The sequence below is a fragment of the Opisthocomus hoazin genome, chromosome 31, assembly GCF_030867145.1.
Source record: "Opisthocomus hoazin isolate bOpiHoa1 chromosome 31, bOpiHoa1.hap1, whole genome shotgun sequence".
NCBI lineage: Eukaryota > Metazoa > Chordata > Aves > Opisthocomiformes > Opisthocomidae > Opisthocomus > Opisthocomus hoazin.
The window spans coordinates 3,400,347-3,471,513 of record NC_134444.1 but is presented as its reverse complement, the minus strand read 5'-3'; the positions used below and the strand labels follow the sequence as shown (position 1 = coordinate 3,471,513).

At 50.9% G+C, this 71,167-nt stretch overlaps 2 protein-coding genes and 1 pseudogene across 2 annotated transcripts in view; 1 reads left to right on the top strand and 2 right to left on the bottom strand.

The window, feature by feature from the left end:
- Positions 1-2,877, bottom strand: part of LOC142365059 (olfactory receptor 14A16-like) — a 3,855-nt gene extending 978 nt beyond the window's left edge. The window contains exon 1 of the mRNA XM_075445504.1: positions 2,152-2,877. Within this exon, the coding sequence (XP_075301619.1) occupies positions 2,152-2,877 (726 nt within the window). The remainder of the gene's footprint in view (positions 1-2,151) is intronic.
- Positions 2,878-21,850: 18,973 nt separating this feature from the next.
- On the top strand, positions 21,851-24,169 carry LOC104328391 (olfactory receptor 14J1-like; annotated as a pseudogene).
- Positions 24,170-31,466: 7,297 nt separating this feature from the next.
- LOC142365058 (olfactory receptor 14J1-like) lies at positions 31,467-32,234 on the bottom strand. The gene has a single exon (XM_075445503.1). It carries the CDS (start codon positions 32,232-32,234, stop codon positions 31,467-31,469), a length of 768 nt encoding a protein of 255 aa, XP_075301618.1.
- Between the last annotated feature and the right edge of the window lie 38,933 nt (positions 32,235-71,167).

The following is a 71,167-nucleotide window of genomic DNA, read 5'->3' as shown; positions in this document are numbered from 1 at the left end:
CCTTGTCCTGTCACTGGGCACCACTGAAAAGAGTCTGGCCTCATCCTCCTGACACCCACCCTTCAGATATTTATAAGCATTTATGAGGTGCCCTCGCAGCCTTCTCTTCTTCAGGCTGAACAAGCCCAGCTCCCTCAGACTTTCCTCACAGGACAGATGCTCCAGTCCCCTCATCATCCTCGTAGCCCTCCGCTGGACTCTCTCCAGTAACTCCTCATCTTTCTTGAACTGGGGAGCCCAGAACTGGACACAGTACTCCAGATGAGGCCTCACTAGGGCAGTGTAGAGGGGAAGGAGAACCTCCCTCGACCTGCTGGTCACACTCCTCTTAATGCACCTCCTAATCCCATTGGCCTGCTTGGCAATCAGGGCACACTGCTGGCTCATGGTTAACCTGTCGTCCATCAGCACACCCAGGTCCCTCTCCACAGCGTTGAACGCCAGCAGGTCAGCCCCGGCCTGTACTGATGCATGGGATTGTTCCTCTCCAGGTGCAGGACCCTGCACTTACCCTTGTTGAACCTCATCAGGTTCCTCTCTGCCGAGCTCTCCAGCCTGTCCAGGTCTCACTGGATGGCAGCACAGCCTGCCGGTGTATCCACCACTCCTCCCAGTTTTGTGTCATCAGCAAACTTGCTGAGGGTACACTCTAACTCTTCATCCAGGTCATTGATGAAGAAGTAGAACTAGACTGGGCCCAGTACTGACCCCTGGGGAACACCACTAGTTACAGGCCTCCAACTAGACTTTGCACGAGATATGACAACCCTCTGAGTTCTGCCATTCAGTCAGTTCTCTATCCACTTCACCGACCACTCATTCAGCCTACACTTCCTGAGCTTCCCTAGGAGGATTTTATGGGAGACAGTGTCAAAAGCCTTTGCTGAAGTTGAGGTAGACAACATCCACTGCTCTCCCCTCATCTCCCTGATGCCGTGAAAAGCTGGAATTGAAGACTCAATAGTCCGAGGGCTATTAAGCAGGTATTCTTTATTATGGCGCCGGGCACACGGGGGATCTCTCCTCCAAACGTGCGCGCCAAACACCCTGTCATTTCAGGTTAAATACAATCACAATATACATATTCATTATATTTCCAAGAAATGTTTAGCATATTCATGACTTTCCCAAGAATTAATTAGCACATGTTAATGTTGTTCACACATGTCTGTTAGCATCCTCGGGTGGTCTTTGGGGGTCTTAAGATGAAGGCTTGTACTCCTCATCATGGTGTTCACTGGTTGACCTTTGTTTCTGTGTGAACTCAGTTCTAAGATCATGTATACCGTGTCCTTCCAGGTGGTTTTGCTCTGGTCTTGTTGCCCTCTTGGTGCCTCTATCTCTGTAGCTTGGTGCATCGGCCCTCCCAAGGCTGAGCTGTCTGGGGTAGAATTATAGAGGAGCTTCTCTATCTTAGAGCTTTCCTGTCTTCTCAAAACAGCAAGGATCTACTTTAGATCAATTAGAATCACTCTAGCATGTGGAAGTGTTACACTTACAGATATCATCTCCATCCAGTCATGCCATCACAGAAAGCTATCTGGTTTGTAAAGCATGGTTTCCCCTTGGTGAATCCATGTTGACTGCTCCTGATAAACTTCTTCCATGTCAAAACACTTGCTAACATCCAGGTAAAAGACATCGCCTTATTTCCCCGACCTGTATGGGTTTAGCAATCTCTTCCTTCTCCTTCAAGTGCCTGGAAATGACAGCAGCAGGACTCACTCCATCACCTTCCCAGGGAGAGAGGTGGGGTTGACAAGCCTGTAATTCTCCCAATCATTCTTCTTGCTCTATATTGACATTTTTGATGTCTGCCTATTCTGAGGACCCTAGAGCCTCTCTGGACTTAGGAAAACAAGTCACTGCAAAAAACGTCACTTTTTTAAAACACATCGAGATCTTTATTTACACATGCTCTGGATGAAACAGGAAAGCAAGTTCTTCATGTAGAAGCAGAATGACAAATGATGTTTATTGCTGGAAAGAATATCTCCAGTGAAAGATAAGCAAAAGAAGCTCCCCAAAACAACAGTCACAAAAACTTCAGAAGAAAGGCTAGGGGTGTAACAACTTCTATTATGAGTGATATTAAGCAGATGATGACCAGCTCATTGGCTCTAAAAAGCATCCAGTCATCCGTCTCCACACTGCATTCTTGAGCTCCTGGTTCTTCATGCTGTAGATGAGGGGGTTCACTGCTGGAGGCAGCACCGAGTACAGGATTGCCACCACCAGATTCATGGATGGAGAGGAAGTGGAGGGGGGCTTGAGGTGGGCAGACATGCCAGTGCTGATAAACAGAGAGACGATGGCCAGGTGAGGGAGGTACATGGAAAAGGCTTTGTGCTGTCCCTGCTCAGAGGGGATCCTCAGCATGGCCTTGAATATCTCTACATAGGATATCACAATGAATACAAAAAACCCCAAAGCAGGACAGGAACCAATGGCAAGCAGCCCAATGACCCTGAGGTAGGAGTCTGAGCAGGAGAGCTTGAGGATCTGGGGGATTTCACAGAAGAACTGGTAAAGGGCATTGCCATGGCAGAGTCGAAGTGAAAATGTATTGGCAGTGTGCAGCAGAGCACAGAGGAACCCACTGATCCAGGCAGCTGCTGCCATGTGGACACAAGCTCTGCTGCCCAGGAGGATCCCGTAGTGCAGGGGTTTGCAGATGGCAACATAGCGGTCATAGGCCATGACAGCGAGGAGACAATACTCTGCTGTGAACAAGAAGAGGAAAAAAAAGAGCTGGACAGCACATCCTGAGTAGGAGATAGCCCTGAAGTCCCAAAGAGAATTGGCCATGGATTTGGGGACAGTGGTGGAGATGGAGGCCATGTCGAGGAGGGCGAGGTTGAGGAGGAAGAAGTACATGGGTGTGTGTGGAGGCGGTGGTCGCAGGCTACGGCAGTGATGACGAGGCCATTGCCCAGGAGGGCAGCCAGGTAAATGGCCAGGAAGAGCCAGAAGGTCAAGAGCTGCAGCTTCCACGTGTCTGTGAATGCCAGGAGGAGGAACTGTGTGATGGAGCTGCTGTTGGACATTTACTTCCTGTGGGCATTGGGATCTGTCCAAGGAGAAAGAGGCAGTGACAAGTTAGGATAGATGTCTCAGAGCAAAACCTATTCCATTTCTCATGGATTCCTCCCACATCCGCTCTAACCTTTCAGAAAGAACTTTGTCTCTGAGATCCGGTGGGTGCTGGCTTAGGATGCCGCAGAGAGCAGGGGACTGTGCTGTGGATTCTGGGGGTATCAGATCGACCCTAACTCAATAGATTCATAGGAACTGCAAGTGATGTTAAATAAAATTGACTCATGGTATTAAAGAGATTTTCAGCACTGTCACTACCACTTCACTAAACTGCAGAGCAGAGCTCTAAGGATTTTGGTTTAGTTGTTTTGTTCTAGTTGGCCCACCACAGTGTGTGGTATATAAAAGACAGAAATCCTTGACATTTGTCATTGTGTCCAAGAGAAACCTCTTGGTTCTTGTAAGGCACAGGGACTATCTCTTCATGCAGAGTGAGGACAGTTGGTCTGTCCATCAGCCCTGGTCTCAGCTGCCCTAGGCTGTCACCTCTTTGAGCTGGAGGGCGATTGCACCCAGAGGTTCCCCTCAGAAGAAGATGAACAATGCTGAGAGCAGATGAATCCATTCGCCCAGGGCAGATCTCCAAATTCCTCATAGGGTCTCATCCTACCCGAGGAGGAGCTCAGCTCTCCCCTCCCAGCCAGGGACACAGAGGTCCCATTACAGCTGCTTGCACACAGCCTTCCAGCAGCATTTCCATGGCCTCAGTACTGAGGGGCTGCGAGGTAACACAGAGACGGAAGGGAGAGCTGCACCCTTCTGGAAGACAGCCTGCAGCCCAACAGGACCTCCCAGGGCAGTAAGGGAAAGTCCAGAAGATTCCATGTCCTGAATGGGGAGTTGCCTCCTGAGCCCTGCAAACACCATTGCCTGGAGCTCCCACCTTAGCTGGGAACAAAGGCAGTATGCAGAGGAGGGGAAAAATGGAGAAATTGCCCAATTCTCCTGTTAGTGGAGGCAGCACAGGCACAAACAGCTGAGTGGTCAGGAGTTTTCCCTAATCTGGGGTCCCTCTGCCAAGCAGAGATGAAGAAGAGAAAGAAATAACTTGTGCAGCGCATTCCATATAGGAGTTGCCTCTGGTGTCCCAGAGTGAGTTGGCCATGGACTGGGGGACAATGATGGAGATGGAGGCCAGGTCGAAAAGGGAAACGTTAAGAGGAAGAAGTACATGAGGTTGTGGAGGTGGTGCTCCCAGTCTACGGCAGTGATGATGAGGCTGATTCCCAGCAAGGCAGCTAGATAGATGTTCTGGAACAGTCAGAAGCGCAAGAGCTGCTACTGTTGTGTTTCTGTGAATGCCAGGATGAACTGGGTGATGGAACTGCTGTTTATAAAATGTCTGTGGGCATGGGGCACTGTCCAAGAAGGAAAAGATGGTGACAGATTAGGGGAGATTTCTCTCTAAAAAATCAAAGCCATTTCTCATACACCCTCTTCCTGCTTCACACATCTCCTTTTCCTTTTGTAGACCTTCCTCAGATCAATGACTGCAGCCCCGGTCAGTGGCAGCTGAATGTGCCTTGAAGATCAGGGCCTCTGCCTTCTGCCTGCCAAGGATTCAGCCCAGCCCTGCAGCACTGTGTTCATGGACGCTGTGTTCGACTTTTGCAGATTAAACTGCACCTAACACGAAGGGCTTCTTGGCATCTGCAATCCCAATGATAAAGAACCAAAATGGCAGAAAGCAGTCATGAGGCTTGACGCTTTTTACAGGTCCCCAGCTCACAAAGGAGCGTTCCTGGATGTCAGAACCCCTGACACTTCTACTGCACATGGGGAGAACAGAGTGAGTCCTGCAAGACAGGAGTATTACCTGTGTCTGAGTGCAGAGTGAGGGGAGGTGGTCTATCCCTCTCTCCTGCTCCCAGTTTCCCTGGGCTGTCATCTTTCTCAGGTGGAGAGTGATCATGCTCCCATGTTGCCCTGATAAACTACCTGACATTGCTGAGAGAAGAGGGATCCACTGCAGACCCCTAAAGGTTTCTCTCTTTCTCTAGGTCTCAGCACCCCACTGGTAGCCGATGAAACACACGTGGCTCCTTTCATCAACCAAATAACACTTCCCTCACATGTAGAGGCTTTATATTCTCCATGGGACTTTAAGATAATCAAGAGGTGTTATGGGACAGGTTTTCATCCTGCAGGGCAGCTCACAGCTCTAGGGGATAAGCAAGTGTCCTAGTGATGGCATCTCAGTAATGGTCAGCTCATATCCCAGCCCCACAGACTGTATTGACAAGATCTCCACAAGTGCAAGGAAAACTGGGACACTTGTTCCCATGGACACAGCTCCATGAAAGGACCCACAAGATCAGTGTGTGACTCTGCAGCTGAAACTCATCCCCCAGAGAGCCTGACAGCAGGAACAGCAAAATCACAACAATAACACAGACAAGGGGAGAAGAAAGGAAAATTACAGCGAGGGTCTGGCTCAGAGAGGCAAGGGCAGAGGCAGGCGGGCTATGAGGACAGCATTCCCCTGACCCAGCTCTGCACGCCACCTCCCAGACCCCAACATTGCCGGGCAGCTCCTCTCAGCCCCTGTGCTCTGCAGAGGGCACTGGGCCCGTGGCTGGAGAGCTGCAGCACGGCTCTGCTAGAGCTCTGGCTGCAGAGGAGGGGGGTCATGCCTGGGACCCCATCGCCCTGAGGGCAGAGGCTTTGCTGGATGGGAGAGGAGGGGAGGGTGTTTGCTCAGAGAATAGGCTCTGCATTGGAGGAGATGATAGAGAGTTCTCTGAATTCTCCCACAACATTTAAAATCTTCATTTCCTCTCATTCGCTGATAATTCCCCTACTGCCTGAATATTTTACTCCTGGTAGGGGTTTGCCCTATCCAGGTCTTGCACCGTGAATGCTCACAGAACTACATCCAAACATCTGTGCACACACCTTGGCCCTACAGAAACCTGCCTGTCTGCAGGGCACTGGCTGGGCTCATGTTCCTGATTGCAGGTGGAAAAGGGCAGGTCAGACCAACCCTGATGGGTCCAGCAAAGGTGATGCTGGTGCTCTCCATAGGCAGAGGGTTGACTGAAAGCACTTTCACAGGCTTCTGTCACACCTACAGATATCTCAGGGTTACAGCTCGAGAGTCTCAATGGCTTGTTCAAGCACTGAATCTGCTTTTCCATTTCTCCCCCCAAATCTCCCAGGAGCAGGAAACTGACAACACAGACTTAGGAAAGCTGTTTACCTTTATAGTAATCCCTGCCTTGACCTTCGGATTGAAAAGGAAAAGTCCTGGGATGATCCTTAGCTGTGAGCAGTCCTGACTCACGCAGCACCCTCTTGACAGAAGGACAGTCTCTAATGCCAGGAGTTGATTCTACCACCCACTGCTTCTGCCTGCACTGCTGTGGGCAGCTCCCTGGGCAGGCAGAGTGCTGACCCTGGCAGGAGACAAAGCCTCTGCCCCCCTTTGTTGCAGGTTCCTTGCTTGGAAGGATGGATCTGGGCACCCCTTGTTGCTCACTTACCTTCATACACAGCGATCATCCCCTCCTGAAGACAGCTGACATGCCCTGTCCCTCTGATGGTGCAGGAGGAAGGTGTGCTCCAAAGCACGTCTTTTTTCTCTATGCTCAAGCTCTGTCCCCTGTGTGAAGGAGCAGCTCATATATATGGAGCTGCTCTGCAAGATGGACAACAGGCTGAGCAGACTTGTGTGACTAAGGATGAGAGGAGAAGTCAGTAAGGGTTACAGTGTGTTGGCAGTTCTGAAGTACTTTAACAGGGAGAGTAGGCAGAAAAAGGCTTCTGACAGGAACCCAGAGAAATCTCCAGGTCAATGATCATGTTCCTATGGGGGACTATAATTCCCCTGGCACTCACTGGCCAGGCAAAGCAACACTGTGCCAACAGCCTGGAGCCCTGGGAGAGCTTCTTAGCAGAGCTGCTAGGTGGGCCAACAAGAGTGATGATCATGCGGACCTGATCCTGATCAACAAGGGAAAGCTGCTCGGGGTGTGATCATCAGTGTAATCCCTGGATGTCATGGCCATGAAATTGTGGGGTCTGTTGCATTTTTTTGGCAGAAAAGAAACCTTCTTGCATTCTAACTCTCCTCACCGGAGTGAGAGGCTAGGTGCAGCTAGGTTTAAATTCTGAGTGATATCCAGTTTACTACTACCAGTCCAGTCGCATTTAATACGTACATTAAAATACCACGGCTCTGGATACACTAATAGCAGTCTGCACCTTCAGTCCAGCCATGCTCATGAACTGGCATGGCCGCGTTTGATCACGTTCAGTAAGAAACTGTGACAACTGGCGACTGAAACAGTGCAGTTTTATTTGTGCAACAGGTATAGAGGTTTTTTGAATTTCCGGTGATAGTGACTGTCTGCAAGGAAGCACGTGCAAATATGACGTTTTTCAGCATAAAACGTGTGAAGAGGTTATAAATAATACAGCCTGGCTACAAATATTAGGGAATAACTCTCTAGAGAGATTTCTAAGATTCCTGAGAAAAGCGCTTAGTTGAAGTCTCACCCAAGGCGTCCCAAGGGGGGGAGAAGCAAGGCTCAGCCCGTCGGTCAATCCCGGTTGTCGGAGTCAGTCTGAGGTGGAGTTTTTCTTGATTTGCTCACACTGTGTTGTGGTGGTATCTAGGACTCGACCAATATGATCCATAACAGTCAACTTTAGTAGTAAAGAATCTAGATTATATAGACAGCACTCAGTTACGATTAGTCACTATACATAAACACTCGGTGCAACACTCAGCTATGATTGGTTACTATACATAAAAACATCTATCAATAAAACACCCTGGTTGCATAATCAATACTCAGACTATGATTGGTCAGTATTCACAGAACGACTATTTACCTGCAGCTGGCCTGAGAACGATTGTCTTTCCCACAGCCAGCCTGGGCAAGGTTTGTTCTCCCGCAGCTGGCCTGAGAAAGGCCTGTTTTCCTGCAGTCAGCCTGGGAAAGGTTTCTTTTCCCACAGCCGGCCTGAGAAAAGCTTTGAGGCCTGTGCTGCTTGAAACCTGTGCTACTACAAATCGATCGAGTCCATATTCAAAGTGTCTGGGTTGCTCACAATATGTCCCTGTTTCTCCAGAAAACCTACAAATCCCCCTTTTGTTTTTGAGCAACCCAGGTACCGTTAACCATCTTCTTAATCACCTTTATGGCACAACTTATCAAACATCCAAAAATGCATAGCATGATCAGAATCGTAACCAGCATCGCTATTCCCTGTTTGACCAGATCCGACAACCACCCATGGATGCTCAGGTGACTAAGCCAGTCTGTAAACCCCGACTCTATCTTAATAGCATTCAAATTTTTGCGTAGTTCACTCAATTGTTGATGTATCAATTTTGAGTGGTCACACAAACTCATACAACACATTCTTTCAATATCTTCACACTCATGACCTTGTGCTAAAAGCAAAAATCAATTGCCACACGCTTTTGTAAAGTTGCATGTCTAATCAAATCAACATCTAAAAACAAACTACTTAAGGCCTAAATAGCATTAGTCTTCTTGGTTAACCCATATCCCAGTTTCATCAGGGCAACTAGAGCCTGAAAGGCTGCAATCCTGGAGGCTAAAAATGATGCAGTGATTATTTCACCCGTATTCCAAAATTTGATATTGTGTTTGCAATCTGAAGTAAAAGCATGAATTGATCTCTTTTCCCTCGGTATTTTGTATTTCGGTGGCCAATTATCATGATCTGATTTGGTGTTAAAAGCAATAATCTCCCTAGACTACAGGGACATTCCTTTATATGGGATGGGATGGACGGCTAAGCATGGTCCCTACAAATGATAAATACTCTGTGAGGTAAAGCAAGTGGTTGATTAATCGATTTCGATATGCTCAATGTCTTAACGCTCCATACATGTGTTTGATTTCTCCCTGTATAGCTAAAAAATAAAACAAAAATCCTTTGGTATGGAGTCAAGTAACTCTGTCTCTTGAGGTTCTAACTGGGCCAACGGCGGTTGAACAGTCCATAGGTCCCACATATCAGTGACTGTGCCGTTGTTCGGGGGGGACCACACTGGTCAGTGCCGGTGGTATGGGCCATGCATCCAAAGGGACACCGACAAGGCGTGTGGAAAAGGGGGTTACCTGGAGATGCTATGGACAGGCAAATCGAATCTGGTCTTGTCAGGTCAGCTAGCGTGACCCACACACTCATTTTGGTTGCGGTGGCACCCATACTGCTTGCATACACCCAGTCAAGCTTAAGAGGATCGTTATCATTTCCATCTTATATACCAGTCTGTGTTACAGCAAAAACAGTGGATTGAATAGATCTTACTTACGATATCAATTCTTTTACAGCGAATGCACAAGGGTGTTAAGGTACGATAAATGTGTTAATTACCATTAACATAAATCAAATGCCTTCTGCGAAATATACAATGTGCGATAATATATCTATAACAATGCTTACAGACTAAACATATAGACACCTGCGGCCTAGTGAGGCCTGATACACCACTCTGTACAGTCTCAAATGAATCACTTCCCATCAAACAGTGTGTTATCACTCAAAATGTCTTCTGACGGTTCAGCAGGCGCTTTAGAGTCTTTTGTGGTTGCCTGTTGCTTGTCTAGCGCTGGCTCAAAGCACTTTGTTGGGAACCATTTAGGTCCTACATCTGTGGAAACACAAGCATACCCGTGCCCCCACATTAATAGTTCCCATGGCACTGTCCAAGCTCCTGATTGCAGATTCCGTGCCAGCACCTTTGCCTTAGGTCGTATATCAGCATACTGTAATGACAGAAAATGAGTTAGGATAGGAGGCGATTCTTGAGACGCCGGAAGCGTTAGGTGGTTCCAGCTGAACACGGTTTTGTGCAGACAATCATGTACCCGGACATCAGTCCCTGGGAACTTTCTATCCCGATCAAGCAGCTATTTGCACAAGGGTCTCTGTTTTACTTTTGTCCAATCAGTAGCCAACTTACACGCCAGGTCAGCTGATGCTGATGATGATGAGAGTTGACATAATTTTGGTCTTCAGCTTGCTACCACTTTCTCAGAGGCCCACACAAACTACAATGGTAAAAACAGACATAAGAACACAAATGCCAATTGAAGACATAGAGATGTGAAGTGCATGCCATAACCTGCTGGGTATAAAGAGAATCAAATTAACCTGAGAATGATACCTACTGATGGTAAATCTGTTACCTGGCATATGGGTGTAGATTGATTTACTTGCATTCAATATTCTTTCTGGATTTACTTGCATCCAATTTTTTCCTGTGTAGATGGTGGGACCAAAGCACCACCTGACCATAACATATCATTATTGTCAATTGGAGGGGATGCATCTCAACGCGTCAGGCGTCGAAATAACAGTGTATCAATAATATGAGCTCAGTAAATTTGCACTTGGGTTACAGGTATACTTATCACATATACAAACATCCCTAACATTTAGTATTGGCTAACCATATTAGTCACATAGCTACTCATTAACTATATAGGCTAAAATTACTGTACATAAAAGCACAAAGCTGCAGACATCAGCACATCTAACCTTTGTTGCATCAAATGCTTGCAGTCCTGCTAAATCAGAGTCCAAACACAAGAGTCTAAAGCCAAAAAAATAAACCAAAACCAGAAAATAACCAATACCTGCAGAACTTATTCCAAACCGAAAGACACAAAACCAGTTACTTCGTCCAGACAAATCCATCAGATCACAGAAACCAAATAAATCCATCAGATCACAGAAATACAAACATTGTAACATAAAATCACACGTTCTTGGTCGTGACCACACACACACAGAGGCACACCAAGTTTTCAGCATAAATCCAAAATATTACAAAGACAGGACTTACAATAATATTCAACATTTAACAGACAAATTCCCAAGCTTCAGTTTCAGGAAAAGTGCTTTCTTTTTAATTCTGTTTTAGGAAGGGCATTTTCCCTTCTACTCAGGCATATAACCTAATGTTGAAGCTTTCACTACGACTAACAAGCAGGCAACAAGAAACAACAGTGGAAGAATGCCTTTGCCTTATTAATGGTCTCTGCTCAGAACTTTTTGGTCCAGGGATCAGAGGTTCTCCCCGAGAATCCCTTGGTGCCGGCTGGAGGTCCTGCGATCCCTAGGATCATTGATGTGCAAGAGCAGGGTCCTACCTACCTGGGTACCCAAAATCTATTACTAGAAAGCAGCAAAATAATTAACTTTCTAAAAATTTTGGAGTTCTAGAAAGCAGGCATTCTTCACTGTAGTACTGAACGCAAAGGGAATATTTCTACCCAAATGTGTATACCGAAAAGACACTCCTACTAGATATTTATGCCATATTAACATACATAATCATTACATTTCTGAGAAGTGCTTTATGTTTTCATGGCCATATGATACCAAAAGACCCATTCCAGAGTCTTCAACTCCTGCTCATCAGCACATCACCGACCTAAAAGAAGATAAGACTGGAAAACAAAAAACCTCATAAATTATATACAAATTTGTTGGTAAATTGACATTAATTCTGGAGGTAAAGGCAATTGCAATTCTATCTGAAACCTTTTGTAAAACGTTTTTTTTGCTTTTGGCATTGATCTTCAGGAAAATAATAAATCTGAGTCCCTTTTAAGAAGGTAAATAGAAGGGACAGTTCTTCAGTCGTATGTCAATATTTTCACCTTTCAACAGAGTGGATAACATCATCTAGATAGAGCATCTGCAGTAATTGAATTATGCACACTTTTTCCCAACCAAGGCGTTGAATGCCAGAAAGATGGTTCTCGCCGCGCCGCTTGTGGGTTAGGCCGGGCCAGGCTGGCGCGCTGGGCTCGGCAAGGGGGGCCGGGCTGCGCCGCCGGTTGCCCGGGGGAGGCCGTGTGCCCCACCAGGTGTAAGGTTTGCTGCCCCGTCCGATGCGGTGGCTGCTGGCATGGCGGCTGTTCTGCGTCTGACGGACTGTGCAGTTTTATGTTGGAATTCACCCTGCTTTGATCTCAGGTCGGGTACGCCAACTGATGCAGAGAGACCCCGCTGCACACCCCCAGGATGCTGGATCCCGCACCCCACTTCCCATTTCTCCGGATCCAAAGGATCGTCAGATTTTGGCGGATTTACCTCCCACATTTCTCGTGTTGGGCTAGGAACTTCGTCGTATGTAGGCTTAAATTTCAAAAGACTGCGGCTCTGTCCTTGCTTTGGAGATAACAGCGGAGGAGTAGCAGCCGCTTCTAAGATAGTTTCTGCGGGCTTAAAAGCATTTAAAGCTGTATGCACTAATTTCAAAGTAACAATTTCCTCAGGGATTTTAAGTTGCAAGACTTTGTTCTTTTAAAATGCACTGTAATTTTTTTTTTTTTTTGATGGAGCTTTCGCTCCTTTCTAGGTGACCGTCCCATCCTCCAGCGAGCTGGAGGGAGGAAAAACAGACCTGATTCCTGTTCAGGGCCTGTTGGACCCAGCCCCTGCTCACAGCTTTCTTCAGGTGGTACATTTGCAACAAAAGGACTTTTCTGAATGGCGCTGGCCACTTATTTTCTCTGCTCACACATCTTTTAACCCTTCATAAACCAAACGCCAAGTTGTTAATACTCGACTCGCATTCACCTCACCCCTTGAAGTCTGTTTAAGAGGTAACTCTCCTGACACCTTCCAAGTTAAAACACCAAAAACACACTGTGATTCCACGGGCACTCCATTACTTCTGAGTCAGGCTAACAACAGCTCGAAAAACAGGAGCTGATAATCGCTCCTCTTTGTTGCCAACCTGCATGCACAGAGTCTATGATTCTCTGACACACATCTAAGTCGAACAACTGATCTGTTTCCTGATTTTCTGCATTCACTGGTATTGTGGTTATCCTGCTTAGAGTTCACACACCACTTTCTTCCCCCTGGCTAACCGGTCCTTTGACTCCACATTCCTTCCAAAAGTGACCCGTTTTTTCCACAATTAAAACAACTCCTGGCCTGAATTTCCCTTTTCTGTTTTGCGACCAACGGTCACACCGCCACCCCAGCTGTAACTGCCATCACAGTAACTACTCCTCTCCACCATACCTACAACCCTCCCCCGGTTCCCAACCCCCCATCCTACGGCACAGCGCAAGGTGGGGCTGGAAGAGAAAATGGGTTATATGGGTTAGGGACTGGTGGCTCTGGCAAGGAAAGGTCCGTAGCCTGCCTGGGAAACTGGTCCAGGTGCATTTGCAGTTTTTCTAGCTTAGATATTAGTTCGCTGAGTTGGTCCTCTCAGACCTCCCGGGCAGCCGCTTTCTCGCCTACGCAACGAGTCACTGGATATCCGGAAAATGGCGGCGTAGGAGGAAATGGAGGATACCGTGGTACAGGATTCGGGGACGTGGAACAATCAAAAGTGGCAGCGGCAGCGCGCGGCCGGTTTGTGGGCGGCGGCACCTCAGCGCACCCCTCTTTGCGGTGCGGTGGCAGTGGTGGTGACTCTGGCAGCAGTGGTGGAAATTCCTGCACCAGCGGGTCGCCCCGCACGTGCTCCTGCTCCTGGACCACACGTTCCCCTGCCTCCACGGGCTGCCGACTCGGACCCCCTCCTGCTTTCACAGACGGCAGAGGGATACAAGGACCCTGAAACAGCAGGTTGGTAGCCGAGTAGATCCCTCCCTCGGGTACTAATGCAGTGAAAGCAGAAGCAACTGCTTCTCTCTCAGCTATCATAGCTTTCAAAGTATCATGTATTAGCCTCCACAACGTGGAGAATTTGCTCGCTTCCTTGGATCCCGTACTAATTTCTTCCCACAGTTTCGTTCCTATATCCGCCCATGACTGAACTTCAAAGGCAGCGTGAACTGAGGGGATGAAGTCCTTTCTCTGTGCCCACAGCAACAGAGACTTCAAGGTAGCCGAGTCAAATTGTAACCCTCTCGCGGAGAGGATGTGTTGGAGGAGCTTAACCACTGCTCACTCTTCCTTTGTCAGTGTGGACCCCATCTCCTCCCCGGCTGCCTGCTTGATCAGGGCAGGATTTCTGGGATTTCTTTTCCCGACTTTGCGCTAGCGACTCCCAGGTGCCGGGGCAGCACTCACCTTCGGCCGGCGTCCGCTCCCTCAGGGTTCGGTCATCTTGGAAAGATCACACGTGGATGCTAGTGCCGATCTGAGGGTCCCTGTTCAGGCGCCATTTGTTGCGGCGGTATCTAGGACTCGACCAATATGATCCATAACAGTCAACTTTAGTAGTAAAGAATCTAGATTATATAGACAGCACTCAGTTATGATTAGTCACTATACATAAACACTCGGTGCAACACTCAGCTATGATTGGTTACTATACATAAAAACATCTATCAATTAAACACCCCGGTTACATAATCAATACTCAAACTATGATTGGTCAGTATTCATAGAATGACTGCTTACCTGCAGCTGGCCTGAGAACGATTGTCTTTCCCACAGCCAGCCTGGGCAAGGTTTGTTCTCCCGCAGCTGGCCTGAGAAAGGCCTGTTTTCCTGCAGCCAGCCTGAGAAAGGTTTGTTTTCCCACAGCCAGCCTGAGAAAAGCTTTGAGGCCTGTGCTGCTTGAAGCCTGTGCTACTACAAACCGATCGAGTCCATAGTCAGAGTGTCTGGGTTGCTCACAATATGTCCCTGTTTCTCCAGAAACCCCACACATATCCATATATTCACTAACGTCTGTACACCATCACCCTCTGTTCCTTGAAACACAAAGAGATGGACTGATCTCATACTCCTTCTGGGTGGTTTCTCGTTCCACAGAACTACCCTTTGAGTGACCTTTCTTCTTCCTTGTGTCCAGTCTCCTTGTGTCCAAACTGCTGTGTGTGGCAGTGTTTCTCTCTCCTGCTTTTTGCTACAACCACATCGGAAACAACCCATCAAGCAGGCATCCCAACTCATCAGCCTTCTCGTGGCCTTTCACCTGATGAGATAGAAGTAACCTCAAAATGATCTCCCAAGGCTGCTAGCCATTCAGCTGCTTGGGTAGACTTGTCCAAGCCTTGTGCTTGCTGCTGTATCGTCATGCACTGAGGCAGGAGAGACATGCCAACCAAAATCTAAGCCCCCTTCCTGGAGTAAGCCTAGGTCTTTCGGCAGAGGGGATCTCCTGGTCAATGTGCCAGCCAGATGTCTTCTGCTACCCTGTCAGAGGTGCTGGCAGATGGCAGCTTAAAAGCCATGAGTCAAGGGATGACCTATCAGCTGTTTCAGAACCAAGTGACCTCACAGTCCCTTTCTCAGCCATGTTCCTACTGCTGGCCTATCATTCCGGAGGCACAAATGACATCACAGCCCCCTTCACAGCCATTGGCTTTTCACTGAATTATGAGCTCCTGAGACACAAATGACCACATGATACCATACCCAACCATCACAATCCTTGTTGCACAGTATCTGACAAGAAAAAAGGGAGCTTGTTTCAATAAGTTCATCTAATAGATTTCCTACCACGATTTTGAGTGGAGACACGTTCTTCAGAGGAACTGCTGCAATGCTGTTGGTGTATTTTCTATCTCTACTTCTGTCTCTGCATGATATGCTTCTCACAGAATCACAGAATCACAGAATATTCGGGGTTGGAAGGGATCTCTGGGTGTCATCTAGTCCAACCCCCCTTGCTGAAGCAGGGTTGGCTACAGCAGGCTGCACAGGACCTTGTCCAGGTGGGTCTTGAATATCTCCAGAGATGGCTGAATCCACAACCTCCCTAAGCAACCTGTGACAGGGCTTCGTCACCCTCAGAGCGAAGAAGTTCTTCCTCATGTTCAGATGGAATTTCCTATACTTCAGTTTGTGCCCGTTGCCCCTTGTCCTGTCGCTGGGCACCACTGGAAAGAGTCTGGCCCCATCCTCCTGACACCCACCCTTCAGATATTTATAACCTTTTATAAGGTCCCCTCTCAACCTTCTCTTCTCCAGGCTGAACAAGCCCAGCTCCCTCAGCCTCTCCTCGTAGGAGAGATGCTGCAGTCCCCTCATCATCCTCGTAGCCCTCTGCTGGACTCTCTCCAGTATCTCCTCATCTTTCTTCAAGTAGGGAGCCCAGAACTGGACACAGTACTCCTGATGACCTTGACTGACCAAAGGCCTATCCCATACCATACAATGTTGTACTCAACAATAAAAGCTGGGGAAGAAGGAAGCGGGACATTTGGACTTATGGCTTTTGCCATCCAGAGTAACCAGTACATGTGATAAAGCCCTGCTTTCCTAGAGATGGCTGAAAACCTGCCTGCCGAAGGGAAGGAGTGAATAAACTCTTTATTCTGATTTGCTTGTGTGCTGCTGTTGCTTTCCCTTTAAAACTCTCTGTATTTCAGCCCAACAATTTTCTCTTTTCCCATCTCATTCTCTGTCCCATCCCACTGTGGGGGAAGTGAGTGAGCAGCTGTGTGGTGCTGAGCTGCTGGCTGAGGTTCATTTGCGACAATCTACAGAGTCCATGGCCAGGAACAGTTTTCCCTGGCAGCAAGGAAGGCGACCAGCATCCTGGGCTGTGCAGACAGAAGCATGCCCAGCAGATTGAACACAGTAGTCATTCCCCATCACTCGGGGCTTCTTAGAGCACATGGAAAGTATGGTGTCCAGTGTAGGGTTCCAAATACAAAAAAAGTATTTGCTAAACTGCAGCGAGTTCAATGCGGGGCCATGAGGTTGCATCCCTTGCCCTGTAAAGACAGGTGAACAAATGGGGCTTGTTTGGCTGGGAGAAGAGATGGCTTTGGGGACGGGAGAAATACTTGCCGTTTTCCAGGGCCTGCAAGGAAGTGGTCAAGTGGAAAAGAGTCAGTGATTCACACTGTTACAAAGTGAGAGGATGAGACACCACCTTAAGGTGATACTACGAAGGTTCAGACTGCATGACAGGAGAACCTTCTTCCTCATGAGATCAATCAAGCATTGGAAGAATTTCCCAGAGTGGCAGTCTACAGTCTCCGTCCTTGGAGGTTGACAGGACCCTATCCATAACGCTCTGAGAACCTGTTTTGAGCAGCAGGTTGCACTGGACAACCTCCAGGCATGCCTTTCAACCTGAGTTATCATTTAATCCTGTGCCACATACCTCTGGGTATTTGAGATGTCTGAGAGAGCGGGGAGATGTGACACAAAACTTCAAGGTCATTCTCAGATTTCCCACAAGGCCCTGTCCTGCCTTTCCAGGCAGAGAAGAGACTGCTTGTCATGGCCTGAAAGTCAAACAAGGCCCAGAGGAATCGGCCCATGGTCATCATTTGTGCTTCCACAGGAGCAGGAGAGGGCCCAGGGCACCTCCCAGGGAGGAGCGATGGACCCTAACCAGGAGGATGTCTCAGCACCTCAGCTCCTTTCAGCTCCTGACATGCCAGGGCCCTGTGCCTCAGGAAGAGGTTTGGGGGTCCTCTCCCTGCAGGGGACAGAGCCTGGCACCTGAGGGGGTCTCGCCCCACCCCACAGGACAAGTCTCTGTGGCTGCAGGAAATGCTGCTGCCTCTGCCTCTTCCTCACCACTGAGTATCAAGAAAGGCCGGCAGGATCAGCTCAGGTAGTCAGGGTCTCTGCACCAAAGAGACCTAGTGAACTTACACTCTGCATGGAAGTGATGCGAATCCTGTGTGTGGGATGACTTCAGGTGTTCTGTCATGAGTTGGATGCATCCTGATGATTGTCCTGCCTCAGTTCCCTTTTAAAGTGGCCTGTCCCTCTTTCCACATGCCATGGACCTTTCTCTTCTACCTGAGCTCTGCTAGAAGCTCCTTGTTCAACGATGCGGGTCTCCTGCCTTCTTTTCTAGATTTCTTTCTCAGAGGGAAGCACCGCTCTTGAGCGTGGAGGAAGTGATGTTTAAACAGCGACCAGCACTCTCGGACCCCCCTGCCTTCGAGAGCCCTGGCCCACAGGATTCCTCCAGGTAGCTCCTTGAAAAGGCCAAAGTTAGCCCTCCTGAGGTCAAAGGTTTTGATCCTAGTATCGCCCTGCTTCCTCCACGACGGATCCTGAACTCCACCATTTCATGGTCACTGCAGCCGAGTCTACCTCCAACCTTCATATCCTTCACCAGTCCCTACTTGTTTGTTAGTACAAGGTCCGGCAGAGCGCCTTTCCTTGTTGCTTCCTCCACCACTTGCATCAGAAAGTTATCATCGATGCTCTGTAGGAACCTCCTGGATTGCTCCTGCCTAGCTGTGTGGTCCTCCCAGCTGATGTCAGGGTGGTTGAAGTCCCCCATGAGAACCAGGGCCTGTGACTGTGAGGCTGCTTGCAGCTGCCTGTAGAAGGCCTCATAAACTTCCTCCTCCTGGTCAGGTGGCCTGTAGTACACACCCACCATAATGTCACCCTTATGAGCCTGTCCCTTAATTCTAACCCATAAGCTCTCAGCTCCTTCTTCATCTGCCCCCAGGCAAAGCTCAATGCATTCCAGTTGTTTGCTCACATATAGAGCAACTCCACCACCTCTAAGAAGAGATGATGCTGAAAATGTCACTGGCTGTGGACATGCTTTGATACAGGATCACTGTGAAAACCATAGGCCTGATCCGTGACTGTATCACCAAGGGGAATGTTAAATGTTGGGGGAGAGAAGAACCAGCAGAGTTTGAGTGAGGGAACAAGTGCAGAGACCCTGGTGTGAGGTGCTTTGTATTCATGCATTGCTCAGCACCTGCTGTGTAGAGAAGGGACAGATTTACGCTACTGCAGTGATAGGATTCCGTCACTGGCCCAAAGACACCAAATCTGTCTGAGATGCCCTGGGTGGTGCCTGTCACACAACCAGTCTGAACAGGGATGGGGTTCCTGTAAAGGACCTGTGCTGTCCTTGTCACGTACATGCAGGTGTGCTGGAGTGCCCTGGCTTCTCACACAGCACTGCAGGCCTCCATTTAGACATTAAATTAAGATTCAGCTGCCCTGAATTAGGTCAGGCAATGCAGGGATGCACAGGAGACAGCTGCCATCACACTTTCAGGGCATACAGAAACACAACTGATGGTGAAGGGAGGGAGGCTCGCCGCTTCCTATGGCATATGAGTCCATTTGGTCAGTTGAAGACTTACCTAGGATGCCCTGGACATGAGGAACAGTTTCTCCCAGCACTGCTCCATTAGAGCTTGCAATTACCAGCATGCATCCTGGTCAGGTCTGGCACCTCAAATGTCCCCAGAAGTTTGTGTCTGAGCAGCTCACTCATGGCCTTCATCATCATTAATCACGCTGGGAGCTGAGACAAGCAGCTCACCTGCAGGTGCCTGCTGTGTACACACCGTAAGTGAGGGAAGAGGAATCCCACCTCCTGGGGGGTTGTGGCAGGGAGCTGAGTCCCCTTCTAGACCCAGGTCTACAGACCCATGATGACATGCCTCTAATGAGTCAGCTGCATCCCTTCCCTCAGAGCAGAAGGAAGAAGGTGAAAGAGATCCCTCCTGGTCACTGTCCTGGTTTCCTGTCTAATGATGGGACATGAAAAGGTGAATCTTGGACTTCTCTGCGTTTGGAGAGAGGACATTACTAAAAAGCAGTGTCTCTCCCCAGATGAGGGAGGGAACACCAATGATTCCTTCAGCCTATATCACAGCAGGTTCTCCTGGAGACCAAAAGACACCTGGAGGGAGCCCAGGGGGGCAGAGAAAGAGATGCCTTGGGCTGGTCCTCTGCTGCTGAGCTGGGCTGTGCTCCTGGGGTGGAGGGAGATCATGGCATTCAAGCAGTGCTGCAGAGAGACATCTCTAGCCAGGAGCAGCTCATCTGACAAGCACAATAGGGCTGAGGGCACTGCCTGCAGGCACTGAGGAGAGAGGCGAGATGTGAGAGAAATATTACAGGCACTGTGGAGTGGGAGAGTGCTGAGAGCTCACTGGTGGAGAAATCTACAGAGTCCTTAACACAGTAAGTCTCTGGCTTCAGGGCCATACACGAGTGTCCTGGAGGGGTCTCCCATATCTCACACATCTTGCTACAGCTGGGATCCGTCAGGATGGATCTCAGATTTTCTGTATTGTGGAGAAGGACATGCTCCGGAGCAGGGCTTCCCCACACCATCAGAGGGACATGGGATGAAATCTCCCTTCTCCCGGGGATGGCTGCAAGGTTGGGAAACCACGTGTTCAGGTAGGGGTGCCCAGGGCTGTCCTTCAGAGAGGGTCCCTGCACCCCAGGGGCTGTGTGCTGGGGAAGTGACTCTACCTCTTGCCAGGGTCAGCTCTCAGCCTGTCCTGGGAGCTCCCCACAGCACTGTGGGGATAAGCTCTGGGTGGAAGTGGTGATGCCTGCCAGGGCAGGGTCCTTCTGCTGTTGAGCAGGTGCTGCACGGGTCAGAGCTTCTCTCCAGATCCACTTCAGGGCATTTGCAGAGGGTCCTTTAGAATAAAGACATCAAGGCAGCATTTTCCTGAAGTACATGGAATCTGTGCTTTGAGTTTTAAACTCTTCATTGGCTGCTGGGCAGTGGGATATGGAAATTTATTTCTTCAATCTGGTGAGGTCAGAGACCCTACGTCAACATTAATATTATCTGAACTGCTCCTGAGAACCTGCCCACATAGAGATGCCCCTGGGCAGTGTCCTGCTGCCGGGAGGGGTCTGCAGGGCAGAGCTGAGCATGCAGTGTGTGGTGATAGAGGGGATTGTAAGAAATGTGAAACTATAACAAAAAGCCTTAATATTTTCTAGTTTTTAGTAGTCTTTAGTACAGTAACTTGCATTTCTGCATGCATAGTGATCTAGCGATGTAACTGTTACACTAAACCCTGTTTTCTCATTAAGGAATGTCGTGGAAGGTCATGGGCACAAGCTATCACTTAGTCGTTAGACAAAATAATTAAGTGAAACAAAAGTGGTCTTGGTTCTCAGCAAATAACTGGGATAACTGTGGGACAAAAGAGACTCCTAAATAATTCTACTCCAGACAGCTCGGCCTTGGGAGGGCAAATGCGTTAAGCTACAGAGATAAGGAGGCACCAAGAGAGCAATGAGACCAGAGCAAAACACCCTGAAGGACAAGATATACGTGATCTTGGAACTGAGTTGCGCAGAAACAAATGTCAATCAGTGAACAGCATGATGAAGAGGATGGGCCTTCATCTTCTGACCCCCAAAGACCACACAAAGATGCTAATAGACATGCGTGAAAGATATTTACATATGTTACTTAGTTCCTAGAAATATAATGAATATTTACATGTGTGATTGTATTTAACCTGAAGCAACAGGGTGTCTGGTGTGCACATTTGGAGAAGAAATCCCCTGTGTGCCCGGCGCCATAATAAAGAATCCCTGCTGAGCAGTATACATTGTGCTGTTAGTTATTTCCTACTGAATCTTCGAATCACAGTCAAAGTTCTTTCTGCAAGGAGAGAGCTGATCTGGGGGAGTTACATGAGAACTGAAATAGGTTTTGCTCTGAGATGTCTACCCTAACTTGTCACTGCCTCTTCCCCCTTGGACAAGTCCCTGTTCTCAGAGGAACCAAATGTCCAACAGCAGCTCCATCACCCACTTCCTCCTCCTGGCATTCGCAGACACATGGGAGCTGCAGCTCTTGCACTTCCAGCTCTTCCCGGGCATCTACCTGGCTGCCCTCCTGGGCAACGGCCTCATCATCACTGCCATAGCCTGCGACCACCGCCTCCACACCCCCATGTACTTCTTCCTCCTCAACCTCTCCCTCCTCGACCTGGCCTCCATCTCCACCACTGTCCCTAAAGGCATGGACAGCTCCCTCTGGAATAGCAGGGCCATTTCCTACTTGGGATGTGCTATACAGGCCTTTTTCTTTCCCTTTTTCACCTCTGCTGAGTATTTTCTCCTCACCATCATGGCCTATGACCGCTATGTTGCCACCTGCAAACCCCTGCACTACGGGACCCTCCTGGGCAGCAGAGCTTGTGTCCACATGGCAGCAGCTGCCTGGGGCACTGGGTTTCTCACTGCTCTGCTGCACACTGCCAACACATTTTCAGTCCCACTCTGCCACGGCAATGCTTGGACCAGTTCTTCTGTGAAATCCCCTCGATCCTCAAGCTCTCCTGCTCAGTCCTCTCAGACTACCTTAGGGTAGTTTGGCTTCTTGACATCAGTGCATTTGTTTCTTTTGGCAGTTTTGTTTTCATTGTGCTGTCCTATGTGCAGATCTTCAGGGCTGTGCTGAGGATCATCTCTGAGCAGGGACGGCATAAAGCATTTTCCACGTCCCTCCCTCACCTGATCTTGGTCACCCTGTTTATCAGCACTGGATTTTTTGCCTATCTGAAGTCCCCCTCCACTTCCTCCTCATCTCTGGATCTGGTGGTTGCATTTCTGTATTCGGCGTTGCCTCCAGCAGCGCACCCTCTCATCTACAGCATGAGGAACCAGGACCTCAAGGGTGCAGTGTGGAAATTGTTAACTGGATTGTTTTCAAAAGCATTAAACTGTTTTTTGTGTTTGCCAATTACTCATTACAGGCCCAGCCCATCTCCTTTAGTTTTAGTTGGTTCTTGATTTTGTCTGGCTTTTTTTTTTTTATGTTTGACTTCTTAGAATATTGTTGAAAAAGAAATTTAATTATTTGTGCAATTTCTAATTATTTATCTATCCAGCTTCTTTGTGACCCACCATCTTACAAAATGAGAAGCTGTGCTCTCTTTGTGTTTAAACAATATAAATGGCCTTCCAGTGACCTGTTTGTCTGAGATCCTGCCTTTGAGACCTTCCCTGGAGCTGCAGGGGCAGTTCCTGTGTGCAGAGGTGAGACTGAAAAGAGTCCCGGCACAGCGGGGGAACACCAGTGCTTGGTCTTCCCAAAGCTGCTCTCTTCCCACTTCAGCGCTCTCCTTCTTAGCTCTTGTGTAGGTGTAAGGCCTGAGTGCTCTTGCACTTGGTTACTGTCCTGCAGTGTGGCAGCCCTGTGACCACAGGCAGGGACAGGTAGTGGATAATTCTGTGACAAATCTGGCTGCCACAGCGGCATTTCCATCATACACGGGAATCTCCTCAGGCAGTGCCTGAAGCCTTAGGTCTCCTTCCAAAGTATTCGCTCAAGAACACACTCAATAAAATGGTTGGGAAAGAAACAACCAGTGAACAGCCAAAGTGTGTGAGTGTGCAGGGTGGAGTGAAACAGCATTGTTCTCGCACTGCCAGGCTCCTGGGAGAGACATGAAAGTCCAGGAGAGCAGGGTCTCCTCTGTGCCCATGTACCCTGGACAGCCCGGGGAAGTTCCCCAGGGCAATCATCACAGCCCAGCCAATAACAACCACCATTTCCAGCACTGACCTCTTACTCCAGCTCAGAGAGGTGCTTTATGTTTCCATTGAGGGACACCGAATGACTAGCTCAGAAGTCCTTCTTTGCATTGTACATATGACACCCAAGCACGCTCATGGTGTGCGGGTGGTGGGATGAACCCAGGCGAGCACAAATTCCATCAGCTATTCCTGCGAGTGAGGGAATATTTTCCTGAAGGAATAATTCCATGAAGGCTTGTGGAACAGTGTCACGAATTAGTGGTTATGTCACTTAAATGATCCCTCAAAGGTTTTACAAGAAAAGTTTTTAAGGAATATTTAGAAAATGTGATATTAAAAAGTTCATTGGCAAAGTTAACTGTATTACTTATTAAATAAAGGGAATACAAAATCACACTGGGTTTTGAGTAGAAAATTATTTATACAGAGTGGAACAAGCTCTAAGAGATAGGGAGACCCTCCCGTTGAGTCACCAAGTTTGAACCAGACCCCCTTGCTTTCTAAACCCTTTCTCAGAGAGGAGCCTGGGTGCAGCTGGATCTGGAACCGGCCTTACACCACAACGGTTTATGTCTAAGATACATGTTTGTGTGTTCACAGTTTAAAGAGAAAGAGAGAGAGTCACAGGAAGTTAGCAGTTATTAATCACTAGTTGACTTTTCATTTGCTAGTTGATGAAGGAGAATTTGCTACAAATCATGGGAATAGAATATTACGTTGAATTGATTCAGGGCACTCACCCCACAGTCACAGCCCCTCTGAAGGGCACAGCAGGTCCTGAGGGACAGAGAGGAGTCTCAGGTTCCCCATCAGCCCCAGGGCTCGGGCCAGCCATGGCATGAGGACATGGAGGCCAGCATCTTCCTGTGTCTGCTGGCCTTGTCTTAAAGAGAATCTTATTGCCTAATGCTGGCAGTCCCTCTGTACCAGTCCCTCTCCCAAGCACAAGACTCCTGCCCTGGGGGTTTCCCAGGCAGCTCCTGCTACACCAGTAAGAGAAAAGCCTGCCCAAACTGGTTCATGCAGAAATAGCTCTGCTCTTGTCCAGGGATGTCATCTTGAGCATTGCCCTGAGTTGGCAGTGCTGCCTGCAGGACAGTGGCTCCTGAAAGGCACAGGGACATGGTCCCGGGCAGATCCCTGTGGATCACCCATCATTTCCATCGACACTGGGCACCCACACATGAAGGATCCACACAGGCTCGTTCTCTTACACATCGCCACATGCCCTTCAGTGCTGAACCCGTGGAGAAGCAAAGCGCAGCAATGAACTCGTAGGGGCAATTACTTCAGCCTGTTCCTGACCTCAGCTTTGGAAGAAGAGCCCAACAACCAGAGACTGGTACTGAGAAAACCCTCTTTTATTACAGAGATGTAACACGGGAAGCCAGCTGTACCATTGTTTCAGTTTCGGCTGCCGCCGGCAACAAAAGCACCACGCGGCCGCCCCTCCCCCTGCCTGCGTGCGGAGGAGAATGAAAAGAAAGAGGCAGAAACTGGTGGGTCGGGATAAGGGCAGTTTAACAGAACAGCAAACAGAGGGAAAACAGGAACAACAACGATACAGATAAGGAGAAAACACAACGAACCGTACAGATAGCCGCTCTCCCGAAACAGGACCGGCGCTGCGTTTCCCCAAGCCGCGAGTGCCGTCCCGCCACGCCACCCCCCCCCCACCGGAACCCAGCGTGACGTCACGTGGTATGGAATACCGGGCTCTGTTTGGCCAGGTGGGGTCAGCCCCCACCCCTCGGCTGTGCCCCTTCCTGGATTCCAGTGAAAATTAACCCTGTTCTGGCCAAACCCAGGACATTATCCACCCCTTATTCCATACAATCTACGTCACGCCCAGGTCCCCCATTGTCCAGTTGATCACCACCACTTCTCCTGTCTCCAGATATCATTCCCTTAGTCTATGGATCATCACTCTAAAGTGTCCGTTGAGTTCATTTAATCCATGACTTCAGGCTCCATCTGTCGTAATGGTCTTCCGTGGCAGGAGAGGTGATGTGTGGTGATGGGCGGTCACTTGCTGCATCCGGAGCTCACGGCTGATGCATCTGGTGCGGCCCGTGCCCACAGTCTGCAGGAGATGTTGATCTTGATGAAGTTGCTGGATGCCAGTTGTTGAAAAACCAGGTCCAGTTCCATCATCGCTGTGCTCTGCTAGGTTTTCATCGGAAAAGTCCATCCTTCTTCAATCTGGACGATTCTTACTATGCTACTACTGGTACAAAATATAACAATTATAACAGTAATAACAGACAGTGGCAAGGTTATTTAACCACTAACTTTATACAATTTATTTATGGACTATTCTCGCCCAAAATTAAATCCCCATGAGGTACACATCGGACTTCCCCATCCTTCCGCATTACCCACCAGGTACACCCAGGTCCTTGAGCAAAAGAAATCCCGCGGACGGGCTTGCCTTTGCCCGAGGCAGGACTAACCCAAACCGTCTTCCCTAACATGTTCCGCATGTGCACTACAGGGACTTTATCCCCTTCTACTGGGCGCTGAGGTTTTGACTGGGCAGGACCAGCCCTGTTGGTGGACCCTCTGGTGTTGACCAACCAGGTGGCCTTTGCTAAATGGGTATCCCAATTTTTGAAAGTCCCACCCCCCATTGCCCTCAGAGTGGTTTTTAGCAGCCCATTGTAACCTTAATCTTTCCAGAGGCTGGTGCATGGTAGGGGATGTGATACACCCACTCAATACCGTTCTTTGGCCCAGGTGTCTATGAGGCTGTTGCGAAAGTGAGCCCCGTTGTCCGACTCGATTCTTTCGGGAGTGCCATGTCGCCACAGGACTTGTTTTTCCAGGCCCAGGATGGTATTCCGGGCGGTGGCATGGGGCACAGGGTAGGTTTCCAGCCATCCGGTGGTGGCCTCCACCATTGTGAGTACATAGCGCTTGCCTTGGCGGGTTTGTGGCAGTGTGATGTAGTCAATCTGCCAAGCCTCCCCATATTTATATTTTAGCCATCGTCCTCCATACTACTGAGGCTTTACCCGCTTGGCTTGCTTGATTGCAGCGCATGTCTCACATTCATGGATAACCTGTGCGATAGTGTCCATGGTCAAGTCCACCCCTCGGTCACGAGCCCATCTGTATGTCGCGTCTCTTCCTTGGTGGCCCGAGGTGTCATGGGCCCACCAAGCTATAAACAGTTCACCCTTATGTTGCCAGTCCAGATCCACCTGAGCCACTTCAATCTTAGCAGCCTGATCTACCTGGTGGTTGTTTTGATGTTCTTCAGTGGCCCGACTCTTAGGGACGTGGGCGTCCACGTGACGGACTTTTACAGCCAACTGCTCCAGCTGGGCAGCAATATCTTGCCACAATGGGGCAGCCCAGATAGGTTTGCCTCTGCGCTGCCAGTTGTTCTTCTTCCATTGCTGCAGCCACCCCCACAAGGCATTGGCCACCATCCAAGAGTCGGTGTAAAGATAGAGCACTGGCCACTTCTCTCGACTGGCAATGTCTAAAGCCAGCTGGATGGCTTTCACCTCTGCAAACTGGCTAGATTCACCTTCTCCCTCGGCAGTTTCTGCGACTTGTCGTGTAGGGCTCCATACAGCAGCCTTCCACCTCCGCTGCTTCCCCACAATGCGACAGGACCCATCCGTGAACAGGGCATACTGTTTCTTATCTTCTGGCAGCTGGTTATACAGTGGGGCCTCTTCAGCACGTGTCACCTCCTCCTCTGGCGATGCTCCAAAATCTTTGCCTTCTGGCCAGTCCATGATGACCTCCAGAATTCCTGGGCGACTGGGGTTTCCCATTCGGGCGCACTGGGTGATCAGCGCCACTTACTCCACGTAGCATCGGTGGCATGATGCGTAGAGGGGACCCTCTCTTTGAACATCCAGCCCAGGACCGGCAATCGTGGAGCCAGGAGAAGCTGTGCTTCAGTGCCGACCACTTCTGAAGCAGCTCGAACGCCTTCATATGCTGCCAGAATCTCTTTTTCAGTGGGAGTATAGCGGGCCTCAGATCCTTTGTATCCCCGGCTCCAGAACCCCAGGGGTCGACCTCGAGTCTCCCCTGGTGCTTTCTGCCAGAGACTCCAGGTTGGGCCATTCTCCCTGGCTGCGGTGTAGAGCACGTTTTTAACATCTTGCCCTGACCGGACTGGACCAAGGGCTACGGCATGAACTATCTCCCGTTTAATTTGTTCAAATGCCTGTCGTTGCTCAGGGCCCCATTCAAAATCATTCTTCTTCCGGGTCACGTGGTACAGAGGACTCACAATTTGGCTGTAATTTGGGATGTGAATCCTCCAAAAACCCACAACACCTAGGAAGGCCTGTGCTTCCTTTTTGTTGGTTGGTGGAGACATAGCTGCTATTTGGTTGATGACATACATTGGGATTTGACGGCGCCCATCCTGCCATTTTATTCCCAAAAACTGGATCTCTTGCGCAGGTCCCTTGACTTCACTTCGCTTAATGGCGAAACCGGCTTTCAGAAGGATCTGAACTATTTTCTCCCCTTTCTCAAAAACTTCCTCCGCTGTGTCACCCCATATAATGATGTCATCGATGTACTGCAGATGTTCTGGGGCTTCACTCTTTTCCAGTGCAGTCTGGATTAGTCCATGGCAAATGGTGGGACTGTGTTTCCACCCCTGGGGCAGTCGATTCCAGGTGTACTGTATGCCCCTCCAGGTGAAAGCAAACTGTGGCCTGCACTCTTCTGCCAAAGGGATGGAGAAGAATGCATTAGCGATGTCAATTGTAGCATACCACTTGGCTGCTTTTGACTCCAGCTGATATTGAAGTTCTAGCATGTCTGGCACGGCAGCACTCAGCGGTGGTGTGACTTCATTCAGGCCACGGTAGTCTATTGTCAGTCTCCACTCTCCAGTAGACTTTCTCACTGGCCATATGGGACTATTAAAGGGTGAGCGAGTTTTACTGATCACTCCTTGACTCTCCAGCTGGCGGATCAGCTGATGAATGGGGAGAAGGGAGTCTCGGTTGGTACGATATTGTCGCCGGTGCACCGTTGTGGTCGCGATTGGCACCTGTTGTTCTTCAACCCTCAGCAACCCCACAACGGAAGGATCCTCCGAGAGAACAGGCAAAACGGACAGCTGTTTAATTTCTTCCGTCTCCACAGCAGCTACGCCAAAAGCCCACCGATACCCCTTTGGGTCTTTGAAATACCCTCTCCTAAGATAGTCTATCCCAAGGATGCACGGAGCCTCGGGGCCAGTTACAATGGGGTGCTTCTGCCACTCCTGCCCAGGGAGGCTCACTTCAACCTCCAGTACACTCAGCTCTTGGGACCCCCCTGTCACTCCCAAAATGCAAATGGACTCTGACCCTTTGAACTCTGATGGCATTAAAGTACACTGTGCACCAGTGTCCACTAGAGCTTTATACTCTTGTGGATCTGACGTGCCAGGCCACCGAATCCACACCGTCCAATAAACACGGTTGTCCCTTTCCTCCACCTGGCTGGAGGCAGGGCCCCTCTAAACCTCATCAGAGAATTTGCTGCTCACTTGCTGTAAGAATGACTTGGAGGTCCCCTCCAGAGGATCGGAATCAAGGTCAAACTCTACCTTGTCTGGAGAGCTGGCTGCTGGAAACTGGAGCGGCATTTTTCCTAACAGAATCCCCTTTGGTGATTGTTTTACCTCGCAACTCACGTACTCGTGCCTCTAGACTTGAGGTGGGTTTTCCATCCCACTTCCTCATGTCCTCTCCATGGTCACGCAGGTAAAACCACAGGGTGCCCCGGGGTGTATAGCCTCTGTATTCCCTCTCCTGAGCAGAGAAACGCTTGCCCCTAATAGCTGAGACACTGGCCCGTACAGGTGGGGAGTAGGACATATTCTCTTTGATTTGCCGCACCTCCCGGACCAGTTTCTCCACAGCTGAGACAAGGGAGGAAGAGAGACTTTCCTCATATTGCCGGAGTCTGACAGCCACCTCATCCACTGTTGGTGCCTCCTTACCCTTCCAATTTACAACTGCCAGTGAGTTGGCATATGAGGAGGGTGCGCTCCGCACAAACTTCCTCCACATGGATTGTGAGTACTGGACTTCATCTGGGTCTGTGGGTAACTGGTCATCATCTGGTTCATTATAAACCAGCTCCCGCACAGCTAATTCCCTCAAGTACTGAATACCCTTTTCCATATTGGTCCACTTGCCAGGATGACATACAAAATCGTCACTGAAGGGGTATCTCTCCCTCACCCCTGAGAGAAGTCTCCTCCAGAGGCTGAGGACTTGTTCCTTTTTCCCAATGGCCTTGTCAATGCCCCCGTCCCTGGCCAGGGATCCCAGCTGCTTGGCTTCCTTGCCCTCTAATTCCAAGCTGCTGGCCCCGTTATCCCAGCACCGCAGCAGCCAGGTGACAATGTGCTCGCCTGGGTGGCGGCTGAAATCTTTCCGCATGTCTCGCAGCTCGCCCAGGGACAGGGACCGGGTGATGATCTCTGTCTCTGTCTCCCGTGATGACCTTGGCTCATCATCATCCCTCCCGGAGCGATCTGCTCTCTTTGCGTCTTTCTTTAGTTTTACGGGGGCGACTGCTACCTGCACAGGTTGGTCATTGGGCTCAGTCACTGTGCCTGTGGCTGGAGCTGGGGCTGGAGCCGCTGCTGTGCCCACCGGGGAAACTGAGGCAGACCCTGCAGCTGTGGCTGCAGCAGCCGTGGTGCCGGTCGTGGGGGCTGTTACTGCCTGCTGGGCTGGAGGGGCTGCAGGGCCGGCTGGGGGGGCAGCGCCAGTGCCTGCAGCTTCGTTTCCCCCGCCTTCCCCTTTAAGGTGCTGAACAGTGTTGAACACGGAAGCTCGGTAGGGGTGGGCCAGACCCCAGCACATTGAGGTGATCTGTGTCTCTCTGGAGTTCCCAGGGTGGCAGCACACTTTTTGCAGATATTTTACTAGTTTGTCCGGATTCTGTATTTGCTCAGGAGTGAGTTTAAAACACACCGGGGGTGCCCACTGCTCTAGACATCTGCCCATGCTGTCCCACACACCCAGCCACTCACAGCTATCCAGCCCCGGGGCAGGTCTCTGCAGGATGTTCTTAACGACTTGCTTAACCCTAAACAAAACCCAGAACCCGTTCAGGAGGCATAACAAAAGGAGAGTGCTGCCCTGAGCATCCCACCGGTACTCGAAATTCTCAAAAGCAGTTAGGACCAGCCTGAGGAAGAGAGGGGGGGCGAAAGAGTGGGGGAAGGTATCCCCTTCGGTTTTCCCCACAGACTGGGTTTGATTATTAACAAAATCTAAGACATAGGATCCGAGGTACGGAAATGACCGCAGTGCCGCATGCAAATACAAGACTAATTTCATGTACAGTGATGTTATCATATCATAAGTCGATATCGTACAGTACAGCAAAATCATCATCCTGATCTTTTTTCCCGATGTAACAAACAGCACGGCGGCAAACACATACAGCAAGTAAGGATTTAGGTAGCACAGATATTTGATCAAAGTCAGAAACATTTTTACCGGCTACTTTAACTAACAGAGTAAATGCGTATGATAAATTTTAACAAAATCTATGAAAGCAGTTTTAACACCCGCTGCTCAGCCCTGCCGTTATCCCCGCTCCACGTCTGGGCGCCAATTTAATGTTTCGGTTTCGGCTGCCGCCGGCAACAAAAGCACCACGCGGCCGCCCCTCCCCCCGCTGGCGTGCGGAGGAGAATGAAAAGAAAGAGGCAGAAACTGGTGGGTCAGGATAAGGGCAGTTTAACAGAACAGCAAACAGAGGGAAAACAGGAACAACAACGATACAGATAAGGAGAAAACACAACAACGAACCGTACAGATAGCCGCTCTCCCGAAACAGGACCGGCGCTGCGTTTCCCCAAGCCGCGAGTGCCTTCCCGCCACGCCGCCCCCCCTCACCTGAACCCAGCGTGACGTCACGTGGTATGGAATACCGGGCTCTGTTTGGCCAGGTGGGGTCAGCCCCCACCCCCCGGCTGTGCCCCTTCCTGGATTCCAGTGAAAATTAACCCTGTTCTGGCCAAACCCAGGACAACCATCCTGGCAGAGAAACATACAGAGTCTTCTAGGGCAGACAGGCTGGGTTGTGCCTCAGCGGAACTTGAGTGGATGCAGACATTCCTGGACAAACAGGATTGTCACAGACAAAAAGCTCCATGCACTGGAGGTTTCAGAGATGAATTAGAAAATCTCTTCTGAAGAGACAAGAGAAGCTCATTTCTGTAAAGGTATAAATGACTGAATCATCTTCTTCAGTACGTCCCTGAGCTCCTGATTCCTCATGGCGTAGATGAGGGGGTTCACAGCTGGAGGTACCACCGAGTACAGAAATGACACCACCAGATCCAGAGATGAGGAGGAAGTGGAGGGGGACTTCAGATAGGCAAAAAATCCAGTGCTGATAAACAGGGTGACCAAGATCAGGTGAGGGAGGGACGTGGAAAATGCTTTATGCCGTCCCTGCTCAGAGATGATCCTCAGCACAGCCCTGAAGATCTGCACATAGGACAGCACAATGAAAACAAAACAGTCAAAACCTAAACAGGCACCTGCCACAAGAAGCCCAACTTTCCTGAGGTAGGAGTGTGAGCAGGAGAGCTTGAGGATCGAGGGGATTTCACAGAAGAACTGGTCTACAGCATTGCCATGGCAGAGGGGTAGTGAAAATGTACTGGCAGTGTGCATGAGAGCATAGAGGAACCCAGTGCCCCAGGCAGCTGTTGCCATGTGGACACAAGCTCTGCTGCCCAGGAGGATCCCGTAGTGCAGGGGTTTGCAGATGGCAACATAGCGGTCATAGGCCATGACAGTGAGGAGACAATACTCTGCTGTGAACAAGAAGAGGAAAAAAAAGAGCCGGACAGCACATCCTGAGTAGGAGACAGCCCTGAAGTCCCAAAGAGAATTGGCCATGGATTTGGGGACAGTGGTGGAGATGGAGGCCATGTCGAGGAGGGTGAGGTTGAGGAGGAAGAAGTACATGGGGGTATGGAGGCGGTGGTCGCAGGCTATGGCACTGATGACGAGGCCGTTGGCCAGGAGGGTAGCCAGGTAGATGGCCAGGAAGAGCCAGAAGTGCAAGAGCTGCAGCTCCCATGCGTCTGCGAATGCCAGGAGGAGGAATTCAGTGATGGAGCTGCTGTTGGACATTGGCTCCCACTCAGCATAGAGCACTATCCGAAAAGAAATACACAGTGACAAGTTAGGGTAGAATTCTCTTAAAAAAGTCAAAGCCCCTTCTTCTAGACTCACCTCCTCTGCTACACACCACCCCCATGTTCTTTTCTAGCAGACCTTCCATCAGCTGCATGGCTGGAGCTCTGGTCTGTGCTGGCTGAGTGTGCCATGATGAGCAGGTGTGCTGCCTGCTGGGTGCTGAGGAGTGAGCCCTGCTCTGCAGCACGGAGTTCATGGGAACGCTGTGGTCAGGGGCCAGTGCTGTTGTTTTTTGACTTTGTCAGACAGATCTGTAACAACAAGGGTGGACAAGGGAAAACCTATGGATGTCATCTATCTGGATTTTTGTAAAGCCTTTGACACGGTCCCCCACAACATTCTTCTCTCTAAATTGGGGAGCCATGGATTTGATGGGTGGACCGTTTGGTGGATAAGGAATTGGTTGGATGGTCGCAGCCAAAGGGTAGTAGTCAACGGCTCAATGTCCAGATGGAGACCAGTGATGAGTGGAGTCCCTCAGGGGTCCGTACTGGGACCGGTGCTGTTCAATATATTTATCAATGACATGGACAGTGACATCGAGTGTACCCTCAGCAAGTTTGCAGATGACACCAAGCTGAGTGGTACGGTCGAGACACCAGAAGGACGGGATGCCATCTAGAGGGACCTGGACAAGCTGGAGAGGTGGGCCTGTGTGAACCTCATGAGGTTCAACATGGCCAAGTGCAAGGTCCTACACCTGGGTCGGGGTAATCCCCGCTATCAATACAGGCTGGGGGATGAAAGGATCGAGGGCAGCCCTGCTGAGAGGGACTTGGGGGTACTGATAGACCAAAGGCTGGACATGAGCGGGCAATGTGCGCTGGCAGCCCAGAGGGACAACCGTGTCCTGGGCTGCATCAGGAGAAGCATGGCCAGCAGGTCGAGAGAGGTGATTCTGCCCCTCTATTCTGCTCTGGTGAGACCTGACCTGGAGTACTGCGTTCAGCTCTGGAGCCCTCAGCACAAGAAGGACATGGAACTGTTGGAGCGGGTCCAAAGGAGGGCTACAAAAATGATGCGAGGGCTGGAGCACCTCTCCTATGAGGACAGGCTGAGAGAGTTGGGCTTGTTCAGCCTGGAGAAGAGAAGGCTGCGGGGAGACCTGATTGCAGCATTTCAGTACTTAAAGGGAGCCGATAGGAAAGATGGGGACAATCTTTTTAGTAGAGACAGCAGTGACAGGATGAGGGGTGATGGTTTTAAACTAAAACAGGGTAGGTTTAGGCTGGATATAAGGAAGAAATTCTTTACAATGAGGGTTGTGAAACACTGGAACGGGTTGCCCAGAGAGGTAGTGGAGGCCCCATCCCTGGAAACATTCAAGACCTGTTTGGACAGGGCTCTGAGCAACCTGATCTAGTTAGTGGTGTCCTTGCTCACTGCGGGGGGGTTGGACTAGATGACCTCTAGGGGTCCCTTCCAACCCAAAACTTTCTATGATTCTATGATTCTATGATTCTATGATCTGCTCCTAATGCAGAAGGCCTTGTCAGTGTCTGCTCTCCCAGTCCTAGGGAATGGGGATGGCAAAAGGAATTTGGAAAGGGTTTTCTGCTGCACTCAGGGAGAACAGAGTGAGTCCTTCCAGCAAAAGGATTGCCTGTGGCTTAGTGCAGAATAAGGGAAGGAGGTCTGTTCCTCTGTCTTGTTCCCAGCTGCCCTGGACTTGCTCTTTTCTAAGATCAAGGGCGATTATATTCTCTTATTACCCTTAAAAGGAAGCAGACACTGCTAAAAGCAGAAAGATCTACTGAAGAAAATTAAATGACTCACCCTTTTTCAAAATCTCCATTCCCCACTTCTAGCCAAGGACTCACATGGCTCATAGTGTTCCCTGGAAGTTGCATGCCACTTGAATGGACACCCCAAGAAGACAGCCAAGGGTCCTAACCATGGCAGCTTATTAAAGGAGAGTCCAGCTTCCTGGACTGCATTGCCCAGAGCTTCACAGGTTAGAGGAAATCTGGCACACCTCACTGCTGTGGGCACTTCTGCATAGGAGGACCCACAGCGTCTGTGCCTGACTTGGCAGCTGAAACTCCCATTCCCAGAGAGCCTGACAGCAATTCCAGGAGTGTTCAAAGATATGAGAGACATAGGTGGGCACTCAGGAAATATTTCCCTTACCCAGCTCTGCACACCACCCCCAGACATCAACTATGTAGGGCAGTCGCCCTTGGGCCTTGGTCAGTGGGAAATGGGCACATGGCAGGAGAGATGCACTTCAATTCTTCTGCTGGTGTGCCCGATAAGGAGGTGACTACTAACCTAGACCCCACGGGCTAAAGGTTGTGCTAGGTGGGAGAGGAGACTGGAGGTGTGTCACTCTGGGAAGGAGTCTGCCCTGCAAGGCATGGCCAGGAGGTGCCCAGGTCTCCCCCGCAACAGAATTTCCATTAGCATTTCCCTCCTTCCCTACCCACTTCTCCGCTACCTGGAGCTGTCCCTGCTGGGTCTTGTTTCTTTGGCCCCGTGATTCTTCCCTGCCCGTGCTCACAGACCCCATCCCAGTCCCTGTGGGCACAGCTCTGCCCTGCAACCACTGTGTGTGTGCAGGGCTGAAAGAACAGGTCACACAAATCCTGGTGAAAATGGAAAGATGATGTTGTTTTTATCTGCAGGCTGCTGGGGGTAAAGGCACTTGCTGAGGTTCCTAGCAAACCTCAATGTGATGGCTGAAGACTCTCAGCCCCTGTTCTGACCTGCACACTTGGGTTTCCATTGCAGCCAAGCTGAGCCGGAGAAAAATGGAAGCGCAGACTCAAGAAAGCACAGACTCAGGCAGGAATCCCCTGCACTGAACATACTCCTGAAAAGTCCCTTTGGAAATGACCTGGGCATGAGCTGGCTCTGTGAGCATCCCTGACCCATGCAGCACCCTCTCCACAGCTGAAGGACCCTGTCCTGCCAGGGGTCAATCCTTCCACCTGCAGCTTCTCCCCACAGAACCATAGGGATCTCCCCAGGCAGGCTGAGTGCTTACCCTGGCAGGGAGCAGATTCCCTGCCCTGGCATACAGCCCCTGGGGTGCAGGGATCCTGCTCTGAAGGACAGCCCTGGGCACCCCGTCTGCACACCCACCTTCACAGCCCTACAGCCACCCCTAGGAGAAGGCAGCAGTCACGTCCTGTACATCTGATGGTGCAGCAGGGAAGCCCTGCTCAGGAGCACATTCTCCTCCTCTACACCGGAGTCGCTGTGAGAGTCCTCCTGATCTCACAGGCTGTAGGGTGTGCCGGCTTTTTAGATGCCATCAGGAACATGAGCTGCATTGCTCTGCATCCAGTGACTTACCGCCCAATCAGGTCTCAACTCAAGGTCTTGTCCATATTCCTCTGCAGAGCCTCCCTGCCCTCAGGCAGGCCGACACTGCTGCCCTGATTCATGTCATCTGCAAACTGACTGAGGGAGCGCTCGATCCCCTCACCCAGATCATGGATAAAGACACTAAACCAGACCGGTCCCAGAGCCGAGCCCTGGGGAACGCCGCTCGTGCCCGGCCCCCAGCTGGGGTTAACTCCATCCACCCTCGCGCTCTGCTCGGCCATCAGCCGGTTCTTCACCCAGCGCAGTGTGCGCCCACCCACACCACGGGCAGCCGGTTTCTGCAGGAGGATGCTGAGGGGAACAGTGCCAGAGGCCTCATTGCAGTCCAGGCAGAGAACATCCACAGCCTTCCCCTCACCCAGCTCCCCAGGCTCGGCCCCGGCCCTGCTGCCCCCTCGCCCCGGCTGCCCCCCCCCATCTCTCACCTCTTTCTCCTCAGGCCCCTCGGTCTCTGCCCCCCCCCAGGCCCTGTCCCAGCCCGGCTGGGACTGACAGGCCGCCTCTGGCTCCGCTGATTGGCTCAGCTGTGGATGGCGGGCAGGCACAGGCAGCCCTGGCCTCTCCTCACAGCTCTGCTGATTGGCTCAGCCGTGGCCAGTGGGCGGGCACAGGCAGCCCGGGCCTCTCCTCACAGCTCCGCTGATTGGCTCAGCCGTGGCCAGTGGGCGGGCACAGGCAGCCCGGGCCTCTCCTCACAGCTCCGCTGATTGGCTCAGCCATGGCCGGTGGGCGGGCACAGGCAGCCTGGGCCTCTCCTCACAGCCCTGTGGGCAGGGGCAGCCATTTTCTCCCCCGTGGTGCCCAGAGCTGTTTGTCTGCAGGGAGCGGGGCGGGCGGATGCCGAGCTGCTGTCAGTCTGGGAGGGCGGCAGGGACACGAGGAAGTCGCAGCACGCACACAGGGGGGACACAAGGAGACAGAGCTCTGCCCAGTTCCTTCTGCTCTCTCAGTCTGGGCTCTGGCCTGGGTCTGCAGCCCAGCACCACAGTCGGGGGTTTCCTCCCGGCTGCACAGCTTTGCACCAGGGAAAGGGACTCTGCTCCGTCCTTTCTTCATTGCAGGCCTACACTTTCCCTTTCTTCCAGAAATTTCTTTCTTTCCTTCTCCCTCCTCCTCACCACCAATTTCGTTTTCTTTGAAAGGTGACTATGAGCTGACTTTCTGGAAGAATCATCGAGTAGGAAGACACGGGCTTTGAGCACAGGCTGGTCTGTGCCTGCAGAGCTGCAGGCTGAGCTGTTCTGCTACTGAAGGACACACAGAGATGGGCTGTGTGTTTGCTGGTCATTATTTCTGTTGGGGCCCTATGACAGCGATGGGAAGGTCGTCACCCTGCAGCTCTGCAGCAATGGAAGAAGAACAACTGGCAGCGCAGAGGCAAACCTATCTGGGCTGCCCCATGGTGGCAAGATATTGCTGCCCGGCTAGAGCAGTTGGCTGTAAAAGTCCGTCACATGGACGCCCACGTCCCTAAGAGTCGGGCCACTGAAGAACATTAAAACAACCACCAGGTAGATCAGGCTGCTAAGATTGAAGTGGCTCAGGTGGATCTGGACTGGCAACATAAGGGTGAACTGTTTATAGCTCGGTGGGCCCACGACACCTCGGGCCACCAAGGAAGAGACGCGACATACAGATGGGCTCGTGACCGAGGGGTGGAATTGACTGTGGATACCATCGCACAGGTTATCCATGAATGTGAAACATGCGCTGCAATCAAGCAATCAATCCTGCAGACTGTGGGCACGGGCCGCACCAGATACATCAGCCGTGAGATCCGGATGCAGCAAGTGACCGCCCATCACCACACGTCACCTCCCCTGCCACGGAAGACAATTATGACAGATGGAGCCTGAAGTCATGGATTAAATGAACTCAACGGACACTTTAGAGCGATGATCCATGGACTAAGGGAATGATATCTGGAGACAGAAGAAGGGGTGGTGATCAACTGGACAATGGGGGACCTGGGCATGACGTAGATGGTATGGAATAAGGGGTGGATAATGTCCTGGGTTTGGCCAGGACAGGGTTAATTTTCACTGGAATCCAGGAAGGGGCACAGCCGAGGGGTGGGGGCTGACCCCACCTGGCCAAACAGAGCCCGGTATTCCATACCATGTGATGTCACGCTGGGTTCTGGTGGGGGGGGTGGAGGGGGTGCGGCGCGGCGGGAACTGACTCATGGCTTGGGGGGGCGCGGCACCGGTGCTGTGCAGGAGAGCGGCTCTCTGGGTCGTGTGGTTCATTGTTGTGTTTTCTCCTTATTTGTACTGTTGTTGTTCCTGTTTCCCTCTGTTTGCTGTTCTGTTAAACTGCCCTTATCCCAATCCACCAGTTTCTGCCTGTTTCTTCCCATTCTCCTTCGCACGCCGGCGGGGGGAGGGGCGGCGACGTGGCGCTTTTGTTGCCGGCGGCAGCCGAAACCAAGACAACAGCATGTCTTCAACTCCTGCCCCTTTCGGCAGACCTGCCAGAAGCTGCTTTGTAGCCTTATTGGCATTGTCAAAGGCTAACAAACGAAACATTTGCTGCTTGCTTTCCCCATTTAAATCTGGATGATTCATTAACTCATCATACAGCCGTTCGAAGAAGTTGCTGTAAGTTTCAGTGGCTCCTTGCACTACGGTTCCGAAATGTGGAGCGGACGAACCAGGCAGTGCAAGGAAAGCTTACAGGGCAAGACATGCCGACAATTGAAGCACATGGGCGGGGAAGGTCAACTGCCGCTCCAGGTTAGCATAAACTCCTTGTGAGGTAAGTATTTTGACCGACCGTTACTCCATAGTAAGGATCTTGCTGGTCCTGAGGTCGCATCGCTTCATCCATAGCCCGTTGTGCCCACGCTGCTCCCCACAACAAGAACTGAGTAGGGGTGAGTAACAATCATATAAATATCGACAGTCATATGGACACATCAGGTCAGCGGAGTAAATCCAGGTAACAATTTGTCGAGTGGCCTCAGATCTCACCCCATATTGAGATATGGTATTACGGGCCTGTTGTAACATTTTCCAGCCATGTGGTTCCCATTTGCCATGACCATTAACCTGTACCACAGGACAGGCTAATGCCTGAGCACCTCCTATAGCGGTGGCCACGTGCCACTGTCCCTCTAGGATGGCATCCCTTATAATACCCCTCCAGCGGGCAGGTGTGATCGACGTCGGAGGCCCAGCTAAACATCTCGGAGAGGAAGCCTCATTTTCCCGGTGGCGGGGTTGGCAACGATTGATATATGCTGTAACTGCGAGCTCATGTCTTGAAGATGCTGCAAAACTGACTGCAAAAGATCGCACGCTGCTTTTCCCTGCAATCCGCTCTGCCCGTCATTAGAGGGAGTCAGGGGTGGAGACGCCTCGCTGGAGGGCGGCAACGGAGAAAAGAGAGGAGGGGCCGATGTTGTAGGCCGCGCCCCTTCTCCCTCCCCCTCTGGAGGTGGTGCTAGCCACTCCTCCCCTCTTCCGGAAGGCAGCCGCTCCTCCCCTCTTCCGGAAGACTGTCGTACTTCCATGCCCGACTCCTCCCCTCTCCCCGGGGGCGGTCGTATTTCTGCGTCCGACTCACATTTCTGCTTGGTTTCTTTAGTGGCAACTTCCGGTGGGTCCCCCTCCTCTTTGCCAGGATCGGAATCACGCTCCGCACTCGCCCGAATCTCGGCAATTGTGTTACAAGTGATCCCAGTCATCCCTGGGTAATGTCCCGGGCTTAGGCGCGTGATCTTTCCCGGGCTCCGGAGCTAGCATCCGAGCTGCAGCACACGCCACCTCTCGTTCAGCTTTCATGGCTTTTAAGGTTTCTAATACTGTTTGCCAGAACTCGCGGACGGCTTTTATCTCCTTTTCCTCCTTTTCCTCCCCCGTTATTGTCCTTTCCCACGTTGTCTCTCCTAACTCTTGCCATTCCGAGACGGAAAACACTAGCGGGGTATCCGCAAAGTCACCCCATCGCTGCCCCAGTTTAATCAACTTCATGAGTTGCTTTGCCATTGTGTCTATTCCTCTCTTAGAGAGCATACCGACGAGCAACGTTGCCGCAGCATCCAACTCCATGCCTGCGACCCCGGCCTCCACGTTCAATTTTAGCTGAGCCAGGCAGCACCAGTGGGGCTCGTTTCACTCCTGGGAGGCGGCCGTCCGTCTCTGCCCTGCGACTCTGCACCCAGGTAGCACCTCTCCCAGCCTTTGTTCCCATGCCCCCCGTCTAGCTGCTCACCACAGTCTCAGGGATTCCTGCAGGGAAACTGTCCATCTTCTGCTACCAAATGTTGGCGTGGGTTACGGATCCATTGTAACGATGTCACCCCAATATGAGTATTGATCGTTCAACGTTTATTAGTCAGCAAAACAAGGTTTATATAGCAAAGCAATTACAGCATCTGATTGTTTAGACCCCTAACCATATATAGGCAAAACTACTGCAACTCGTTGTGATCAGAACAGAGCTGCATCTCGATGCGGAAGCAGTGCTGTGGCAGGAAACGACAGCGTGTCAGGAAGGAAGTGACAGTGCGGCAGGAAACGGCGACGTGACAGTCCCCCTGCTCCAGTGTCCCGAGCTCGTAGCTCTACCTTCCCAACAGGGTTCCGTGTCCGCCGCTCTCAAGGCTCACCTCCGGATCGGAACCTGGGTTGCTCAACGGCACCAAGCTATGTCCCCTCTCGTCCAGCCAGGACTGCACAGTGAGGCTTTTGATACTGTCCCTCACAGCATGCTTCCTCACAGGTTGTGAACTGTGAGATGAGCAGGTGCACTCTGCGCTGGGTGAAGAAATGGCCTTTTGACATACGGAAACATTACTGAGAGGGCAGTCAAACGCTGGAACAGGCTTCCTAGAGAGGTAATAAAATAGTACCATCTTGTACAACACATAAAATGCAGTACATACCATACAGTACAATGCATGCAACACAGAACATGCAATAGAATGCGAACAATGCCAGACAAAAAGTACAATACAGAGCATACAATACAATCAATCCCATTCCATAGCATACACTACATACAATGCTGTGGAAAAGAATGCAATGCAAAAAAATAAACTGTACAATACAATACACACAATGCAATGCAAACAGTGCCATGGAAAATACAATGCATACATACCAATACCACGCACAGTACAAAAGATACAAAATACAATACAAAATACAGTACAGTGTAAACAATGCAATAAAAAAGACAATATAATACACACAATGCAATACAGAAGAGAATACGGTTCATACAATGTGATACATGGAACATGAGAAACAACTTACCTAGTACAAGACATGCAATATACAAAGCAAAACCAACTACAGTATAATACAAACCAAACAACAGTACGATACAATACATACAGTACAATGCATATAATACCAAATACGAAATATAACACAAAATACAAAATGCAATATAATACAAACAATACAATATGGTACATACACGAGACATACAATTTCATCAGTACCATAAGCTACAGCATGATACGACAGGGCAATAAATACCATGCTATAGAATAACAAATACAGTACAAAATATAGTACAATACATACCTTTCTACATATAACACACCATACAATACAAAATATAATACAGTGCAAAATACAGTAGAATTCAACATATATTACAGTAAAATAGAAAATCAATACAAAATAGAAAATAAAAAATCAATACCATAAATGCAATACCATGCAAAATACAGTACATTACAAAATAGATTACAATACTAAATACATTACAATACAGACAATGCAACACATACAGTATAATACAATAACTACAATACTTTCAATAACTTACGTATAATACATAGAATACAGTACAAAACACAGGACAATACATGTAATATGATACAAAATATCATACCTACAATACCATACCTACATTACAATAGAAGATACAGTAAAATACATACAATATGACACATATACTATATGATAGACTATGGTACCTACACTGCAATAAATCATGATTTGTACAGTAAAATACGTCCAATAGACCAGACAATACAAAATACAATCCACAATTCAAAATAAACTATAGCACAATACAATAAATACAATTTAAAAATACAGTACATAAAGACAATAAATACCATACCATACAATACAACGGAACAGAGATGATGGAACACAGACAGTACCTACCAAACAGCACCTGCCATACCATATCGTACTGTACCATACCATACCATACCAACAACACAATACATACCATACAATATATACCACAGAACACATACAATGCAGTACAAAATAGAACACAGAAGAAAACACATACCATGCAACACATTACAGCAAATTACAATACAACAGAATATAATACATAAGATACATTAAATGTCGTACCATACAATAAAGGCATGTGCAACACATACAAGAAAACGCAAGACCAAGTACAATATATACACTAGAATACATACCACACAATACTTGTGAAGCCATACAAAACGAATCGTACCATACAAACCGTAAAATACAATACAAAGTCAGGTCGTGCTTTAACCCCAGCTGGCAACTAAGTCCCACACAGCTGCTCGCTCACTGTCCTGAGCAGGATGGGGGCGAGAATCGGAAGACTAAAAGTGAGAAAACTCACAGGTTCGGATGTAGGTATTTTAATATGTAAAGCAAAAGCCGTGGGTGTAAGCCGAGCAAACCAAGGAAGTCCTTTGCTGCAGGAAAGCAGGGCTCTGTCACGCATAACGGTTACTTGGGCAGGTAAAGGCCATCACGCCAAACGTCCCGTGCTCCCTCCTTCCCCCAGCTTTATACGCTGAGCACGACGTCGTACAGTGTGGAATATCCCTTCGGTCACTGGGGGCAGCTGTCCCGGCTGTGTCCCCTCATGACTCCTTGTGCACCCCCAGTCTGCTTGCTGGTGGGGGGTGGGAGAAGCAGAAAAGGCCTTTTAGCTGTGTAAGCACTGCCCAGCAATCATGGAACCATCAGCACTGTTTTCAGCACAGATCCAAAACATAGCCCCATACTGTGAAGAAAATTCACTATTACGTTTCCTAAAAACCCACAAAGCCTCCTTCTTTTCTTCAGTTTCCTACAAGCCATGTCCCGTCCCTTGGTTTATACTAAGCGTACCTCAGGTGCTTCCAAGTAATTTTCTTATTTAGCATGGAAGTATCAATTACAGAGATAGCAGTGTTGACAGCATCGCTAATACAAGGTACTTGTGTATGTAGCCCCAAATCATCAGTTTAGCATTTTGTTGCATAAAACTCCTTTGCAAAGTGTGGCATTAAAAAAAAAAAAATAATAATCCTGGTCTTTCTGTGCTCTCTTCTTAGGTGATTGTCAAATACAGCAAAACAGGCACTAAACAATGTTTTGACCTTTTAATTTGATTTCACCTGTCCAGGACTGTGAAGCATTAGATTGTCCGTCTTCTCTTTAACTCTGCTCCGTGATACTGCTGCTGGGCATTTGGTTTTGCTCCCTGTTGTTCTTAGGTTGGATGAAACACCCCTGAGGTCTTACGCTCCACACTCCTTGTTCCAAGTTTCCTTCGGTCCTTGCCAATCTGATGCAACTACGTCCACGGAAGCTCGCCAGAAGAGGTCACTGTTTCAGTTTGCAGAGGTGAGTTTCTTTAGAAAACTATGTCTTCCCCAGTGTTTCCTTCTAAGAAGCATCTGATGGTCAGCTTGAAAGAGAAATCCAAAATCTTGAATGAAAATTCATGCTCTTATTTGTTCCTTCTGTTTGGGTTTGTGGTACTGGATCATTGATCAGCTGCATAGGTCCAACTTGAAGTGCAGGAGCGTGTGTTTAGGAACATGGTGGAAACTTGAGTACAATAATGGAGCTGTGGTTTAAGCAGTAATTGAGAGATGTGTCATTCTTGCACCTAATTTTTAACTCCGAGTAACTGAAGTTTTAATGTGTATATTTGGATGTCACGTTATGTCCTTTAGCTGCTGTGTCTGCTTTAGTCATTGACTCCATCAAAAATAACTGTAGTTCTGGAAGCTGTGAAATGTTCTTCTATTCTACAACCACCAAATACCTCTGTGCACCTATGATTTAGTTTTGCACTGTACAACATTATTGTCAATGTATTTCCAGTAGTTGCTAGAAGTGCAGCTGTGGTGTTTGGTATGGTTGTTCAGAGTTTGGTTTGGGGTTTTTTTGATTGTTTTTTAAAGTATACGCTATTTCATTGAAGTTTTGATGGATTTTGTTGGCATAAGCCATAAGGCAAGGGTGAGGTTGCAAAAATCCTGGTCTTCTGCAAGCAGTCTTTGGAATGGTCCCAGTCAAGTGACACAGAAATACTTAGCTGTGTGAATATTGATTGTACAGGACGGTGGGTGGTGTTTGAGTAAGTGCATATGGGAGGAAATTTTGTCATATCAGGGACTTCTTTGTATTGCTTGTTTTCACACCAGCCGTGAGTGTGACCCTTGTGCCTTTAATACTCTTTGCCGTGTGCACCTTCCTTCTCCTCCTTAAGCATCGTCACTTACGGAGCAGATACGCTGCAATCCTCGCACACAGAAAATGTGACTGATTGGTTTGTTTGTTTGTTTGAACATCAACCCACAAGACTTTGAGGATTTCAAAATGTGTCAGAAAGACTTTAAAGCACGGCTCCCTTGTTTCTGTTGAAAGGTGAGGGCAAGACTGAAGTCCATTACCTGTGCCGAGGCTTTACACAGCCTGCTGGATTTTTCTGGTTAGGAAGGCGAAATGCCTGGTTTGCCAGCAATGTAAAGCAGTACTTACAGTCTTCTGAAAATGGGTTAATTCCAGGGTCACTTATGCTACTTGTGTGGTAAAAATCTGACATCCATCTTCGGGTATTCCTAAGATGCTTTTGCATACTTGAACCGTCAGTTACACTGTCAGCTGAGCAATGCAATACTTTGTATACTTCCTCTTGATAGCAGTCCTTTTCTTGCATTTCACTGCTGAGTCTTGTAAAGAGTGAGACAAATCCCAGCTCACAGAGTTGTGACAAGCTGTTGGTCCTTAGGGAGGTCCACTCATTAATACTGTAACGATGTCTCATTATACTAATTGGGGTGACATTCAGGCTCTATTAGAATATTTGTTTACTACAGAGGACAGGAGTACCGTTGTAGAAATACTAAACATAGAGTAAACCAGGAACGTGGGGGAGTGCCTAACATGGATACCTGTCTCCCAAGAGGGAATCCCCAGAGGGATCCGAATACTTGGGGAGGGTTACAGAAAAGTAAAAGAATACCAGAAACCAATTCTACGTGGTATCCAACACGGAATCCAGAAACCACAGGACTGGACAAAGTTGTATGAAATACAACAGGGAGATAAAAAACCCCCATCTTTTTAATGGAAGATTATGCAAAGCAGCTCTGAAGTGGGCTAAGTTAGATTAAAGGCACGGAAGGGACTGGAAACACTTATTAATTCTTTTTTAGATTATGGATTATTACAGTAGTGTCAACTGGAATTTAATACTCCCATTTTGCCGGTAAGAAAGACTAATCCTCCAGAATATGGGTTGGTACAGGACTTGCATGAAATTAACACTTGAACAGTTAATGTCGATCCTGTGATGCCAAACCCACAAATGTCACTTGCTTCTGTCCCTGAAAATAATATGTATTTTGCAGTTCTAGATTTAAAGGATGCTTTATCTTGCATTCCGGTGGATGAACAGAGTCAGCTCATCTTTGCTTTCGAGTGGGAAAGCCCGACCACCAGACAAAAGACTCAACCATGTTGGACTCTTATTCCTGTAAGGGTTCAAAAAAAGCCCAACTTTGTTTCATAAAGTAGTGGCAAAAGAATTAGAACAATGGCAAGGTAATAATGGACATGTAACATTGTTGCAATATGTGCATGATTTACTAATTGGCTCAAGTAATCATAGGGAATGTTTAAAAGCTACAATTTGTCTGTTGAATTTTGTGGGGCTTGCAGGATGTCGCATCTCTGTAAAAAAGGCACAAATAACAAAAGACAGAGTTCGATACCTGGGGTTTGATATCATGCAGGGCAGAGGAAGTTGAGCGCAGAGTGGAAAGAGGTAACTTGTAGCATTGCTGTGCCCACAGCAAAGAAACAGCTGAGAGGATTCTGGAGTATGGCTGGATGGTGACAGTTGTGGATTCCTAAGTTTGGACTGATTGCTACACCACTATATGCTGCCATCAAGGGTCCAGAGGGACCGTTTGAATGGACTGCTGAGTGTCAGAAGGGTTTGCATGAAATCCAGAAAAGACTTCTGGAAGCTCCTGCATTAGGACTTCCAAGTTTAGAAATACCCTTTCAGCTCTATGTCCATGAGAGGCAGCAAGTGGCTTTAAGGGTCCTCACTCAAAGGTAAGGAAGCTGGAAGAGACCTGTGGGGTATTTCTCTCAACAGTTAGATGGAGTCAGTAAAGGATGGCCTGCTTGCTTGAGAGCTGTTGCTGCAGCAGTGATTTTAATAGATGAAGCTGGGAAACTGACCTTAAGACAACCTATAACTCTGTTTGTACCCCATGCTGTGATCTCTCTGCTGGAAAACAAAGGAGAGCCTGGGGTTTCTCCTAGCAGACTGGACAACTACCAGACTGTTCTGCTGAAGCAGGATGAATTCACTCTTTCAACGTCTGCCACTTTAAATTCTGCAGCCCTGCTGCCGATCTCACAGTGCGATGAATTACACCATGATTGTCTGAAAACAATCGAGCAAGTATGCTCCAGCCCACCAAGTTCACAGGATACTGCTCTTTCTGATTTTGACTTAGAGTTATATACAGGTGGAAGGAGTTTCAAATCTGGAGGAAATTGATGTGCTGAATATACAAAAGTAACCAGGAACCATGTTCTGGAAGTCAGACCTTTATCTTATAATATTTCAGCCCCAAAAGCAGAATTAAGTGCTTAATCTCGAGTGCTAGAAATAAGTACTGGAAAAAGTGCAAATGTTTTTACAGATTCAAAATATGCTTTTGCAGTTGCCCATGCTCATGGGAGAATCTGGAAACAAAGAGCACTTTTAGACTCATAAGGAACCCCCGTAAGATACGGAACTGAAATTGTAAGATTGCTTCAAGCCACATTACAGCCAACAAAAGTTACAATAATTCATTGCCAAGCTCACCAAAAAGGGAACAGTGAAACAATCAAAGGATTAGGATGGGGAATAGGACCAGGTTGTATTTTGTTTCATATGTTATCTGCAAAGAGGTTGGCAGGTAAATTAATCAAGGACTGGAGCCAAATAAAAATGTCCTCAGGAATCAGCTTTGGGAAAAAACAGCAAAAAAAAATTTCCCAGTGTTAGAATGGAACCAAATATTTCTGGGCCTGGCTGTGCCTTAGCTGTTAACAAATAAATGTTATGTCCATGGGCTATTTGGGTTTTTCATCTCTCTCCTTTTTTATGGATTAGGAGTTGGCAACAACATACTACTGTTACCAGTTAAAAAAAGCAAGGTGTAAATTAAAGCAGAAAAAGAGGGAGATGAATTAATTTCTAGCTCTAACTTTTGTGAGGAAGGGGAAATGTGATTTTTTTTAGAAATAATACTAATGAAGATATTTGAACGTCGTGGGAAAACATCTGCTTCTTAGCTTGTTTCTCTCTGCATTAATGAACATGGATTTTGAACCAAACATCTGTAGAAAAAGAGTGACTCTAGAGTCATTGACTAGAAGTCACAACCTCATGCTGCGGTGGCATTGGGGTGGAGAGCAGTTTGGTCCCAGGGAAACCTGAGCACTGACCCTGATGAGAAGACCATTGTACATGGAGCGTGGCCTTCAAACCTGTGTGTCCTGCGCAGATCCCTTGGCCGCAGGACAACCTTGGCAGCTCCTTGTGATACAGGAGCCTGGAGGCAGGTCCCGCTCTGTACCCCCCTCCTGCGTGGCCTTGCCTGTATCTAACAGTGTAGGGAGAAGTTCCCATGAAAACACGGTTTCTGTGTGACAATAGAGATGGTGAATAGAGTTGTTTCCTTGTAGGAAAATCCTGGAGTTGCTTGAATGACCAAAACAGGAGAGTGTCTTCTGCAGATGGGGTCTGCATGGTTTGCTGCATTCGGGTCGAAGCCCATTTAATGCTATATTGCTTGGGGTTCGCACCATCTAAAAGGACATAAGACTGCTCTGTGATAATCCCCTTATAGTGCCAGACCTAGTGAACAGTGTTTTCAAAGCTAGCTTACGGAGTTCGAGTGCCTTTCTGCCTGAGTGGTTCGCTCAGGTAACTCCTGGCTTGACTCCCATCCATGGCTGGTTGTTCTCCTCCAGAGTCCTGCCCCAGAGCAAAAGGGCCTTGGACACCTCGCTGGTTGTGACTCAGGCACAGAGGACACAGAGTATCTCAGGTACATCTACACCTAAGAAAAGATTTTACTGAAAATGTAGGAACTGTGATTTTACAAAGTTCATTGGCACGGTTCACTCTATTACATATCACATGAGTGGAGTACAAAATTGAAGGAGGTTTTGAGTGGAAAATGATTTATACAGAGTGAGAGAAAAGGTTAAGGGGGTAGGGAGATCCTCCTGTTACGTCCCCAGGTTCGGACTGGACCGCCCCCACTTGCTTTCTAAACTCCTTCTCAGAGAGGAGCCTGAGTGCGGCTGGATCCAGAACCGGCCTTAGACCACAGCGGTGTAAGACTCAGGAATGTCCTTAGAGGAAATTCAGGGTGTGCTCACAGTTTAAAGAGAGAGAGAGTCACAGGGAATCAGCAGCTGTCAGTCACTGCTAAACTTAGAATTTACTGAGTGATTAGCAAGAATTTTGCTGTTACAGTCACAGTAATAGAACATTGTGTTTGAATCAATTCACACACACATACAAACATCATAAAAATTCCCCTCGAGTTCAGTGAAATACTCACTTCAGATCAAATGATTTCTTGGCGGGCAAAGGTTGAGTCTCGAGGAGATCAGCCCAGGTGATGCCGGCAGAGTTCGAGACGCTCGGAGAAGCGTCCCGCTCCGAGGGAGTCACCGGGCACAGCCCGCTGTGGACCAGAAAGCTCAAAGAGCTTCCTTGGTACAGCTGTTTGTAGGGTCTCAGGATGGTTGACTTTAGGCATTAGTGATTTTCCATCCTAGTCACGATCCACGTGATGCAATCCCGATATTGAGACAGTCACTACACAACTCCAGTGCCACCCAGAACGCGCCGTTCTGACATTCACCAGGCGGGTGCGGCTCCCTCCAGGCATCAGTGGTTCTGCTGCGGTCAGGGGGTGGCTGATCGGTCCAGCTGCTGCTCTGGTACAAAGACCAGGAAAGTGCCGAGTTGTCCCGACTCACTGCCCTCGTTCAAAGACCAGAAAAGTGGGCAGTCACAGCAGCTAGCTATTCTTGCAGAGTAAGCAAGAATGCAGTGTTGGCTGGTCCTGGGGTCGCATGGGCAACACTGTCTGCTCTGAGCAGGACAGGGGCAAAATAAGATGCCCCATGGGGGGCCAGGAGCACAAAGAGATGCCCTGAGCAGGACAGGGATGAAACTAAGTGCCTCAAGTGGGGCAGGAGCAGAGCCAGCCGCTCCGGGTTTGGGCAAGGGGCATAAAGAGCCACTGGAGCAGGGCAGGAGTAAATCCAGGCACCCTGTCTGGGGAAGGGGCAAAATGATCTCTGCAAGGCAGCAACAGGACAAACTGAGTCGTCCCAAGAGGGGCGTGATGAAAGAAGCCACCTGAGCAAAGCTGTGGACAAACTGGATGCCTCAAGCAAAACATAAAAAGAACAAAGCCTCCCCCAGCAGAGCAGAGGCAGAACTACGTGCCCTGAGCTGAGCAGGAGTAAAACCCACTGCCCTGAGCAGGGCGGGGGAAAACTCGATGCCACGAGCAGGGCAAGGGCCGAGCGGGCCAGCTCAGGTGGGGCAGGAATAACCACCAGCTGTCTCGTCCGGGCGGGAGCAATACTCACTGCCTTCCCAGCAGGTCAAGGAACTGAACCCGATGCTAAAAAGCTGCCCATGAACATTTTTTGGAGCTGCAGGGTGAGAGGGCAGCTGGCGGGGGGCCTGGCCGCCAGCCGAGGCCAGCCCAGTGCAGGGGCTGAAGGTGTTTCTTTGGCAGCACTGCTTCAGAGTCCGCCCGTGGCTGTATCATTGGAAGTGAACCTGTAAGAACCCAGGTGCGTTGCTGCACAAGTCTGACGACTCCTGTACCTGGCCAGAGGGGATGAGAAGCCCTCAGCAGCCCAGGTGTGCCAGCCAAAGCTGGGAACAGGCACGCTTGCGGCCCTGGGCAGGGTTCTGTTCACCTGGCTGGTGCGGCTTGGGGAAGAGGTGGAAGCTCTGCCGTCAGACGAACAGCCCTTCGCCAGCAGCACGTGGGGAAGCGTGGGGAGGTGGCCGGGCTGTGGTGGCCGGGTGTCCCCGAGGGGAAGCGTTGCCGTGCAGCCCCATGTCACAAAGAGGTAGATATGCGGCACTCGCCCGGTGCTTGTGAGATCACCTGGCCAGGGCTTGGGGTCCTGGAAAGTGAGCCAGCAAACGTCAGTTGGGCTGAGCCGGCCTTCGGGATCACTCTGCTCCTTCCTTTGCGAGGCTGCTTTCTTCCGACCACTTATCGCTTACTGCGCACTTCTCCTCAACTTCCACCCTCTTTCACAGGTAACTATGATTTGACTTTCGGGACAGATCTTAGTGGAGGTAGATAGGGGTTAAAAGTGTAGGCTGTTGTATACCTTCCGTGCTGTAGGCTGAGCTACTACACTTTTATAGGCTGGCTGCTGGTAGAGTTCCTGTTTGCTAATTCATATTTCCTTGCCATGTTCTAGGATAGGGAAGTAGGGGGCAGCAGTCTGAGTCTTTGAGCTCAGTCTAGAATGCTAAGCTGCTCACCTTGACTGATGCGGTAGAAAGGGAGCCAAAAAAGGATCACGAGAAAGGCAGCTGTTAAAGTAGCGGCCAAAGGTTGGTCACTTGCGTGTACAGAGTGGGAAAGTGTGGGCTGGAGAGGCAGAAGGCTCTGCTGCTGACGCTGCCCACAGGCAAGAAGCAGGTCCTCTTCAGAGTAGGTGACATGCAACGCACCATCTCAAAAGGGCCTTGGTGATTGCTCTCGACTGGAGTCCTGTGACAGGGACAGCAGAGCCACCCACCTGCAGCTCTGCAGCGATTACAAGTACCACTGAACCATTCTGGGTGGCAGACATTGTTTTGTGGGTTGCATTGGGGGGGGGGTTATCATTTTGTTGAGCGACAATTATTTCTTTGCAACCAGGTGACAGGACTGGCGCTGACCTTCTATTTCTGGAGCCCGTCCTCACATCCGTTTTCATCCAGAGCTTTCCCCTCTGTTGCTGAGAGGAGCGACGGTCGCAATGGAGAACGACTCCTGTGAGTAATGGCTTCACCAGCGGGCTTGGGCTTTGTGAATCCCCAAAGGCAATGGGTGTGGCTGGTGCTGCATCCCTGGATGCTGATGTGCTGAACACCTATGGCGAATTCTGGGGCGTTTCCTGATAGCAGCCAGACTTACCCAGGTGCTTTGGATTAGACACAGCAAAACGCGTTTTGTCACTCCTCTGCTACTGTGTACAAGACTTTGAATGACGACTTTGCTCGTAGAGAGATCTGCCATCAGCAGGGTTACCTTGTGCTAGGTACTTGCTTGTTTTCATCACGTTGCAATCAGGACAAGGGAAGACTTGACCTGATAATCAAATGCAAGACTCTAGAGGGAAAGGGAGGTAGCCCGAGGCACCGAACTCAGCATGTGGGTTCGCTGGACTTTTGGGAAAGTAAGCAGGGGAACAGACTATTTGCCAAAACTGTTTCTTGACCATTAAATTTCAGTGCCAGTGTTAGGCTTCCCCCGATGTTTCTGTGTTGGAGATTAGAGCTGGGTGTCCTGGGTGCTGCTGTACAAAACTTGACCTTTAAAATATACTGTCATGCAAGCAAATTTCCTCATCTCTTTTCAAATGTCGTTTCCCTGCAGTCACTGAAGAGGGAATGGCTCCACCACAACGGATCCTCTTTCCCCCGGAGAAGATTTGCCTGAGCTGGCAGCGAAGGCGGGGGCCTGGAGCGGGACTCCACAACCTGGGTCATACGTGCTTCATCAACTCTGTCCTGCAGTGCCTGACGTACACAGCCCCGCTGGCCAACTACCTGCTCTCTCGGGAGCACAGCCGGGCGTGTGAGTACCTCTGCGAACAGCTTCTTGTAAATCTGTTGGGCGCTTCCCAAGGATTCCCAGAAACTGGAACGTGTTTTGGGAGAAAAACAGCCCTTCTTTGTCAGCCCCCTGAGCTGGTGTTCTTTGAACACTCAAGCCTAGAAGCTGCTTCTGGTCTCTAGGTGTGTTCATCTTCAGAAAGGCAGCTCTTTCTAGCCCCAGGTCTCGGTCCCTGTTCCTGAAAGTTCAACTCTCTTTGCTTATTGCACAGTCAACTTCTGTCAGTTTCGCATCCCTCACACACTCAAAAGTCCCAGGCTTGTTGGGACCTTGGCTCCTTGACAGTGAGAATATTCTTAGAACTTCAAGCTCTCCACGAGGTTTCCCATCACTATGGGTATTTTGCTCCACTGAGAAGCTTGCTTCCCTCTGTTCCCCTTCAGGTCGCAAGCGAGGCTTCTGCATGATGTGCAGAATGGAAGCATACGTGAACAGGGTCCTGAATTCCTGGAGCAAAACCATCTCTCCTTGGCTTATCACCAGTGTCATCACACGTAAGTCGTTTCAGGTGCCTTGACTTGTGTTCTTCCATTCTTGCAGGAGACAACTACTAATTTCTTCTTTCTTAGGAATTGGAAAACATTTCCAGCTTGACAGGCCGGCAGATGCCCTCGAGTTCTTGCGCTGTACTGTCAATGCCATGCAGAGAGCTTGTCTGCGTGAAAGCGGCAAGTAAGCACAAGCAAATTACCTTTTCAATGTTCCCGAGCCCTTTGGACTCCTTGATGTAGTCCCGTCGAGGAAAAGCAATGCCCAGCTTTATCAGACAAAACAAAACCCTTGGAGGAGATAACTCTGTGCTTCACCATTCATTTCCAGCTTGGACTTCTCCTCCCAGTCAACTACCATCGTTCATCAAATATTTGTGGGCTTCCTGAGATCCAGAGGTACCTTTCCACAGCTGTCGCTCTCCTTGGAACTGTCTGTGCCATTCTGTCTGCCTGTGACAAACAGCGGTTTGTGTGACTGGCGTAGCAGGTATGGCATGAACAGGCACAGACAGTCGACCTCCCGTGTCCTGAGCATTTTGCTTTGCCTTCCAGTCACGTGCTTGAGCTGCAAAGCTGTTTCCGACTCCTACGAGACCTTCCTGGAAATTCCTTTGGATATCAAAGTAAGAGGGCTTGTAACTGTGCTTCAAGACATCCCAAGGCCCCTTTAGCTTTCCAGAGTAAACACAGTTTGCTTAAAAACATATACTGAGACCACAGCAGATCTTGGTGGTGGGTGGGAGGTGGAATGGAGCGTGTCCTTCCAGGGGGGCCGTGGTTGTGTCTGCCTGAAGTGCTGGCTTTAGGCTGGACAAGGACGAATTATCCCGTCTGTGCCCTTGACGTGCTCTCATCTCTGCCCTCCCCCAACACCGTCTGACTTCTACCCTGATGGGCTGTTTTGGTTTCGTTATTGATGACGCTGCACACCATCGATAGCTGAACTGTGCAGTGCCGCAGAGAGGTGGTTCTTGAGAGCCCCGGGGAATCCCTGGGAAATGAGGAAAATGTTCGGCTTCATCCCCTCTTTCGGCCTCCTTCTGGACACCTGTTGTGGGTCCACGGTTGGTCTCCTCAGCCTCTTCTAGCTAGGTATTTGCATGAGCTGCTAGTAAGTGCTTGGGCAAGGGCGCTTCCCTCAGCTCACCGCTGTCCTTTCTCACTCCTCCAGGCAGCCTCCTCTGTGCCCGCGGCTCTGGAAGCCTGTTTGAAACCGGAGCAGCTGGAAGGTGAAAACTGCTTTAAATGCAGCAAGTAAGTTGACTACTAGTGACAGATTAACACTGGATCCTGCCTGAAAGTGCTGTGTGCACCGAGCATGAATCAGATTTTCATGTAGGTTAGATGCGCAACAACGAGCTGCAGCTGCTTTTTATATGGCCTGACGGTACTGAATGGCCTTAAAACAGCGTAACGGTGTGTGAGACGTGGCAGCTGGTCTGGCTTTCTGGAGGGAAAAAAGGTTTCCTGTCAGGGTGCATTTCAGCACGTGGCTCTGTGCTTGGTTTCAAGGTGTGACAAGAGGGTTGCTGCCTCCAAGGGGTTTACGATCCATCGCCTGCCCAAGGTTCTCACGCTGTGTCTGAAGAGGTGTGACACTTTCACGGGCGAGAAGATTACCAAGGTGTGTGCGCAGCTGGGGTGCAGCTTTCTCTGCCTGGAGCAGGAGATTTCCCAAAGCAGTACTCTCTTTCACAAGTTGGTCATGTTGGGTTTTTCCCGCTCCTTGCTGGGGAGAGGCGAGTTCCCGTGGGAAGACAAGCATGTGCTCTGCTCCAGCAGAGCTGCTTTGGCTGAGAGCAGTTTCCTGCCACCCAAAGCATTACATGTTGCTTTAGCGAATCCCCAAAGATGTATTTCTACACCTCCAGCCTTTAGTCTTGGAAGGCTCTTTCCTGCAGTATGTCAGGATCATTTCTGAGGCTCCTCGGTCTCTCCGTAGGTTGTGGAATATCCTGAGTACTTGGATCTTCGTCCATACACGTCTCAGACAGCTGGAGAACCTCTCCTCTACACCTTATACGCTGTCCTGGTACACAGCGGTGACACCTGTCGTGACGGACACTATTTCTGTTACACAAAGGTAAAGAGCAACTTCCTTCCTAACAAGGGAAAAATGTGTGCTGGGGAAGACAAACTGTCATGGCCGTGTTACTGGTAGTCAAGGTTCCTGGTGAGAGAAGGTCTCCTTATGGTCTGGGTTGGCTTTGTTTTGACGTACTCTTGGTTCTGCAGTTTTCTGCCTGTTTGTGTTGAGCATCCATGCAGTTCACCTCCAGACATCGATGCCTTTCTTTGCAGGCCAGCAATGGGTGGTGGTACATGATGGACGACATATTTGTGCTTCTTTGTGACATCAAGGAAGTTCTGACGCAGCAAGCTTATCTGCTGTTTTATGTCAGGTAATAACAAGCAATGACATCTGTTTTATCCTAGGCAGATTTTATTCTGAACAGATTCTAAACAACTTCTAAATGTTTCCTTTCCTGCTTTTGCTGGTTTTCTTCTCATCCTCCGAGTGCTTCTCTCTCTCTCAGAGAAGTCAGTTACTGCTGGCATCACTCACTTCTCTTCAGTCTGACCTACTCCACGTCCATCATTATCCAATCATTATCCATCAAGCATTATCCCCACGTCAATCAAACTTCCTGGGCTGCAGGCTGCTGCCCTGCTGTAAACTACTCCCTGTCTGCTGTCTGAAGCTGGCCGGTGTAGAGAGGAGGACTTGAAGGGGGCCCACGGGAACGATGGGGAGGGACTCTTTATCAGGAAGCGTAGTGATAGGACGAGGGGTGATGGTTTTAAACGGAGTGAGGGTAGGTTCCAGTCAGACGTTAGGAAGATGTTCTTTACGGTGAGGGTGGTGAGACACTGGCAGAGCTTGTCCAGAGCAGCTGTGGATGCCCGTCCTGGCAGTGCTGAAGGCCAGGCTGGACGGGGCTTTAAATAACCTGATCGAGTGGGAGGTGTCCCTGCCCGTGGCAGGGGGTTGGATCTGGATGATTCCTTCCGACCCAAACCATTTGATGATTCTATGATTCTGTGAAACGGAGGCCATAAGGGGTGTAAAGGCAAGGTCTTGCTCTGACGGGGGCCGACCAGGTGGGCAGACCCCAATTGAATTTGCCATTGGTAGTCCTAATTACCTCTTCTCTCTGTCGTAGAAACTGCTCCAAGGAAGTGACTGAAACCCAGGGGAGGCTGCAAGAACAGCTCCAAATGCAGGTCAGGTACTCCAATTTGAAAACTGGAGAAAGGACTTCATCCTCACTGGCACCATCACATGCCCAGACTTTCCTCAGTGAGTGGGCAGCTGGCAGCGAGCCGGTGGGTCCTGTGGGACCGCAGGGTCTGCCTCGTCAGACTAAGGTAACATCTGGGGGGGGTGGGTCCGGGCACCAGATGGACGGTGGATTGCTTTCTGGACTCCAGGCCTTGCTCTCTTTTTCCTCACGGACTGCAGCTGGCTTCACAGCCACAACGCTGCTCCCAGCATCCCAGCAAGGTCCATCCCATTTGTCCACCTTTGGCCCTGCTGCCTTTGCAGCCCTCAAGGAGAGCCTTTGGGAGGCCCTGAGCCGTCCCCTGACAGGGCTTCTGAGGGTTGCCCGCTGTGCTGGTCCTTTCAGAAAGACCTTTTCTCTACTCCCTTTGCAGGACATGGCGGTGGGCACGGAGGACTCTGCAGATGACAGCAGCTCCTCTGCACCAGCCAGCCCCAGCCAGCTCACCAGGAGAGGCGCTCGCGAGGTGTCTTCAGGCTGGCCGTATCTCGACTGGACAGACAGGTTCAGCGTCGTCTCCAGAGTGGGCTCCTGCTTGCACCGCTTCTTCTGCAGCTGTGCGAGCTTGGGAACCAGAAGGACAGCTGCGTTCTTGGGCTTCTGTCAGCCGTGCGACTGCGTGCTGAACTCCGGGACACAGGAGAGTAGCAAAGAGAAGCACGGACGCATCCCTGCTGCCCGCGGCAAGAGGAGAGGTGCCAGGGAGAGGGCCCGGAGCAGATCCCCGCAGTGGGTCAGGGATCTCCGCATCTGGCTCGTGGACACCACAGACTACGAGCACGCAAGAGAGAGGCGGAGAACTGGCCGTCCAAGTCGTGTCCACACTGCCAGGGATGAGGCAGCTGCGGGTCTCTCCAATAGCAACTCCCACTCTGCTCCCAAACCCAGCGCTGCTTGGGAGCAAACCCTGCCAAGGCAGAGAGAGCAGAGCCGGTCCCTGCGTCGGGGCTATGCTCTGCGCAGCCGGTTCATGGAGCACACGGACTGCCACCGCTCTGCAAGGAGAACAAGGAGGAGGAGAGCAAGTGCTCTGCATCATGACCAAGACCCAAGGGATGATGCAGCTGCAGGGCCCGCCAATGCCAGCTCCAGGCGGGCTTCCACGAAGAACGCTGCTCGGGAGCAAACCCTGCTGAGCAGAGAGAGCGGAGCAGATCCCCGTTATGATCTCCGCAGCCGGTTTGTGGACATCACAGACCACGACCACTCATCAAAGAGGAGGAGGAGGAGGAGGAGGGTTTCAGTGCCCAGGAGAAGCAGGCTGGACTAACACTCAGGGCACTGCGGGAAGGAAAGCCAAAGCTGGAATTGAAAACACTTGCTGGCCTTGCCTGTGAGGTCTGTGCGGTGTTTTCTTCTATGTAGGCTTTGGGGCAATTGGTGGAAATACCCGGTTGTCCGGGGTTTGGCCAGGACAGGGTTAATTTTCACCGGACTCCAGGAAGGGGCACAGCCGGGGGGTGGGGGCTGACCCCACCTGGCCAAACAGAGCCGGGTATTCCATACCATGTGCCGTCACGCTGGGTTCCGGTGGGGGGGGCGGCGCGGCGGGAACTCTCTCGCGGCTCGGGAGCGTTGCGCGCCGGTGGGGTCCGAGAGAGCGGGTCTGTTTTTGTCGTGTTTTCTCCTTATCTGTATCGTTGTTGTTCCTGTTTCCCTCTGTTTGCTGTTCTGTTAAACTGCCCTTATCCCGACCCACTAGTTTCTGCCTCTTTCTTTTCATTCTCCTCCGCACGCCGGCGGTGGGAGGGGCGACCGCGTGGCGCTTTTGTTGCTGGCGTCAGCCGAAACCAAAACACCGGTGTGGGGGTTTGTGTCCTGGGACGTTGAAAGCTGTGTGCTTGCGTGTGCCCATCACACATTCTCTTCTTTTTAATACGGATTTCACGTCACCCGAGCAGACACGGGCTGGACGAGCGAGCAGCGAGGGGCACTGAGCCTGGACTGGATGGCCGGTCCCAAGGGTGCTGCTCCGCGGCACCCAGCGCAGGGCAAGGCCGGTGGCTGGCAGTGCCGCGCAGGGGCCAGGCCCGGGCCCGACCCTGTTTAACACCTCCCTGCACTGGTGGTCTGGATGGTGGGGCCGAGCGCATCCTCAACAAGGCAGCAGATGACTCCGGACGGGGAGGAGCGGCGCCAGCCAGGGGGTCATGCCGCCATCCCAGGGGACCTGGGCAGGCTGGAGAGACGGGCTGGCAGGGACCTCGTGCAGCTCAGCGAGGGGAAGGGCAAAGGGTGCTGTGCCGGTGACGAGCGGTGACACAGGCTGCCCCGGGAGCTGGTGGAGCTCCATCCCTGGAGATGTTCCACAGCCTCTGGACATCCTCACTCGCACAAGCTAATGCAGCCTGCAGCCCCTCTCCTTGAGGAGAGATATCCTCCCTATATCTGAGCTGCTCCGTCACACAGGGGACATCCCCCCGTCCTGATCCTCCCTGCCACTGCCTGCGGCACAGCCTGTGTCCTTCCACAGCAGCACCACAGCTCAGCAAGCTGTCCCGCCACAGCTCATTGAATCCAAACACACCACCGTGCTGTGACAAGCCACGGGGCTCCTCCTGGCAGGGCACGTTTGGGCCACAGCACCTCAGTGGTGGCATCGGGGGGGGAGCGCAGTCTGCTCCTAGGGAAACATAAGCATTGACCCTGACGAGAAGACCGCTGTACATGGAGCGTGGCCTTCAAACCTGTGTGTGCTGCGCAGATCCCTTGGCCACAGGACAACCTCAGCAGCTCCCTGAGACACAGGAGCCTGCAGGCAGGTCCCGCTCTGTACCAGCCTCCTGCGTGGCCTTGTAGGGAGAAGTTCCCGTGAAAACACTGTCTCTGTGTGACTGCAGACATGATGAACAGAGTTGTTTGCTTGTAGCAAAATCCTAGAGCAGCTTGAATGACCGAAACAGGAGAGTGTCTTCTGCAGATGAGGTCTGCATGGTTTAGTGGAGGACTTGGCAGTGCGAGGTTTGTGGCTGGACTCGATGACCTTAAAGGTCTTTTCCATCCTAAACGATTCTATGATTGCCTGATTCTAAACCCTCTAGAAATTCCAGATTTGTGAAGAATCAGGTAGGAAAGGGAAATGCACCCTTGCCAAGGGGCAGCCTCAACTTACAAGGACAGTTAAGAAACTTCAGCTATGATTATTTCTCCAACAGTCCACACAAATTTAGTATTGATATAGTTCATAGACATTGCTTTTTATTCAGCTAGTTCTGTTCTGTGGGCCGCTTGTAAATTTGCAGATTTACTTCATTCAGATGCAAAATTGCTTGATTAAATTAATGCTGTAATTCTGAGTACGTCCTTGCCATTTGAGGTGAGTTCTCAGGATGGAGGCCTTGCCTTGTCAACACACGGGTGAAAAAACATAGCATAGAATAGAATAATTTCATTTGGAAGGGACCAGCAATGACCATCGAGTCCAACTGCCCGACACCTTCCGGGCTGAGCAAAGGTCAAACCTTGTCATTGAGGGCATTGCCCAAAGGGCTCCTGGGCACGGACAGGCCGGGGGCACCGACCGCCTCTCAGGCAGCCTGTCGCAGTGCCCGGCTGCCCTCTCGGTGCAGAAACGGATCCTCGTGCCCAGCTGAACCTGCCCTGATGCAGCTCTGAGCAGGGCAGGTCTGGCCCCGTCTCAGCAGGGCGGGCAGCGTCAGGAAGGAGATGATGTGCAGGAGCTGTGGGGATGGGGGAGAGCATCAGCCCTGGGACCCCCCTGCTTTGTGGGGGAGACCCCAGCCCCACACCCTCCCGTCCTCACCACCTCAGGGCAGACGCTGGGCAGCAGACACGTCCTGCCCCTCCTCAGCACCCTGCAGGCTGCTGCGGGGTCACTGGGGCTGCAGGGAGAGGATGTGGTGAGCTGATGGCCCCAGGGCAAGCTTCACCCTCACCCAGCCTCGCCCACCCCACCGCCACCCCAGCGGCCTCAGCATCACGGAGACGGGGGGTTCCAGAACACAGGGACAGCTGGGGAGTGCAGAGGAGACAGAGGAGCGCTGGAAGGGGGGAGGAGGGGTCCCGGGCCTGGTCCAGGGGCTGCTCGGCCTCGGGGCGGGCCCCACGGCTGCCATGTACAAGCTGGGGCTGGCTGCAAACCGGGCCCGCCTCCTTCCCATGTAGTCTTGGCCAGCAGAGGTCAGGAGGGCTGTCAGTCTCCTCCCCTGAGGTGCTGCTGCCTCTGATTGGCCCCCAGGTGGTCAGGCTGCTGGGCTGCAGTGCCCGCCCTTCACCTGAGGTGAAGACCTGCCATTGGCTGCCAGGGCTGTCACTCTGCTCAGATGCAGTGCCCACCCTCCCCTGAGGTGACGCTGCCTCTGATTGGCCCCCTTATGTTCAGGCTGCCCTGCTGGGTGCCTGCCCTTCATTTAAGGTGTGACCTCTGATTGGCTACCTGGGCTGTCGCTCTGCCATGGTGTGGGGCCCACCCTCCCCTGAGGCCCTGCTCTCCGCTATTGGCTGCCTGAGGGGCCGCTCTCCCCTCCGCCGGTCCCTGCCCTGCTCCCAGGCGATGTGGTGATGAACTCCACAGGGTGGGCTGGGTGCTCCCGGTGACCCTGTGGGCACGGCAGAGCAGGGACCTTCCGCTGGGGAGGGAGCAGCAGCCATCGCCCCGTCCAACCGCCCGCCCTGCAGGGCTGGCCCGACCTGACAGCAGAGCATGGAGGGCGCTGCCCAAAGGGCTCCTGGGCACGGACAGGCCGGGGGCACCGACCACCTCTCAGGCAGCCTGTCCCAGCGCCCGGCCGCCCTCTCGGTGCAGAAACCGATCCTCATGCCCAGCTGAACCTGCCCTGATGCAGCTCTGAGCCGTTCCTACGCGTTCTGTCCCTGGACCCCAGGAGCAGAGCTCAGCACCTCCCTCTCACATGCCCTCCTGGGGAAGCTGTGGAGAGCGGTGAAGTGGGACAGGGAAACACACGGCTGTGGGCAAGAACAGACAGGTTGGGGCCCCAAAAATGAGGATGTTGGCCCTGAAAATGAGGCTTTCCAGGTGAGGACTCTGAACTGAGGCACAGGGAACCTTCCCCTGGCTCAAGGCAAGGCTGTGCCAGCCCAGAGCACGCAGGAGGTGGCCGCCTCTGCACCGCAGCACGAGTGGCGACTCGCTGGCTTGGCAGGGCGCGGGGGCCTTTCCGTGCCCGAGGGTGTATAGGGAGGGGACAGGCTGCCTAAAGCGTCTCTCCTCCTCCTCCCCTCTGTGTTTTTGTTGTCCAGCGGGGCAGTTGGGGCTCTGCTGCAAGGACACCTGGGGTCAGCGTGCGCTGTGCTGCCATGGGCTGCTGGGAAGTGATGGCATCGGGATGCTCTCCAGGAAACCCTGCTTCCTCCAGGGGCTGCCATTTCCCCTCTGCCCACTGCCGCGCTAAAAAAGAGACTTCCCCAGGGGAGGGAACAAACCCAGCTACTTTTGGGGGAGATCCTAGCTGAGGGGTAAACTTGTCAAACAAGATGGTGGCCAGGGTGTGCTGAGGGATGAGATGTCCTGCAGGCAGTGGGAGAGGCCAGGAATGGCCCTCTGCTCAGCACGGGTGCTCCCTGTGCGAAGGACGTCAGGGGACCGGGCTTGTGGATCCGTCTTTAATCAAAGGCAGCCATTTCTCCCAGGAGAGCCTGGCCTCTGCCTGGCTTTGCAGGGCCAGCAGCACAGCGCTCGCAGGGTCCGTCACCATGTTGGCTGCTGGCTTGCAGATCGCAGGATGTGGATGGTCTGAGATTCAATGCAACGGACTGAGGTGTTGGTGTCTTTCTCCAAGTGCTTGAGGGCTGCGACTGAAAGAGATGAGATGAAAGCCCGCTGTCTGCAGAGACCCCCAGGCACCCTCTCCAGAGCATGCTACGCCCACCCTTCTCTTTCCCTGGCCAGGAGGAGAGGGTGGGACACAGGGATCAGCTGGAAGCTGCTGCTCCAAACGCCCCTGAGATCTTCCTCTGTCCCAGAAGCATTTCCCTGGAGCAGGGCAAGGCATGGCAGCACCCATTCCCAGTCTGTTCCCAGCCCCACCAGTGCTGCCCCCACTCACCATCGCAGACTTCACACAGCTTCTCTCCACACTGGTCCCTCAGGTGCCGCGCAGCAAGCCCTAGGCACAGAGCTCCCGTCAGATCCCATGCTTCCAGCAGCACGGCCCCCAGCCCTGCCCGCTGGGCTGCACGCCCTCCCCCTGTCAGCAGGTGACCCCCGGGAAGGACGGTGCCCTGGGTCCAGGCTGCCAAAAGAGGGACTGGGGGCTCTGGCTCACCGATGAACCTGACGGCTGCATCTCGCAAGCTGGCCTGGGCATCCTGCAGGTACGGCAGGCTCTGATCCAGGTATTCTTCAGTCCTGCTCCTGTCCTGTGCCAGCCGCAGAGAGCACAAGGATATGACCACGTCGCAGAGCCTCCCCAGCCGGCCGGAGTAGGCCCTCCTCCAGCACCCCCTGTTGCTGAGGACCAGGGGACAGCCCTCGCCCAGCCTGGGTCTGGGGGCTTGGGGTTGTCCTCACCAAGCACTCGCCAATCCTTCACATCCGCTGGGTCCACACCAGGTGCCTGAGCTGGTTCCACCTGAGGAGCTCTGCCACAGCCAGGAGGGCTTCCCTGGAGGCCTGCAGAACAGCAGAAGCTGGGACATGGCACCATGGCCTGGGGAAGGAGACCTGGCGTTCTCCTCCTCTTGGCTTTGTTCCTGGGGTGATCACGCCCTTAGGAAGCTGGGACGTGCCCTGGCCCAAACGTCTGGGGCTCTCTTCCCTGCACCACTGCTGAGCTTTGACAGCTGTACCTTGGCCACGCGCTGCGTTTCGTCGCTCATGTGAAAGAGCAGCGGGAGCAGGCCCATTTGCACGTTCATCTGCCTCTTGCTGTTCCTCACCATAGTGTTCACCAGATCTCTGAAGAGGCTGATGGAGAGCTCTCTCAGCTGGTTCAGCTCCTGGCATGGAGAACCACAATAGGACTTCAACAATAGCAGCTCTCTGCCCCACTGTGAGCAGAAGTGTTAACATGGATGATGGCAGGGCAGATGCTCCAGGGTTGGACTCTGCACATGGGAGCCGTGGCCCAGATCTGCAGCCATGGCTGAATGGCCCCAGGCTCATGAAACACCACTCCACAGATCTCCTCCAGGCAGTGTCTGTGCCTCAGAGCATTCTCCCAGCCACCCAGCACACCCCACCAGCGGCACCAGCCATGCTGGGGAAGAGCTCCCCACGGATGGACTGAGGAGCAGACCGGGGGCTGCTCCTCAGCAATGCCTCCGGGCCATGCCCCACCGGCTCAGACTCAGCCCCTTACCTTGGAGTCTGGGGAGAACGTCTGGTCCTGCCCCACAGCACAGCTTGGGAGCCCTTGGGACTCTTGGAGCAACTGCCAGGGAAAATCTGGGCTGGGCTGCAGAACCCAGAAGCTGTCCCAAAGGAGCCCGGGGCAGAAAGCAGAGGAGAAGACTCTGCTCCGAGCACTGCTCGCAGGGCTGGACTGAAGGGCAGCTGTCCTTGCCCAGTGCCCGCCTGCGGGGCTTGGGCTCCCCCATCAGCCTCACCTCGTCAAAGAGGGGCAGGAGTTCCTCCGCCAGCGGCACAGCCATTCGGCTGCCCTCCACCTTCTCCAGGTGACCCATTAGTTTTTGGATGACCACCAGGGCCTTCATCTTGATATCTTCATTTTCATTCTGAAGGAGCTCCATAAGGTCTGGCAGGAAGACCTGCAATTTTCTTGCCTGTACGCAAAAGAGAACTTCCTTTTTATGAAAAGGTCCATGCCTGGAAAGCTCCCCAGGCAGCCACCAGGACCCACCATGGCAGGGAGGGCACTTGGAGCAGTCACCCCACCTCCTGACTCCCAGCCAAGGCCAAGCCACCACCTTACCCACTGCCCCAGCCCCTGGCTGCTAACATGGCTCCCCTTGGCTGCTCCCTGCTCACCATCTCGCCTCTCTGCAACAGTGTGGTCAGGCCTGTGAGCACCAGGGAGAGCATCGCCACGCTTGGATCCATCAGAATGTTCCAGACTTGGTACATGGGAGCAAACTCCTCACCTTCCAAATCACTGGAGGCCAGCAGCTGAAACAAACCCAGCAGTGAGCAACCGGCAGAGCTGGTGGGGCTCCCCATAGCGTGCAACTCCTGGTTCTCATGGGCAGCGCAGACAAGGGCACCGGGGCTTTTTCTGGTAACTCACAGCCAGGCGAAGGACGCAGGTGTCCTCCATGTATGCGTAGAAAAGCCTGTTCTCCCGGTCCTGCAGTTGGATCAACAGCTCCTTCAAGATGTTCTCCAAAGTCTGGGGCACGGAGAACATCACCTCCCACATGGCCAGGGCAGCGCTGCAAGGCAGAGCGCTCTGTCAGCAGGGCTGCCTCGGCCACAGCAGCGCAGTCTGGGTCAGCCCTGCAGGACACAGACCTGGCCCCTCGGGTGGGATGCCCTGAGCAGCAGGAGAGGGCTGAGGTGGTGTCCCCGTGGGGCTGGGGGAGCGTGGTGACGGGGCTCTGGGATGGCTTGGCCAGCTCTGGCTGCTGCGGGCCTGGCCGACCCACCCGAGCTGGAAAGCGTGATGGGATGGAGGGCACTGCTCCTCAGGGGGGTCCTGCGGTATTCCCGGGAGTAAGGCCTCAAGGCTGTCAGGACCAGTACCTGTCTCCTCGTGGAATGGTTTTCAGCAGTGTCCTGACTACCTCCGCAGGGGTCTTGTTAGCCCTCAGAAGAATGAGACATTCGAGGCTGTGCAGGGCTGGTGCCATGATGATGCTTTGCAGGATTTCATGGATGCAGCTGATGATCTTTGGCACCTGGAGGGGACACAGGTGAGGATGGTGCTGCCACTGCAGTGCAGCCATTTTCTCAGCTGCCCTTCCCATCCCTCTCTGCTGCCTTGGGGTGGCTTCAGGTGCCCGAGACGGCTGGCGTTGGGAGGGAGGGATGGAGAGGAAGGCAGAACAGGGCCTGCCAGGGCTGAAGGGCAGGGCAATCCAGCCACAGGACACTTACATCTGTCAGCCAGGAGGCTGGGTCTTTCATGGCCTCGTCCAGCATGCTGCTGGCCCCCTCCTTCTCAGAAGTGCTGGCATCTGTCACAGCCTCGATGGCTGTGAGGATGACATCTGTTCTTTCAAAAGGTTGGAGGTATTTTCCGAATGCCTAGGAGGAAGGAAGGAAGACATGTCACACCAAGCGCCCCGATGGTGTTCTGAGCTGGGCAGTGCAAGCAGCCCTGGCGAGAGATGCCTGGCAGTGCTGGCGGCAGTGCCCGCAGGAAATCTGGCAGCAGGGGCTGCAGTCACTGCACAGGGGAGGATGAGAAGAGGGGGCTCCAGGGTGAGGGAGGAGAGTTTTGTTCCTAGGCACAGTGTGCTGGCCCTGCAGACAACCAGGGCTTGCTGGTGGCCAGGAGGGCTGGAGCTGCTGCTGGGACACTGGAGCGCAGCCCTCAAAAAGTCCCTTCTCAGGGACAGCAGGAACCCTCTCCCTAGGGACACTGCCAACCCCACTCCTTCTGGGTCCCTTTGCTCGCAGAAGTCCCCTGCCGATGCCTCCGACAAGAGTCCCAGCAAGGGGGGAGCTCATTACCACGGTAATGTCACTGGTTCTGTTCGAAGAAAGCCAGGAGGTGTTCTCGGCTTCCAAAAGCCTTTGGAGCTGTTCTGAGACTCTGGCAGTGTCCTCTCTAAATGGGGAGAAATGCAGAAGACTCCGTAAGACACAGCATCTTTGCCAACAAGCTTCCTAAAGGGTGAAAAGAGCTTGGAACTAGGAATGGCCGAGGAGGGAGGGTACAACCCAGGGTCAGGGGAGGCGGTGGTGGGTGGGTGTTAAACACAGGGAGATGGGCGATGGGAACAAGACAGGAACGTTCCTCATGAATGGTGGGGAAGGATTAGGAAGAAGGGACAGCTTCTTGCTACATGCACTGAAGAGAGCAGCGGGATCTGCTCTTCACTGACAGGGAAGAAGTGGTCTGGGGACACAGCAGTCAGTTCTAGCTGCAGCTGCAGGGCCCATGAAACAGCCGGGTTTGAGATCCTCAGAGGACTGAGGAAGGAGAGCAGCAGAGAACTTAAACGGAAACTTTTTAAAAAGAAAAAAAAAAAAATACAGGGAAAGAAAATAAAAGAGAAACTTCAAAAGAAAATATAGTAAAATACTATCACCTAAGGAAACACATAAAATAATTGAAGACAATGATTTGAAAAACTTAGACTTCAAACGAACATGGAAATGGGGAGGAAGATTTAGGAAGTAATGGGCAAAACTCAGGGTGCTCCTAAAATGTCCTGGGTCACAAGGTGGTGACCCCAGGCACAGGAGGGAGCAATAGCTTTGCCCACTACATCCAGAGGACCTCGGCTCTGGTCCCACCACGGGCCACCCTGGAGCAGCCTGGAGAGGAGACGCCTGGAGCCGCCCTGCGCGGATGCCGCAGCTGCGCCATTTTTCGAGCAGTGAGCAGGGACTGCTCGGCAGCCGGGTGCTGCGGGGTTTCCTCGGCTCGGAGCTGCCCTCGGCAGCGTGTGGAGCCGGGAGTAGCAGCCACTGCTCCGTGGCAGAGCTTGCAGCCCCATCCTCAAAACCAGGGTGCCATGTATGGGGGGGGTCTGCCAGGCCCGCAGCGCCGGGTGGGGTGGCAGTGGCATCCAGAAGGCTCACAGCTCCATCTCCCAGCGGGGCAGCAGGACTGGAAAACTTACTTACCAGGCCAGGAAATACCTTCAAAATTAAAATATGTAAAAAAATGACTTTAGCAAGATCTTCCCTGGCTCCTGCTGCCCTTCTCCCACATCCTGATCCCCAGCCTCCAGTCCCTGCTGCTTCCCATATCCCCAGCCCCCCCTGCATCCCACCACACACCTTCCACTTGCCTCAGTTTCCCCCTCTGCAACCTGCCCGATAAAGGGAACCAGGGCAGCGGGCAGAGCGCCCGGCACTGCGCCGTCACCCTCCAGCCCCCGTTTGGGGATGCGGCAGATCTCACCACCCCCCCTGGGAAAAGTGAGTCAGGGCCGGAGCCACTGCCAGCCGGGATTCCTGGGATCCCAACCCAGCACCCCGCAGCTCCAGCCCTGCCCTCCCAGCCCCCTTGGGCCCAGCAAAAGATGGTGGGAAGACTGGGGTCTCATTACCCCCCCTCCACAGCCACCACTGGCCCCGTGCCCCCCAGCCTGCCCGCAGCCACGTGCCGACCACATAGGTCTCAATGCATTTTTATTAAATTCTTATAAAACAGAATACAAAATTCTGACATCAACAACTGTTACAAAGGAAAACTTCAGTTCAGCTTTATCAGGTCACCTGGTACATACAGTAAAGTGCTTGTTTTTTGTGGGTGTGTTTGTTTTTTTTTTCCTTTTTTGGTTTTTTTTTGGGGGGGGTTCTTTGTTTTCATTTTTGTTTTCCAGCCAGCCCCCGTGTAATAAATCAAAAAATATGAGATTTGTTCTCAAACCAGGCAGAAGGGAGAGAGGCCCCCTCTCCTCCAGGGAACCCCCCCCCTCTCTTTCTCCCTTTGATACTTGTTCCATGGTTAATGTGTAACCCTTGTGTAATTACTTCTTTAAACAATGTCGAAAACGTAAAGCGGGGGGCTACTAAAGGATGCCTGTTCCAAATACTCTAGCTGTTAGGTAATTCCCTGCTATATACATTGGTTCATCAAGACCAAATAAAGAAAGAGACTGATCCACACGTGGAGGAAGACTACGGCCTTCATCCTCACGACCACCAGAGGCACCAAAGCAAGCCCCTAGCAGCAGCATGCGCAGCCGCAGAAGGATACCAGGTTATGCTACGTGGAACCGGAACCGCTACACTATAGAAAGGGACTCTGGTAAAGGTGGGGCGCGCGCCGCAGGTAGAGTAAAAAGCTCCCCAGCCGCCCAGCGCTGTTTGCTCTTTTATCGCTTGCTAATAAATTCACCATTGATTAATGAAAAATTGGCTCCTCAATTTGATTTGAGCACAAGCGCCTATAACAATTTAGTGCCGTGACTCGGATCCAGCCCTTTGGTGCGGACCCCTGTAGGTCAGGGGGGTGCCCTATCTAAGGATAGCCCTGTTCTGGAGGGAGCCGTGGCCGAATCCTGCATCTACGAACCCCTTAAAATTTCGATAACTGAGCAAAGAAACTGCAGTACCCCGTAATTTTTGTGCACGAATACCCGAACGAAGACTCCCGGACGCGTGAGTATTATTAAAGGTTTCCGTTCGGTCGGGGTGGGTTTCCCGAGGTGCAACTGACTGAGACGTCCACCGGGCTTAGTAGTCCACCGGGCGAAGCGAGTGTGGACCCTCTTGTAGTGCGGTTCCCATTGCCCGTGAGGGCGTGGGCCACTAACGAGGGGAAGCGAGTGTGTGTGAGTGTACGGAGGCACCTCAGAAGATGGGACAGAGGAAAAGCAAGCCTTCTGATCTCATGGATGGTCCGAAGATAGGGCTACCCGATATCCCGCCAGACAGTCCCTTAGGGTTAATGATAGCCCACTGGGGAGATTGGCCGTCTAGGCGAGGAAAAACCAAAGAGAAAATGGTATACTATTGTATGCAAGTTTGGGGCGGAAAACAAATAAGGGGGGACCATTTATATTGGCCCGTTTTTGGTTCCTTTGAGGATTGGATCTGTCGAGCTTTAAATATATATGTGAATTCAAAGGAGCCTTTTAGTTTAGAGGAAAGTGAGTACGCCAGTTTGTGGATCGCAACGGACACTAGGACCCGAGTGTTTACCTTAAGATAAAAGGATTCTAAGAAAAAGACCAGAGCTCCCGAAGAACTTCCCCCCCCTCCTCCTCCCTATTTTTCTCCTGCGTCGTCCCCTGACAATACCCTTCCCCCTCCTTCTGCCCCTAAGTTGAATCACATTTCTCCTCCTCCCTCTCCACTCTCTCGGGACTCCCATTCCACCCCTCCTGGTACCCCTGTAGAAAATAAAAGAATGACTAGAAGCCAGGCCAAAAAAAGTTGAGCAATCAAAGGGAGGGTTATACCCCTTGAGAGAAATAGCGATGGGGGCTCCACAGCCAGGAATGGGGTTTGTATCAGTTCCCTTGAGTTCTGGAGACGAGAGAGAATTCAAGAAGGAAATGGGAAGTCTCCTGGAAGATCCCCTGGGAGTTTCCGAAAGATTAGACCAGTTTCTGGGTCCTAATATATACACTTGGGAGGAATTGCAAGCAATTTTGAGTATATTGTTCACGGTGGAAGAAAGGCAAATGATCCGAAGGGCAGGCATGAGAGTGTGGGACCAGCAGCATCAGCAGGGTCCTGGGGGAGAGGTTAAGTGGCCATTACAACGACCAAACTGGGATAATCAAAATGCTGAACATCAAGCATATATGTCGGATTTGCGTACAGTCATTGTCCAAGGAATTAGGGAATCTGTCCCTAGAGGGCAGAACATTAATGAAGCTTTTAATGAATATCAAAAAAAAGGATGAAACCCCTACTGAATGGTTAGAAAGGTTGCGAAAAAGTTTGCAGCTTTATTCTGGGCTAGACCCTGCTACTGCTGTGGGGCAAGCCCTGTTAAAAACTCAATTTGTGGCAAAATCATGGGTGGACATTAGAAAGAAGTTGGAAAATTTGGAGGATTGGCAAGAAAAGGGATTAGATGAGTTGCTGAGAGAAGCTCAGAAGGTATATGTGAGAAGGGAGGAGGAAAGTCAAAAGAAACAGGCGAGAATTCTGATGGCAGCTGTCACGGAGGGGCAGAATAAAACTCCGGCCCGTGCCTGGGGAACGGGTGTTCCGAGACCCAGGGAAAAACCCCTGAGGGATCAAAAAGAGATGAAGGATACGAAGCAAGTCGAATGCTTTTATTGCCAAAAGAAAGGACACAGAAAAAATCTTGTAGGAAGAGGATGCAAGATAAGCAAATGTTTAAAGAAGATTGAAGGGGATCAGGGGCTCTATTTGCTGGGGACCCAAAAAGGAACAGAGCCCTTGATAAAGTTGAAATTGGGCCCCCAGTGCCAAGAAGTGGAGTTCCTTGTGGACTCCAGGGTTGAAAGATCTACAGTCCAAAAAGTGCCCCGGGGATGTTCTCCCTCCCCGGAGAAATTGCAAGTAATAGGAGCAAAAGGGGAGCCCTTTGAGGTCCTGTTGATAAAAGGGGGAGAAATAGAAACCCCCTCTCGATTCGGCATAGGATCCTTTTTACTGGTACCTGAGGCAGACTATAATTTATTAGGAAGAGATCTAATGATTGAGATAGGGATTAACTTAGAAATAAAAGACAAAGAAATAGCAGTTAAGTTGTGCACTCTTACTGCGGAAGATGAAGCAAGAATTAACCCTGAAGTGTGGTACACCCCTGAGTCAGTGGGGAAATTAAATATCACTCCCTTTGAAATTACCATCACGAACCCTGAGGTCCCTATAAGGGTAAAACAATACCCAATATCCCAGGAAGGTAAAAGAGGGCTACAACCAGTGATCGACAGATTATTGAAACAAGGATTATTGGAACCTTGCATGTCACCTCATAACACCCCTATACTACCTGTTAAAAAGTCAGATGGTTCTTACCATTTAGTACAAGATTTAAGAGAACTAAATAAAAGAACACTCACTAGATTTTCAGTGGTAGCCAATCCCTATACTCTGTTGAGTCAGCTTTCTCCGGAACTAAAATGGTACAGTGTTATCGATTTGAAAGACGCTTTTTGGGCTTGTCCCTTAAAGGAGGAGTGCAAAGATTACTTTGCCTTTGAATGGGAAGATTCCGAGACTCATAGGAAACAGCAGTTAAGGTGGACCGTGCTGCCGCAAGGATTTACAGAGTCACCAAACTTGTTTGGGCAGGCCCTGGAACAAGTATTGAATACCTATGAACTGAACCCTGAAGTAACACTGGTACAGTATGTAGATGACATATTATTAGCAGGGGAGAATCAAAAGGCTGTAAGGGAAGAGAGCATAAAGTTACTGAATTTTTTTAGTCTAAAAGGATTAAAAGTATCCAAGTCCAAATTACAATTTACTGAAGAGGAGGTAAAATACTTGGGACACTGGTTAAGCAAGGGGACCAAGAAATTAGATCCTGAGCGAGTAAAAGGCATTTTGTCACTACAAATGCCAAGGAGTAAAAGACAAGTGAGACAATTGTTGGGGTTGCTCGGTTACTGCAGACAGTGGATTGAGAATTACAGCAAAAAGGTAAAGTTCCTATATCAAAAATTGGTGGGAGAAGGATTAATAAAATGGAGCGAAACCGACGAGAAATGTTTTGAGTATTTGAAGGCAGATTTGGTAAATGCTCCGGTGTTAAGTTTACCTGATGTCAAGAAACCTTTTTATCTGTTTGTAAACACAGAAGAGGGAACGGCATATGGGGTTTTAACCCAAAAGTGGGCAGACAAAAAGAAACCCGTAGGGTATTTTTCTAAATTACTGGACCATGTTAGCAGGGGTTGGCCCACTTGCTTGCAAGCTATAGTGGCTACCGCCCTTCTAGTTGAGGAAGTTAAGAAGGTTACTTTAGG

What these genes read in the sequence shown, in the direction of transcription:
- LOC142365058 (XM_075445503.1), bottom strand. Translation starts at nt 32,234, where the DNA reads ATGTACTTCTTCCTCCTCAACCTCACCCTCCTCGACATGGCCTCCATC.